Raw genomic sequence first — 72,089 nt, 5'->3', positions numbered from 1 at the left:
TGCTTTTGTCCTCGGCACTGAAACCCTGCGCCCTTACGGCCTTTGCCGGCCTCCTGGAAGCTCCGCAGTTACCGGACCAGCTAGCGCTAACCTGAGCCCCGCGGTCCCGATCTCGCCTCGCACCATGGATCGTTGCCGGATGAGCCCGGGGAGAGACGGCCGGATACCTTCTGCACCCTGTGCCTGACGGGCTGGAGCGGTGGGGTGGGCCCCGGTGCGGTGAGTCTCCTGCCCCGCTCTGAGGACCGAGCTGTGGGGGGCTGCTGCCCCCTTTGCCTATTGCCTAGCCAGCGGCGAGGGGGACCGGCGAGAAGATAAGCGACTGTCGGCCTTTCCAGTTGCGGCGTAGACCTGAGGGGAATTGACCACTTGCCACGACCCCCCCCCCCTGGCCATTGCACCGTATAGCGGCAAAACATGGCGTTGAGTGCCTGCTCGCGGCTGGGGGGTGATACTCCGGTCTCGCCCGCTGCCCACTTCGCCCTCCCTCTTCCGGACACCAGCTCCACGGTGCCGTCCCGGATTGCTGCCGATGTTGGGGCCCAGCTTCCGCTGACATGCGGCTCCGTTCTGGCTGTCCTGCGGGACTTTCAACTACAGATGTGCGCTGGCCTGCAGGCGCTGAGTGAGAGGTTTGACCCCATACTGTCGGCTGCGGGCCGTGAGCGCACTGTTTGTCATCCACAGGGCGTGGGTCCTCCGGTGCTCTTGTCCTCTTGCGGGGACGCAGCGGCGGTGTATGATTGTGCTACACTGGTGCCTTCATCTAGCGCTCCCGGCGCCCAGGGTCCACCGCTCTCCACCTCAACTGCGGATATTTTGTCCCCCTGGTCATGGCTGCCTGCTTCATTGTTCCCTGCCTCATCGCGTCCGCGAGGCTATCCTGCTGAGCGATACCTAACGGCTTCGAGGGACCGTCCGCGGTGGCCCACTGCTGCCTTTTTGTGGAACTCCTGTACCTTACTTGCCAGGTTTGGATTTTATGTGGTGCAACAAGGGACCTCAATCGATGGTCGGCGGCCATTTCGTGATCCTACTTCCCCATCCTCTCACAAGCGGCCATCTTGTCTTTGTCTGCTCGGGACACGGGGCCTTCACGCAGGAGCTGGTTTAATCCCAAGCCCGCGATCGGGCCAGGGCTAGTCTGACTTCTATCGCTATGGTTTATGGACGGGCTGGCCTGGGACTGGGACTGTATGTATGTTTTGCGCGCACTTGTCGCGACTTGTATCCCTTGCTTAAACTGTGGTGCCATGGTATCTTTGCATGCCGTTTTTGGCGTAGAGGGCTCTCAGTGTGTGGGGGCCATAACTGGCTGATGGTTCGGGGCGCTCTGGTGTCTAGTGGGCTCCTCCCCACCTTCTTTTCTGTTTTCTTCCCTTCTTTACTCTGTTCCTACTTTCTCTCTTCTCTATATTTCGGGTTCCTTGGGCGACAGGCACTATGCTGGGGGGGGGGTAGGCCGTAGCCTCCGCATTGGTGTAGGGTGGGGGGGTAATACTCTGTTCTCAATTAGTTCTATGGGCCTTTCTTCTTTTATGTCTCTGTGCTCTACTTTCTTCGATTCGGGGTCCAGGTGTGGGGTGGATCGAGTGGGGGCGGCTCTGGAGGGGCGCGTATTTGCTCATGTGACTATCCTGATATATCTCTGCACCGCCTCACTGATTGAGATTTTCCTCCCATTGTTGTTCTTACTGATGTTGCTGCTCGCCCGTGTGGTGAAGCTATCTTGCGGACTCGAATCTACTTTGCTCTTATCCTTCATTGACTTTTTTCTCTGATAAAATTATCAAAAAACTTAAAATTAACCTTCACTTCTCCTTCCCCGGGTTTCAAAGATATCTCCAGTATGTGACTCATAACCTGTTGTTAATCCTGACCGTTGATGCACGGGGGCTGTAATGTGGGTATCAGTGCTTTACTGTATCGTGGCCGGCCTGACGGTTGTAGGCCCGTATTTGTTCTTTTAAGATGCACGAATAAAGGTTTTTAAAAAAAAAAAAAAAAAAAAAAAAAAAAAGAAGGCCTTCCAAGAATGGAGACACTACTTGTGGGGGGCTCTTAATCCGGTTACGGTGTATTCGGATCACAGAAACCTTCAATTCATGAAAACCGCTAGGCACCTCTCACAGCGACAAGTGCGGTGGATGCAGTTCTTCGCAGAATACGACTTTATAATCACGTTTCGCCCAGGGTCAGAGAACAAAAAGGCAGACTCATTATCTAGACAAGGAGGGGGTACAAAGTCCAGACGAGAACTGGCAGAGGCAATTGTGAGTCCCGAAAGAGTGCTATGCGTGGTAACCGTGGAACAATTCCTTGATCAAATCACCAAGTATCAAGCCCTAGATCAATGACAGCGCTGGACAGAACAAAGCAATCAACGAACTCTCAAACACGGGGTACCATTGGGTGACAACAAGCTGTACTTGCCTACACATGCCCTCTGACTGAAGGCCTTCAACTGGTGTCATGACACAGTACTTGCAGGACATCCTGGTCATACAGAAACCCTACACTTGATTCAACGACATTTCTGGTGGGAGAGAATGGCTAAAGATGTAGCGCATTGGGTATCGCAATGTGAAACATTTGCCCGTGCTAAAGGTGAACAATTTAAGGTCAAGGGGAAACTGATGCCATTGCCAACACCCTCACAGCCAAGGCAAACTATTAAAATGGATTTCGTCCTAGGATTTCCTTGAGACCAGGGATGCAACGCAGTCCTTGTGGTCATAGACAATCTCACAAAAATGGGCCATTTTATCCCTTGCAAGAATCTTCCCACAGCAAGGCAAACCGCTCAATTGCTGCTAACACACGTGGTTCGCTTACATGTACTACCGAGGGTCATCGTGTCAGACAGAGGACCCCAGTTCGTTGCTAGGTTATGGAGCATGTGGTGCAAGGCTTTTCGTGTGGAGGCAGCTCTGTCAACCAGCTTCCACCCCAAAACTGATGGGCAAACTGAGAGTCTGAACCAGATCCTGAAGAAATACTTGCGGTGCTATGCCACGGATGCAACCGAATCATGGGTGTCTCTCCTATGGTTGACCGAACTGTCATATAACAACGCATGGCATAGCTCCATAAAGGAAACCACATTTAGGGCCAATGCGGGGTTTCATGCCAACACCCTGCCTCTGACTATACCCAGCGAACTCAGAAATCATCCTACTGTTATGGCTCAGAAACAAACGCTCCAGAAAATACACCGTAAGATAAAAACCAATCTGGATTGGGCCAAACAGACCTACAAGCGATGGGAAGACCGACATAGGCAAGAAGGGCCGATGTACCAGTCGGGGGATCGCGTGTGGCTCTCCACCAAGAACATCAGTTTTCGGATACACAGCATATTCCATCCTCAGTTTATTGGCCCATACACAGTGCTCCGCAGAATCAATCAAGTGGCGTACAAACTGAAACTGCCAGCTTCTTTGCGGGTCCACCCGGTGTTTCACTGTAGCCTACTGAAGCCGTCGAGGAATGCCAGATGCAGAGCGGTGCCTACAGTGGTTAAGATGGTCAACTAGAGTACGAGGTGCGTAGCATCCTGGACTCCATGTATCGGAGGGGTCAGCTGTGGTATCACGTTTCTTGGAAAAGTTATTAATCAGAGGACGACTCCTGGGAACCCTGCTCCAACGTTCACACCCCTCGTGCTGTTCGGCTCTTCTATTTGCGCAACCCCGGCAAGTCTGGGTCTAGGAGGCGCATGGGAGGAGGGCGTACTGTCAGGTGGTGAATCGGAGCACCTGCCTAAGTGTAGTATGTGCGGTACTACACACACGAACTACAACTCCCAGAAGGCCGTCCTTCTGGGAAGGTCCACGCAGGAATATAATGACTGCCAGCGCATGAAGCAATGCGCATAATTCTTAGACGTTTCAGGTCGCCGGTTGCAGGGCGGCTGCTCTGCACAAATATTCCCCTTCGCGTGCCTTCGGTGGCACGTAACCATTTGGTGCAGTTCCATTCCGGAGCTGCTTTCTAGATTGTCTGGGAGCCTGATCGCTCGGAGCACTAATCCACAGCCAGCCGTCTGCCTAATCGAGCAGTGGACTGGTTTCCGGTTCTTTCCCGCGGCTGCGGAGGAAAGGCTTCACAGAGTGTCAAGAATTCCTGTCATGCGAGGGGAGGAAAACGGTAACCAGCGTAAACGGACTACATCTCCCAGGATGCTTAGCGGTTGAGAGGTTATGTAAACAGGAGAGCTGTTACATAACTCAAGGAAAACACGCCCTTATGTAAACAGGAGAGCTGTTACATAACTCAAGGGAAAACACGCCCTTATGTAAACAGGAGAGCTGTTACATAACTCAAGGGAAAACACGCCCTTATGTAAACAGGAGAGCTGTTACATAACTCAAGGAAAACACGCCCTATAAAGGGAGGAACCGGGAGGTACAAGGCTGTCGGATATTGTGTTTACACCGACGTACCTGCTTCGTGAAGAGCAGTGTTCCGGAGTGGTGCTCCAGTAAGGCAAGAACGGAGGTAGGTCGAGTCGTTAGTCCCTGGGCCGTGTCTTGCCCCATCGTCACCTGTGAAGGACCCGGAAGCTCTACCGGTCAACCATTGAGCTTCGCTTTTTGACTCGGCTGAGTCAAAGCGCAGTGGCGCTTTTGCTGGTTGGAGTCGTAACTCCCAGCCCGACCAGAGATACAGGGACTGCCAGCTGTAACGCACACCAGGAGGTGTTTGCCGCGTTACAGACTCGGAAGTCCACAGGATCGATCGAGCGGCTGCTCTCGGTTCAGTCTTCTTGCTTTTGATTGGGGTATCGGTGACGCATCACCAGGAGGTGACTCCGCGTCTCGGTGCAGTCTGAGGAAGAGGTTGAGCGGCTGCTCCCTTCAGGAAGAGACCCCGGCTGGGTGTTTCCCTGACTCCTCGATTCTCCCCAACACTCGTCGTGCCCCTCACAGCCTACCGATTGGCATTGTCGGCCATTTCATTTCTGCCCTCTGTTGGCATACGCCGGGATCGGCGTATATGCAGAGGACGGTTAGGACCATCCGTGCTGTGGGCTGGTAACGTACTTAGCCTGGAGGATTCCAGTGACTATAACTTTTGTTTATTCGTTGTATTGTTTTGCCTTCATTAAAATAACTAACCCTTCACAAGTGGTTGCGTCCTCATTATCGTGTCTGTTAAACGATCCTGGGACGTTCAGGGCGTTACAAAATATCCGACCGTAATAACACTAACTGTCTCCCGGTCGATAACAGACATGGCAACACTTGATGATGTGCTGGCTGCTTTAGCGACCGTGCAAGTTGAAGTGGCTGCCTCTAGGCAAGAAACAGCCGATGTAAAAGCCAGACTGGATGCTATCCAATTGGACCCGCTCACGCCCAGCACCTCCCTCACGAACCAGACCCCTGCGGTAGTAGTGGAAATGCCGGTAGCCATCCCCTTGGCAACACCAGAGAGGTACAGTGGGGATCCTAACACAGTGCAGGTATTCCTCACACAAGTGGCGCTACATTTATCGTGCAAACCAAAGGCGTTCCCCACGAGTCAGGCTCGTGTGGCTTTCCTTATTTCCTATTTGGCTGGAAACGCGGCACAATGGGCCGTACCTCTGGTGAGCAGGGACGACCCCATCCTATGTGATTGGGGTGCTTTTCGCGAGGAATTCCTGAAGGTATTCGACAGAAGGGCTGACTCGTACACGGCGGACCGTGAAATGCTTGAGTTGAGACAGGGATCCAACGACCTGGTGCAGTATCTCAACGCGTTCCGACGGCTAGTTGCAGAAACCAAGTGGCCTGTTGCTAAACAGACGGCGCTCTTCCATCACGGGCTGTGCGATGAGCTCAAAGACGCCGTGGCTCATATTGACCCTCAACCCAAGACATGTGAGGGCCTTATCAACCTGGTATTACGGCTGGAACATAGGCTGAGTGAAAGAAAAGGGGATCATGGGAGAAAAGGAAAATCCCTTCCATCCTATGTGACGGTGGGAAGTCCTGAAACTTCCACCGCATCCAAGGGAGAACCCATGGACATCGGCGCAATACGAGCGAGCCTCACAGCCACGGAGAAAGAGTCACGCCGTAAACAAGGATTGTGCCTATATTGTGGCAAAAAAGGCCACTACGTACGTGAATGCCCTGCCAAACCGAAGACGTCACGTTATCGGGCCAACCGGTCGGTAACAGCCGTGGTGGACATACCGGCGGAAAACTAGAGGACTCCCAGACCAAAGAAGGGGCATCTCGGAGTCACTCATCCATCCCTTCACTCTCCAACTCGGTCACTAAGGGACACCGACACCTGTTTCTCACGGTGCACGTGGGAGTGCATGACCAGTGGATACCCGTTGTGGCCATGGTGGATTCAGGGGCCACTGGCATGTTTATGGACCACAACGAGGCATGCAGGCTAGGGCTAGTGCTTCTTCCCAAAGCTGTACCCGAAGACGTCTATGCTGTAGACGGAAGGCGATTGGTGACGGGGCCCATCGGGCAGCACACGGGGGTCCTTCCGATGAGATATGGGAGGAACCATTTGGAACAAATCGATTTTAACATCATCCGAGCGCCCCAATATGGCGTCATATTGGGATTGCCGTGGCTACAGAAACACAACCCCTCTGTGGATTGGCCAACACATCGCGTCGAAATGACGTCACCGTATTGCATCCTGCATTGTGGAAAAAGAACGGAATCCCTTGACGCAGATGAGAGCGGGAGTCAGACGGTGGCTACAGCGGCAGAAAAAGATGTGGCTCTCCCCCAGGCTTATCACAGTTTTGAGGATGTATTTGATGAGGTGAAGGCGGACGTGCTACCACCACATAGACAGTTTGACTGCCAGATCGACCTGGTTGCCAGGGGCCAGCGTTCCCAGCGGCAGGCTGTATGCCCTGACGGAGCCTGAAAACGTGCATCTCCGGGGGTACCTGGATAAACTCCTCAAGCTAGGATTCATCCGCCCGTCCAAGTCTCCGGCCGCCTCGCCACTCTTCTTCATCCCGAAAGCTAATGGAGAGCTGAGAGCCTGTGTGGACTTTAGGGCATTGAATGCGATAACCATAAAGAATCGGTACCCCTTGCCTCTCATCAGTGTACTGCTGGAACAGGTCAAGAAAGCTCGTATCTACACCAAGTTGGATTTGAAAGGGGCATACCATCTGGTGCGCATGAGGGACGGAGACGAGTGGAAGACCGCCTTTAAGACCAGGTTCGGCCTTTTTGAGTACCTCGTCATGCCGTTCGGTCTGTGCAACGCCCCGGCAGCCTTTCAGTACTTTTTGAATGAGGTATTCAGAGAGGAGTTGGATATCTACGTGGTCGTATATATCGACGACATCCTCATCTACTCGTCCAGTGTGGAGGAGCACGTACACCACGTCAATGCTGTGCTCCAAAAGCTGAGGGAAAACAAGCTGTTTTGTAAACTCAGCAAGTGTGACTTCCACGTCACGTCCGTGGAATTCCTCGGAGTGATGCTGAGTCCAGAGGGACAGGAGATGGCAGAACGAAAGATCAAGGCGGTGAAAGAATGGCCGGTGCCCCAAAGCGTGAAGGACGTCCAAAGTTTCATTGGCTTCGCCAACTTTTACAGGCGGTTTATAGATGGATTTTCAGGATTGGTGGCCCCAATCACACAGCTACTGAGGAAGTCCAAGGAGTTTGTCCGGTCCCCTGAAGCGAACACAGCCTTTGAGGCCCTGAAAAGCGCCTTTGGTAAGGCGCCGGTGTTGGCTCACCCCGATCCGGATCTCCCCTACGTGGTGGAAGCGGACGCTTCGGATGTGGCGCTGGGGGCTATCTTGTCCCAACGCAACCACGACACAGGGGTGCTTCATCCCGTTGCGTACATGTCCCGCAAACTCAACGACGCCGAACGCAACTACCATATTGCGGAGAAGGAGCTTCTCGCAATCAAGGACGCCTTCACCGAATGGAGGCATTGGTTGATGGGGGCAAGACATGTGGTATCGGTGTACACGGACCATCGGAATCTACAGTTCATGACGGCCACAAGACACCTTTCTCCCAGGCAGCTGCGGTGGATGATCTTCTTTGCGGGGTTCAACTTCCGCATCACATATCGGCCGGGGACGGAAAACCGGAAGGCGGACGCCCTGTCCCGTCAATCTGCAGTTAAGGAACCATTGCCTGCGACCGAGCGTTCCATCATTTCCCCGAGGATGGTATTGGGGGTTATCCAACCGGATACTTTCCTGAGGGGAATAAAGAGAGGGATCAGGTCATTCGCATGGCGGAGGTGGCTCCTCAGTCACAGAGAATGGCAGCTGAAGGACGGGATACCCCTGAAGGGCAGGTGCCTGTTGATACCCACGCCTAGGCTAAGGAAACAAGCATTCATCTGGTGCCATGACTCTCCATGCGCAGGTCATTTGGGCTTTGAAAAAACGGTGGCTAGCATGGGACGGCATTTCTGGTGGCCAACCATGAGAGTGGATGTCAGGAGGTGGGGACAGGAGTGTCCTACGTGTGCTACCATGAAGGCCGACCATGGCCGAACCCAAGGGCTCTTACATCCACTCTCGACCCCGGATAGACCATGGGATAGCATATCACTGGACTTCGTGGTGGGCCTACCGGTAGACCAGGGGATGACGGCAATACTGGTGGTGGTGGATTACTTGACGAAAATGGGGCACTTCATCCCCTGCAAGAGAGTCCCTACGGCCGGGGAATTGGCGTCACTACTCCTAAAGAATGTGGTACGACTGCATGGATTACCTGGGGTGATCGTGTCGGACCGGGGGTCGCAGTTTACTGCGCAATTCTGGAAGACTTGGGGCCCGATTCACAGAACTAACTTAAGACAAAATCCTAAACTTACTACCATTTTGGTATTCACAGAAGGCACTTACTCATTTTGGTATTCACAGAAGGCACTTACTCATTTCGGTATTCACAGAAGTTAGGACTCCTAACTTTAGGACTCCTAAATGCCTTCTGTGAATACCGAAAGTCTTAAAATTAGGATTTTTCTCAGTTTAGTCGTAGTATAGTTAGGACTCCTAACTTTAGGACTCCTAAATGCCTTCTGTGAATACCGAAAGTCTTAAAATTAGGTTTTTTCTCAATTTAGTAGTAGTAAAGTTAGGATTCCTAACTTTAGGACTCCTAAATGCCTTCTGTGACTACCGAAAGCCTTAAAATTAGGATTTTTCTCAGTTTAGTAGTAGTATAGTTAGGACTCCTAACTTTAGGACTCCTAAATGCCTTCTGTGAATACCGAAAGTCTTAAAATTAGGTTTTTTCTCAATTTAGTAGTCCTAAGTTTAGACTTAGGACTACTAAATTGAGAAAAATACTAATTTTAAGAATTTCGGTATTCACAGAAGGCATTTAGGAGTCCTAAAGTTAGGAGTCCTAACTATACTACTACTAAACTGAGAAAAATCCTAATTTTAAGGCTTTCGGTAGTCACAGAAGGCATTTAGGAGTCCTAAAGTTAGGAGTCCTAAATTTAGGACTACTAAATTGAGAAAAATCCTAATTTTAAGAATTTCGGTATTCACAGAAGGCATTTAGGTGTCCTAAAGTTAGGAGTCCTAACTATACTACTACTAAACTGAGAAAAATCCTAATTTTAAGGCTTTCGGTAGTCACAGAAGGCATTTAGGAGTCCTAAAGTTAGGAGTCCTAAATTTAGGACTACTAAATTGAGAAAAATCCTAATTTTAAGAATTTCGGTATTCACAGAAGGCATTTAGGAGTCCTAAAGTTAGGAGTCCTAACTATACTACTACTAAACTGAGAAAAATCCTAATTTTAAGACTTTCGGTATTCACAGAAGGCATTTAGGAGTCCTAAAGTTAGGACTCCTAACTTCTGTGAATACCGAAATGAGTAAGTGCCTTCTGTGAATACCAAAATGAGTAAGTGCCTTCTGTGAATACCAAAATGGTAGTAAGTTTAGGATTTTGTCTTAAGTTAGTTCTGTGAATCGGGCCCTTGGTGCACTGCGCTGCATGTTAAGACCGCCCTGTCCACCAGCTACCACCCTCAAACGGACGGCCAAACCGAGCGCCTGAACCAAACGCTCAAACAGTATCTGCGATGTTTTGTGGACCAGGGCAGGGAAGAATGGGTCGACTTGCTATGGGTTGCAGAGATAGCCTATAACAACGCCACTCACAGCTCCACACAGTCATCTCCGTTCTATAGCAACTATGGCCAACATCCCAGGTTCTTGCCATTTCTACATCCGTTCAGAGAGGACAGGATTCCCGCCACAGCGGACAGGGTGGCACACATAAAAGACACGTTGATGCGCTCAAGGGCTGTCCTAATAGAGGCCAAGAGACGATACAAGGCTGCGGCCGACAGGAAGAGAAGGCCCGGGCCACTGTACCGCACTGGAGACTACGTCTGGATATCCACAAGAAACATGAGGTTTCGAAAGAACAGTGTGTTCCATCCCAAGTACATGGGCCCCTATCGCATTACCAAGTGTTTGGGTCCCGTGAACGTGAAGGTGTGCTTGCCCCAGTCATTGCGGATACGCCCTGTCTTTCATGTATCATTGCTCAAACCAGCACCCTCCAAGCCGTCTGGGACACCTAGGCCGGTATGCGTGGAGTCGGAGGTGGAGTATGAAGTGTCGGGCATACGGGCGTCCAAATGGCGCAGGGGGAAGCTGTGGTACCTGGTTGCGTGGAAAGGCTATGGCCCGGAGGAGCAATCATGGGAACCGGCTGAAGGGGTTCATGCTCCGCGCTTGGTCTCCTTGTTCCATCGGCGTTTTCCTGCCAGCGCTGGACCCGTGGGGAGCCGCTGAGAGGGAGGATGTACTGTCAAGAATTCCTGTCATGCGAGGGGAGGAAAACGGTAACCAGCGTAAACGGACTACATCTCCCAGGATGCTTAGCGGTTGAGAGGTTATGTAAACAGGAGAGCTGTTACATAACTCAAGGAAAACACGCCCTTATGTAAACAGGAGAGCTGTTACATAACTCAAGGGAAAACACGCCCTTATGTAAACAGGAGAGCTGTTACATAACTCAAGGGAAAACACGCCCTTATGTAAACAGGAGAGCTGTTACATAACTCAAGGAAAACACGCCCTATAAAGGGAGGAACCGGGAGGTACAAGGCTGTCGGATATTGTGTTTACACCGACGTACCTGCTTCGTGAAGAGCAGTGTTCCGGAGTGGTGCTCCAGTAAGGCAAGAACGGAGGTAGGTCGAGTCGTTACTCCCTGGGCCGTGTCTTGCCCCATCGTCACCTGTGAAGGACCCGGAAGCTCTACCGGTCAACCATTGAGCTTCGCTTTTTGACTCGGCTGAGTCAAAGCGCAGTGGCGCTTTTGCTGGTTGGAGTCGTAACTCCCAGCCCGACCAGAGATACAGGGACTGCCAGCTGTAACGCACACCAGGAGGTGTTTGCCGCGTTACAGACTCGGAAGTCCACAGGATCGATCGAGCGGCTGCTCTCGGTTCAGTCTTCTTGCTTTTGATTGGGGTATCGGTGACGCATCACCAGGAGGTGACTCCGCGTCCCGGTGCAGTCTGAGGAAGAGGTTGAGCGGCTGCTCCCTTCAGGTAGAGACCCCGGCTGGGTGTTTCCCTGACTCCTCGATTCTCCCCAACACTCGTCGTGCCCCTCACAGCCTACCGATTGGCATTGTCGGCCATTTCATTTCTGCCCTCTGTTGGCATACGCCGGGATCGGCGTATATGCAGAGGACGGTTAGGACCATCCGTGCTGTGGGCTGGTAACGTACTTAGCCTGGAGGATTCCAGTGACTATAACTTTTGTTTATTCGTTGTATTGTTTTGCCTTCATTAAAATAACTAACCCTTCACAAGTGGTTGCGTCCTCATTATCGTGTCTGTTAAACGATCCTGGGACGTTCAGGGCGTTACACAGAGGTTCTCGTCGGCTGACGAAAGGAGAAGTACAGGAGAGGACGTTCAGCGAGACGGCTGCCATTTCCCCCCAGAGTTTCAGAACTTCTCCAGTAGCTCTCAGCTAAGTACTTTGTATCGGCTGGATTTCCGTATTATTAGTTTGCCTTTTCAAGACTTTATTAGGAGTGCTTTTAGTTTATGGAAATTTATGCTATGCCACGCTTTTAGCAGGAGTTCTGAGGAATTAGATTGTGGATGTATCCTGGTCAGGATTCATTTTGACAATTTCCCAGCATCTGCTTTTTTTTCTTTCCTTCCGAGACATTATCTATTTTGTTCTTTTCTAGCACCTTTGTTGCTGTTTACTCTTTTGCACATGGAAATGAGAGAAAGGGTATGTATGTGGCTTGCTATTTAATACCGTTGAAAGGATTGAAGGAAGAGACAGGAGTGGTAAAGGTTTTTGCTTTGTTTTAAAGGTAGTTACATTTCCTCGGAGAGAGAAGGTATCTCACCAGTAGAGGGAACACTCATCACTGACCTGAGAGTCATATGAAGGTATTGGTTTTCACTAGTGAGACTCTATGAGAGTAGACTGTGTTGTAAGGTGTATTAACCATGTGCTTTTTGTTACAGGTATCCTTCTGCCTGCTGTTCCTACCCTAATTCCTATCCCCCACTTGATCACCTCAATACTCTGTGTTTGTGTCGTCAGAGTTGGGGATGTCGAGGGGTGGTCCCCTTTTTTGCATCGCCCAGATCCTGAGGAGTACCAGTGATCGTGACAAAATATTGGGATTTTGAATATATGGACGCATGACACTAGTTGGACAACATGGACCACTCCCTAAACAACAGGGCTCCCCACTCGCCCTAGCCACTGAGCTGATATGATAGTTACCTGAAAAGCAACCTTCTTTGTCATGAATCGGGCACGCCACGTCCAAGGACTAGAAGGGTTGACATCAGAAATCAGGAAAAGTCTTTCAGTAATCTTGGTGCTTAGTCAACTGACCAAACTACAGATTGGAAGGACATGGGGAATTTTCTACACTGAGGCCACTGTCATCTTCTTGAAGATAATCCTATACTATCCTTGCTTGTCTTATTATTGGGTGTGAGAATAAATGGAAATGAGCACAGCCAAAATCGGTTAGCCTTGATACTATGAAGCCAATCAACCCAAGTCTCTGGAATTGGAAACCGAATATCAAACTCTAATAGCTGAGCACAGGTAGAAGTTCAAGGAGACCCATACAGAGAATGCTTAACATATGGCAGGATACAAAAAGACTTGGGGCACAATAGCATTGCCTGGTAAGCTGTAAAGACATGACTAAATTGGTCTGCCCATGAATTATTGATGCCACAATGTGGCAAGATGTCAGAGTCATCAGTAGTACTTCTAGCTAGGACCCCTGCTGAAAAGCCCACTTTACTGTTTCTCTGGCCAATGTGTCCTCCCACTAGGGTGTTAACATAAGGATACTAATGATGACATGTGGTTGTAGATGGAATTCCAGAATTCGCTATTATGATGTCTCCTGTTTAATTTTTTTACAGAAATTGGTGTAGGGCTATGTGTAAGACAGCGCCCTCTAGAGATGGGGCAGTGCAGTGACGTTTTCTTGCTGACATAGCAGTGAGTTCCCTGTCTATGTCACTGTTACCAAAACTCAAGTTTGAGGAACATTGGTTTGTTTGGCAGTCTCTTCAGTGGACCCTGCTAGATATATCACCCCTTGCTGGTTGTACAGTTATCACAAGTTGTTGCATATTGGGTGAAGGGGCAAACTGGCTATTCAGCCACTCTGTCATTTTTCCATTGGACTTCAGGCTAAAAATAAAATTCAGGACGGAAACAGCTGTGTAAGCTGCCATGATGACCCACCCATGAAGGCAGCTGTTCTAGTTTCGGCCTTCTGTTGTGTGGCAGGCCTGGCTCTAGGAATTGGAATCTGGAAGGGCCATGAAGAGGAATAGGTAGGCCATAAAGATGAGCAGGGTTGTCATAGACTACCAGCTGTGTGAGATCTGGGTCTGGGCATGCCGGATGGTCTTATACAGGTGTGCTCTGCTGATGCAGCACGGCTATAAAACCTTTGCTTATGACACCAACCCAGAAAAACCCTTACACCATTTGTTCATCGATGGGGCCCATGACACCGAAATACACATTCACTCAGTTTTCTGGATCAGTGATAAGTAGAAGAGCTGCAAGGCATGCAGGGTACCTTGTTAAAACTTTACCTAACTAATAACTATGTACACATTATATACATTTGATTTTGGAATTGTCGGTTCTATACATTAAGGTAGTCCGCTATTTTGGTCGATGAACCAACTAGTAGGAATCAGTTGATGGCGATTAAGTCCAGCTCAATCACAATTAAAACCTTTTAACAATTATAGATCATAACTTGAATTCTAATAACCACAGACTCAGTTTTGAGTTAGCATGAAATTTTATCTAGATTCATTGAATACATTGAATAAGTAAAGTTTTATTAGACAAATATTCTAGACATTATTTTCATGAGCATTTAAGTAAGATTGAATAGGAAACGGAAAATACTCATTACCCTTGGCCTTAGGGCGATGACGAGAATGATTCACCAGAACATGAATCGAAGATCACAGGATAGGTTCCCAAAGCTGACTGACTGTCCCTCTAACCTCCTCGGACGTATTCCCTCCCAGGATAAAATCCTGCGACAGTCTTGTTCCTTTTCCCCATCAACGTTCGAAGTCCAAATTGTCAAAGTCTTTTCAGCATCAGAAGGAAAAAATCGTCACAACAGACAGCGTGTCGTGTTGAATAAGCGATTGCCAGTGCGACATGCAACAACGTCACTGTAAGAACAACTCTTTTATACCCTTTTCACTAACTTGCTATACCCAAAATTGAAACCTTTTAGGGGCTACATTCATTCTGATTGGTCCATTGGAAGGGTGGTGATGGTCACCTCATTGTCCTCCTTGCTTGAACCGGTTCTGAAAATAATCCATTCATTCAGTTGTCCTCGTGATTCATCAAGTCCAAATGTTCTTTAAACTTTGTTAATATATTTGCAACATTATTCGACAGTCATGAATTTGTTCATCTACTGGAGTTCTAGTCTCTCATCCGTTCCCATGCATTCATGCTGAACTCTTGGCACAACTCTTATCTTAGGTCAGCCTGGCCTTGACAACTCTCACTCCGGACACAGGCCACACACTCGTGACTGGAACTTCCACTCTGCTCATGCGCGGGACCATCTTTATTCGACGCAAACAATCACGTCCCTTGACAGCGGCCATTTTCCCAGCGAGGCCTAGCAGGTCCGAATGGAACTAATATGAAAACAACTTGGCAGAAATTAGACATAGAAAATAAGCCCTTCTGTTTACCACCCACCAGTCTAATGACCTGTGTTAGGTGTTACCTAGCATAAGCAACATTTAAAGCCATTTTACTTACCATCTGCATTCTTTGCCACAATATAATTTTAATACAAATGAAATACTTGCAATTTACGTCTACTTTCTACACGAATCACAAACCTATGTTAATTTAACTTCACATTTGTAAATAAATTTGATTTTTTTTTTTTTTTGCAATGCCAGTTAGTTTCCCACGTGTAGTGCCTAATTAAGGTGCATTTGTTGATTAGTACATGCATTCAAACAGTTAGTATTTTTAAAATTGTGAGGTTATTAACTTCGAAGGGGTACAAAAATGCTTGTATTTCCCCTGCTCCATCACTGCAAACCGTACCTACTGCCTTGTTCTATGTACAAGTCTCAACTGTGTGCTTCTAGAGATGTAAACCGCTGGGCGTGTTCTCTTCTGCTCTTTCCACCTCACCCTCCTCTCGCTCTGTCTTGCCCTCTTCTCTACTAACCTCACCCTCCTGTCTCTCCTCTTCACCTTGTAGTCCCGCTCTCCTCACTCTATACTTCCTCCTACCTCACTCACTTATCTTTTCACATCATCCTATTCTGGATGTATGACGTTACAACGCACACTTTTACAACGCATGCACTTACAACGCATTTTTTACAACGCATAATCCATTACAACGCATGACATTACAACGCATGACACTACAACGCATTTTTAAAAAATACCTTTACAACGCATTGCCATTACAACGCATACCACCTTTACAACGCATACCATTACAACGCATTATATTAAATTACATTTAAGGTAAGTATTAGATAGTATAGGGGTAAAAATTACTATTATAACTCCAGGGGGTGCAACAGTAGGGTAAGTGTTGGATAGTATAGGGGTAAAAATTACTATTCTAACTCCAGGGGGTGCATCAGTAGGGTAAGTGTTGGATAGTATAGGGGTAAAAATTACTATTCTAACTCCAGGGGGTGCAACAGTAGGGTAAGTGTTGGATAGTGTAGGGGTAAAAATTACTATTCTAACTCCAGGGGGTGCAACAGTAGGGTAAGTGTTGGATAGTATAGGGGTAAAAATTACTATTCTAACTCCAGGGGGTGCATCAGTAGGGTAAGTGTTGGATAGTATAGGGGTAAAAATTACTATTCTAACTCCAGGGGGTGCATCAGTAGGGTAAGTGTTGGATAGTATAGGGGTAAAAATTACTATTCTAACTCCAGGGGGTGCATCAGTAGGGTAAGTGTTGGATAGTATAGGGGTAAAAATTACTATTCTAACTCCAGGGGGTGCAACAGTAGAGTAAGTGTTGGATAGTATAGGGGTAAAAATTACTATTCTAACTCCAGGGGGTGCATCAGTAGGGTAAGTGTTGGATAGTATAGGGGTAAAAATTACTATTCTAACTCCAGGGGGTGCATCAGTAGGGTAAGTGTTGGATAGTATAGGGGTAAAAATTACTATTCTAACTCCAGGGGGTGCATCAGTAGGGTAAGTGTTGGATAGTATAGGGGTAAAAATTACTATTCTAACTCCAGGGGGTGCATCAGTAGGGTAAGTGTTGGATAGTATAGGGGTAAAAATTACTATTCTAACTCCAGGGGGTGCATCAGTAGGGTAAGTGTTGGATAGTATAGGGGTAAAAATTACTATTCTAACTCCAGGGGGTGCAACAGTAGAGTAAGTGTTGGATAGTGTAGTGTAATATTATGCGTTGTAATGGTATGCGTTGTAATGGTAGTATGCGTTGTAATGGAATGCGTTGTAAAGGTAGTTTTTCAAAATGCGTTGTAATGGTATGCGTTGTAATGTCATGCGTTGTAATGGATTATGCGTTGTAAAAAATGCGTTGTAAAGGTAGTGCGTTGTAAAAGTTGTGTTGTAAAGGTTGTTCCCCTCCTATTCTACCTTATCCACTTGTTTCCATGCTCTGACCTTTTATCTCTCCACTTTACTCTGACGGAGCAAGGATTCGTAAAAGAAACTTGCTTGTATGCAATCCTCTCAAATAAACATGTAACCCCGTAACCAACACGTTTGTAAATACTAACATTGCATTATACACGACATATAGTATCCAGGGGAAGCTTTCCTATGTGAATTACTAACAAGTAACCCGAGTGTCTTAAAATGGCCGATAAAACGCAGGATTTCTATTGCGCATGCGTCTACTGCATCTACGTAGTATGACACTGTCTCTTTTGGTGGGAAACTTTTGCAGCAGCGCAGTGGCATTAAAAATGGACGCTTCAAACTCACACGCTAAAGCACCTGCTGCTGATAAACTAAAACTCATAAGCTTATTAAACACTAACAAATTAAAATAAGTAAATGGGGATAGAGTAGAGATAAGTGGTATACAGTGAAATCATTTATTTCTGTCTTTTAATGTGTCTTTTTCTGACTTTGTTATTAGTTCTTATTTGGGCCTCGGAGGGTGACTGGAGTCTCTACCTGCATGAAATGTGCGCATGCGCATAAAGACTGGCCGGAAACAAAGATGGCTCCGGTGTCACTCAGCCAAGGATATCTTGAGTAAAGAAGCCTAGGAACGTCCACTGATGACCCTTACAAAGAAACAATTTTGAATAAAATGTTTAACTTACTGAGTAATGTGAATTCTGGGCGGAATAAAGCTATGGGAAAGCAAATAAAGGGGCGGGCACATAGACCAATCGTTCATAAATGAAATCCGTACTTTAGGTGGTGTGATGAACTCACCTCCTCCTCCTAACCAATTAGAACAGGGGGAAAACATAAAATGCAACATTTGGGGGTGGTACACGAACCCTGAGAATAGTATAATTGAGGTAAGCTAGCTAGTTTTTTTTGTCCAACTTGTCAGAACTGTCATTTCGACTTGTCACTGACCCAACACTTATGCTGCTCCAGATTCTGACCGAGACGCTGCCTCAGACTTTGCCGCTACTTGAAACTCTGTCCGAGAGTTTGAGAGATTTATCAACAATCTGATCACCTAGAGGGGTCGCGGAACTGGGATACTCGAGGAGAGTAGTGCCATAGAGGGGTGCGACGCCGGCGTTGCACAATAGAGGAGATTACCCTTCCAGGTCTGAATCTGCCTGATCTTCTACCTGTATCCTGTCCTCGAGATTCTATCTGGCCCCCATCTATGGAAATGGGTTTATCTCAGACCAATAGGTAAATATAATTAGAAAACCTGTCTTTTATGCCTTTTTCCATCCTTTTCCCCCTTTTTCTCCTTTCCAGGTACTGTCATCATTGATCATTATTTTTTGCAATTAATTATTTAGTGTATTTCTAGCTCTTGATATGAATGTGGTTACTGTAATTGAAATTTGACTCACCAATTAATTTAGATAAAGGTTTTTCAAAACTTCCTGAGTCTGTGGTTATTCAAAGTGAAGAGGTAAATGTAATTCCACCTTAAACTAACTTAGCAACCTGATTCATTGAGAAAGGAAACTATATTTTCAAATTGGTAAAAGTGAATAACGGAATTACAGGTATTACACAAAATTGATGTCAGCAGGGTTTCACTAGCTCACTATGTGAATGTGGTTTGGGCCTAGGTGAGTATTATGTGTATATGTCACCAGAACTAGTGACCCGCACTCGATCAGTTTTTCTTGGTAGCAGAGGCATGGTTAGGTTCTAGTTAGTTAGGTAGGGAATATTGTAATTGAAATATTTGATATATGTATTAACATTTGTTGTTGTTGTCATCGTTATTCATGTTGTCTGAAGTTCACGGGAATATTGAATAGCGGATGGTGAATGGAAGCCATACTGCTGTGGTAAATAATTTAATTACCGGAACTTAATTTGATGCGGAAAATTAATAATAATAGCTCAGAAAAATAAGAGGCAGAATCCGTGGTATTAGAGGTTCGGAACGGGCTTTATTCCAAAATCAATTCGAATTGAGGACTCCATATTCCATCACCACGAAGGTTCAGGAAGTGAAGGACCCTACTTTATTGACAAGTAATCATTTTTATACAATAGGCATTACAGTGAAACAGATGCAGGAGGCGTAACAATTGATAACACATACATGCGTAACTAAAGTGGGTGTAACTAGGCGTAACTTAAAGAACGTCATCAGGTATGATGTCACAATAGGGTGGTTCCATGAAAGAATTTCGCAATGTCAGCAGAAATACTTGGCAGAGATGCGCGCGCAGCAGCATGACGTGTGATTGACGTGCAACTGGGGGGTGAAGGGGACTTGACATTTAGCTCTACATGTGGAGACAGGGAGTCTGGGGGGTCAAGTCAACCTAATCCCAAATCATATCTAACATCCTATGTTTAAAGAACTATGTTATCCAAAAGGAAAGGTCTCTCGAACAAAATCTATTCTATACTGACTATGAGTGCGTGTACAAGCGTCTAAGTGTCTACACTAGATGCGAGGGCAGAAATCTTCCATAGTAACAGGGCTATGAATTACTTGCATAAAGACAGAGAAGCCGGGCCTTTTGCTCGGTAGCTGGAAGAATGTTTACTTAAACTACTAGACAGGAATGCATTGTATGGGGAGCGGAGCAGATAATTTCGAAGGTGAAATACAGTTTTTGGCAAGCAGCAGGCTGGAGTCAGGCACCGTTAGCCGCGCAGGGAGTAGGACAAAGTTCATGGATACAGATGCAGGCTCAGACTGAAGCTTTCAGAGGCAGAAGGCAAGAAAAGGCTTGATGGCAGAATCAGGGCCTACTCGCCTGGACTGAAAAATGGGATAAATGAGCCATATAAAGTCGGTGGCCTTTCATACTTAGGAATGGAATATCCGGCCCATTCATGGCGGATCTGAAAGAGGACATGTTGGCGGTGGACGCACATGTGTTTGCGTCTTCATAACTGGAACTGGAGGAAACATACATGTACTTGTGTTTTATACATGAAACCGTTGGGGTCCAAGATAGGGGACATAACTGATCATAAAAATCCATATTTCCACATTCCCTCCTTGTCCCCTACTTGCCCTTAAGAGATATCAATCTTCATCAATCCGTTGATCTGTTCATATAGCATCATTTGTTCTTCTTTCTTCTTCCGTGATGAATGAAATCTTGATGGTGGAATACATGATGTGGCACACAGACCACAGATCGCTGGTCCACATTGTAGGCATAGACAGCAACTGAATAATATGAGAAAGCCAATACCTAGGAAGGATAGGACCCTCCATCCAAAGGTAGACAATACACTCCAAAACCAACCGGACCAAGTCCAGGTGCCTGGATTCTGGTGTATCTGGCTTACAATCTTATGAAGGCGAGTTATGGCTTTATATACGGATGGCGAGTTTTCTGGTATGAAAATGCAACAGCTTGATCCGATGACCCTACAAGCTCCGCCCCTATCGGCCAGGATGACGTCAAGGACAAGACGATTTTGAAGCACAACAATCCGCATAGCAGACTGCTCTTCTGTTAAATTGCCTAAGGCGGAAATAGTTTCGTTTACTACTGCTTCAAGGGTTCTGGTTAATCTACGTATCAGCTTACTATTGGTAACTGTACCTATATAGGGAAAGAGACCTTTATTGAAATCTGTGTATTTTTCCCATGCTGTCTCAGTGTAATCGACTATTGGGAGATCTCTCCGTTCTCTATTGTGTACTAAATGAGTATTTCTATGATAATCAGGAGGAGCTAGGAAAACAGGTGGCAAAAGGAATCCGATGTAGCAGGTACCATCCCAATCTAGAGGCAAACGTATATATGCCGTCTGACCACATATGAAGTAGGAATGGCGAGAAGCTCTAAATGTAGACTTGCCTTGATCACTGAATTCTATTACAGTGGTGCATCTACTATGGCCCATATGTATGGAACCATTCTTTCTTACACATAATTCACCTTTAACTGGAAATACTGACATGGCGGGCAAAATTGGTGCAGCTTCGGATTCAACATTCAGGATCATGAGATTAAGCGTGAAATTCCCTAATCCATATACTTCATTTTCTAGATCAGTTCCTGTTCTTTTGGGAAGTCCCTTCTTGTCAGGGTAGCAGATTTTGAGCAAAACTAAATTCAGGTTTCCCCATACCCAGTTGTCTTGATAAACTGCAGAATTCGAATCTAGGGAATTAATTAAACTAAACCATGCTCCACAGGAGCCATTGTGTGTGAACGGATATGGAAAGAGAGGCAGAATCCCCTTATAGTTCTGATAGGGAGGGAGTCGGCCACATATCCAACAATTTGTAGCATTGCTAACCTGATGGGAATGATGTAACATACTAATAAAAGTGTTATTGCGCAGCGCAAATCTATAGGACAACTCATGCGGGGGTAATTCACTAAAAGAATGTTCAGCAGTAACATTGTAAATATGTTTAAAAATAGGATAATATATGTGCAACAATATACTTGCAGTGATTATTAATAAACTTAAGAAAAACAAAATTAATAACGTCACTGTGCAATGACTACGCAGTGATTTACAGTACGCATGTTGTTTCAACCGCCTTTTTCTGTTTCTTTCTCTATTCAGGTCTAAATAATACATGTCAGATACAAATTCGACCGATTCACCTTGGAGAGGACTTAAACAATCAAATTGTCTGACTTGTTAGACCGTAGTTTTAGTTTATATTGTTCTTTGTTATTCAGTTCAACCAAAGGAAGCTTTGAGTCAATCGGTGAAGACACGCGAGGTGTGTCGTTTACATCGGACGGTAGTCCATGAAATTTCTTGATATGACTTGAATGTATCCAGCCTTTTCGACCTTCGATCTTCACGGCTGTCCTCGTTGTTAACAGTACGAGTTGAGGCGATTTCCACCTAGGATCCAGCTGAGACTTCCGATCAAAGTTCCTCACTAACACCAAATCCCCGGGAACTACGTCATGGGGTTTCACCTCGGTGTTGTCGGGAAAGGCTGCAGCTACCTGTGAACGACAAGATTGTAGTGCAGACATCAAGGAAGCCAGGTAATCTGTCAGCATATTACAGTCAATATCAGTTATTTTGCGTGGTATAGGCGTCCCCCACATATTTGGTGGTCTGCCAAAGACCACCTCATAAGGGGATAGCCCCGTTCGAGAGTGTGCTACCATTCTCATGTAAAAGAGTGCAACTGGTAAGGCTACTACCCAGTCGACACCTTTCTCTCTACATATTTTGGACAATCTAATTTTCAGGGTCTGATTATGTCGTTCCACGAGACCTGCTGCCTCGGGGTGTCGGACACAGTGAAATTTCCACTGATAGCTTAACAAAAGTGAAACGTGTTTCATTAGTTCGGATGAGAACGGCTGGCCGTTATCTGAGTAGACAACACGTGGTAAACCGTACCGTGGGAAGAATTCTCGAACCAACTGTTTGGCAGTAGTCGGGGCAGTGTAATCTGAAACCGGGTATGCCTCTGTCCAACGGGAAAGAGCACAGACAACTACGAGAACATATTTGAATCCTCGACATCGTTCCATCTGGATATAATCCATCTGGAGGACTTCAAAAGGGTGATCAGGAGGCTGAAATCCACCCTGTTCTACGGGAATGCTTTTACCTGGGTTAAACTGACAACAGATCATACAGGTACGAACTTTTTGTTTAGCTGCTGCTCGTAAATGTTTGTTGAACCAAATGTGTTGAATGCTGTCTAGCATAGCTTTTTCTCCTAGGTGCGCTGGACTATGTACAGTATTAATTATAACTTGAACCATTGAATCAGGAAGGAACCACACAGATTTTTCCTTCGTCATCCATCCTTGATCCGTTTGGATCCCTCCTAATTCAGTCCATTTCTTTATCTCCTCTGGTGTAGCATGTGTCTGTATGTCAATTACGTCAAGAGCGGGATCCTTAACCGTCATGCAATATGTTGGTGTCGGGACTATTGTCTTTGTCATGTCAGATGTTTGAGTTTGAGCAGTCTGTTTAGCTGTTCTGTCAGCTAGGTCATTGCCTTGAGAAATGATATGAGTAACTTTCGTATGAGCTTTACATTTCATAATTGATATTGCAGTGGGCAGATGTATTGCATCTAATAAGGCATGAATAAGGGGTCCGTGCTGAATGTGGGCACCGTGAGAAGTTAAATAACCTCTCTCTCGCCACAGCACGCCGAAGTCATGTACAACTCCGAATGCATAACGTGAATCAGTGTATATGTTGACATTTTTATTCGTAGCTTGAATACAGGCTTGTGTCAGAGCGATAAGCTCTGCTGCTTGAGCGGACAAGGTATTTATGCGGCTTGTTTCAATGACTTCAGTGTCTGTTGTGACTGCGTAAGCGGCCACTAACTCTCCTGTACTTGTTCTCATACATGAACCATCTACATACAACGTCAGGTCTGGGTCTGACAATGGGACGTCTGTCAAGTCTTGTCTGGGTTTCGTCGTGATAGTAATAACTTCAATACAATCATGTGCAAGTGGGTCTGTTCCATTTACAGGTAACAGTGTAGCAGGATTCAATGTACTACAACGTCTGATTTCTATATGTGGCTGAAACAATGTTAATTCGTAACCAGTGAGTCGTGCTATAGTCAAGTGTTGTGTTTGTGTGCGGTTCAAGAGAACCTCTACTGCATGTGGTACTTGTACTGTCAATTGGTGTCCTAGTACTATGGCATCGCTTTGTCTGATTGCTAAAGCTGTCGCTGCCACCGATTTCAGGCACGCAGGCAGAGCCTGAGCTACGGGATCTAATGTACTAGAAAAATAAGCACATGGTTTGTGTGATCCTGCTTGTTCCTGTGTGAGTACTGACAAGGCAGTACCTTCGCGTTCTGTAACAAAGAGTGTAAACTGTTTATTGTAACATGGTGTTGCTAAAACAGGTGCTTGACATAAAGCTTTCTTTAGGCTTTCAAAAGCTTGTGTATGTTCCTGAGTCCAAGGGAGAACAGTCGATGTGGCTGCCTCCTGTGTTGTCAACTGAATGAGTGGTTTTGCTAGAAATGCATACTGCGGGATCCACTGCCTACAATATGAAGTGAGGCCTATGAAAGCCTGCACCTCCTTTTGTGTCTTGGGTGTTGGCATGTTAGCAATTAACTGGATGCGATCTGATGTAAGCTGCCTTCCCTCCTTGGACAGCGAGTGACCAAGGTAAACAACTCGCTGGACACAGAATTGCAGCTTAGAAGGGGACACCTTGTGCCCCTTTTCGGCCAAAAATTGTAAAACCGTCAGTGAGGCTTTTTCACATTCAGGTTCGCTTCTAGCGGTGATCAGCAGATCATTGACATATTGAAGCAGGGCAGTGTTGACCGGCATGTGGATACTGTCAAGTTCTCGTTTCAGTGCTTGGCTATAGATGCTGGGGCTTTCTGTGAATCCTTGAGGTGCGCGTGTGAATTTAAAGCTTCGTCCATTTAAACTAAATCCGAACAAGTATTGGCTTTCCGGATCTATTGGGACGCTGAAAAAGGCATTCTTGAGATCAATTACAGTAAAGAATGTTGCTTCGGAATCAATGGCTGTCAGTAATGAAGAAATGTCTGGGACTACGGGGTATTGTGGTACAATACATTTATTTAATTCGCGCAGATCAATAACCAATCGATATACTGGCGGGGCTTTTGGATCAGTTCGTTTAAGAATCGGAATTATCGGTGAATTACATACATTGGAGTCGGTTTCCACAACCACTCCTTGGGTAATAAGCTCGTCAATGATTTGCAGTAAAGCCACTACAGCATCTGGGGGTAACTTATATTGTCGCATTCGTGGTAGTACCACTCCTGCCTTCAGTGTGACTCGATATGGTGTAATGTTCATGCAACCAACATCTGTAGGGCCTTGTGCCCATAAATGTGTGGGTAAAGTCTGCAGTCGGTCATCCATTTCTCGGGACACATAGTGCCCTTTGAAATCACGTAAAAACAATCTTACTCCTTCCGGAGAACAACATATTATAGCTCCTAGAGCTTTCAATGTTTTTATGCCTAACAGGTTTTCTGGACATGATTTAGTAAGCAATAAATCCGTAGTTCGTGTCAAGGGACCAATCGTAAGTGGAAGAGGCTGTGATACTTCGTTAATGATAGGTTTTCCTGAAAAGCCAAGGGAAATATTCTGTGTGCCTGAGAGGGGTGCCCCTGGAACTTCACTACGTTTTATTGTTGTTCGGCTTGCCCCTGTATCAAGTAAAAACTTTCTATCTTGGCCTAATAGTTCACTGTGTACATAAGGTCCTTCTTGATCTACAGGGACCTCAATAAGGGGTAAGCCAACTTCCCTCTCTAGGCTGTTTCATGAGTATCGTTGATAATCAGGATAGTCATACTGTGCGGTCTGATACATTTGTCGTGTCGTTGTTTGTGTGGCAGCAATAGGCTGCGGTGGTAGAGCTGGCATAGACTGTTGTGGAGCTGGCATGGACTGTGCATGCTGCGGGGCTCCTTGTTGGTTCTGATCCTGTCTAAGTGGTCTTGGTCTTTCTTTTGTGTTACCTATGGCGATATTATGTTTTAAAACGGGACAATCGTGTACATAATGACCTGGCTGTTTACAATAGTTGCACGTCCCTTTTACAGGACCTGCTGAAACACTGGACTGTGTCATACCCTTTTTATGACCGTCAGCTGGAACTGTCTGGGAAACTAGCATTTTCATTTTCGTGTCTTTCATGCGTCTTTGTTCATGTTCTTGTTCCTCTCTAATTCTATTGTGATGGTACTGTAGCATTTGTAACATTTGTGACGGAGTGTTACCTTGCCAGGTACTCTCGAATTTCAATACTCTATTCTTAACTTGGGGTAAGGAATTTTCAACTAACTTTGTCACAAACAGATGTGGATATGATTCGCTACTTGCTTTTATTCCACTATTTATACCAAAACATTTTTCGAATCGGGCATAGAAATCCCTAGTGTCTTCATCTGGTTTTTGTTTACAGGCTGAGATTGCACCCCAGTCTTCCTTTTTCGTAGTTAATAAACGGGGCAATACCTGTACTAGTAAACCTGGTAGTGTTTTGGTCTTGTCCCCGAGCCCTGAACCTGGACCTCGAGCTTTTTCTTCGTTTTCTAATGCTGTCCAATCTATCTTCTGGTCTCCCACCTCCCAATCCTTTTCCTTGAGCTTTTCGTAAATGCCCGCAGGCATTAATACCTTCAATATTGTCATAATGTCGGGGTAGGTATATTCTCCCATGAGTAACATATCTTTAATTTCACGGTGGAAAACCGCTGGGTCTTTGTCATGACTGGGTACCACTTTCTTCATTTCTAATAGTTCTATTTTGGATATCGGTGTGTATACAAACACACGTTTAAACTGATTGTCCTCACCTTTTATCGGGTGCACTTCGCGTAAGGGATTCTGTCTATCCATATAATACGTCGTTCTTTCCTTGATGGGCAGTGAGACATGTTCCGGACATACAAAAAGAAAGTACTGCTTTCTGGATTCTAGTATTTCTCTAATTAACTCAGTACCTGAACCTCTCCATTTGTTCGTGAGTAATTCAGTCAATATATCAGGTAAGGGACCAGGATCGGAATGTTGGCTTTTATATAATATAAGGAGTTGTTGAATCATATAGATACCAGCTAAACGCTGTTCATCTGGGGTGAGGTTCAAAAACGTATGCGCTAGTGTGTCATCACCATATTTTCCAGGACTATCAACCCAGTGTACGGCTGACCTGGCTAATTCTTGTTCGTCCATAGAATCGAGTATATGATAACCCCTTCGTTCTCGAAGTAATTTGTCAGCGGCTTGGAACGAATGTTCAGGGGACCTTAGATTTATTATAGGAGTTTGGAATTTTCTGCTATTCTCTGGACGTATCGGACGTATCGGATCAGTAAAGCATCTAGTATTATTGCAAGATCTTCCTCTACCTACATAGGCCACGGTTTCTAACTGTCCTGTGGGCAGTTCTAATTCTTCCTCGTCCTCGGTTTGTTCAGGTTCGTCTACTGCTAATCTTTCTTCGTGTATTCGTTCTATTTCTTTGCGGATCTTTCGGCACATAGCTACTATACATGATCGTTTATCATGTCTCCCCTCGGATATATTCTTACTCCATGTGGTAAGAATTTGCATTTCTTCCATATTTACCCCTGGTCGGTCTTGATTTCTGATCACACAGTTTATGAGGAAACGTAACAGTTCCCCCTGTATCTCCACTTTTTGGTACTCCATGGCTCTGTTAATACTCTCAGGGTCTCGCCCTGACTGGACAAAGTGATATATATTTTCTAAATGTGCAGTCATTCCTGGTATCTTCCCTAAATATATTGCAGCTCGTCGGATACGTAATGATGCCAGCACCATTTCGTCCCCTTTTCCGGGCACAGGGTCATATCTACAATCTATTAGAAGTTCCTTGAGCGTGTTGGGAGTTACTAGTTTGGGCGTACGTTGGTGGGCTGATTCTTGAAAGGAAAGTTTATTTACTCTGGGTGGCGTGGAAAAAACGTTTGATGTAGCTCCGGTAGCACCACCTGGGGTGCTGGATGTGAAAGGATTTGTTGAACGTGATATAGCAACCATAGGTGTGGATACAGATGTAGAAACAGATGTGCTTGCCGGAACTTGTGTCGGAGTGTGCTGTTGCGGAGGTACAGACGGAGGAGGGTCTTGGCGTTGAACCCCCTCGGCAGACGGTCTATGTGGCGCAGCATTAGCATACTCGGGAGCTGCGTCGTCTAAATAAGAGGAAAGAAAAACATCTTCTGCGGTTCTGGGATGCCCTTTGGGATGTACTTTTATCGGAAACAATGGGGGTGGCAAGTCTTTCGGTATCTCCGGAGTAGCCTTAGGTAACCCTTCGGCCAGAAGGGGATACATTCCATTCATAAGGGCATTTCTTTGTCTGTCTATTTGTTCTGACTTTACTCGAGTACCTTCTTCAATTAATAGATTTTCTCGAACTTTATTTGAATTCTCCTTACTTTTCTCTTCCTGTCTGAGCGCTTTTTCTGTACGTCTATATGATTCTTTACGCCATAATTCAATGGCATCTTTCTGTGACTGTCTAGCTTTCTTTTTCCATAATTCTTCTTCTACTTTCATGATGCAATCTGCATCCCAGGTCCCAGCTGCGGGCCACCTCTGACTTTCTGGTAATTTCTTGGTGTAGTCCACCCATAAATCAAGAAATAATATGGCGTCTAGGCCATGTTTATGATACATGAAGTACCCTGGAGTGTCCCTAGGAGGAATGGGAACAGCTTCTTCGAGTACCCCTTTTCTAGTTTTGATCTGTCTTAATTTCGAAAAGAGCGGCATATTGAGAACTGATCTGATACCTAATTTTGAACACGTTTAATACAGCAAAACACAATAATGAACAGTCATTCACACCACAGCATGCAGAACGTATTTAAAACATTTAATATTTAACATTTAATGAACAACAATGATGGCCATTTAGGGAACTAGTCACTAAGCATAATACTCGATACTAACTAGGTAATTCTGAATTATATACTAGACATACTTGATATACTGCTAAACAGTACAGATACACTGCTGAAACAGTGCAGACCGGATTTGTGTACCCAAACCCGTCTTGACCGGCACAAACTATGTGCACGTCAGAACGCCTCCCCGACAATGGTACTCACCGGGTAGCTCGAAACGGAAGGCCTCGGAACTGAACTGAACTGGACTTGAACCGGACTGGACTCGACTCGAAACTTCGGGACCTCGGAAACTGGTGGGCCTCTGTATACCTCGGATCTTGCTCTCTCAGCTAGGCTCTGGTCGGGATACTTCGCACTTCTCACCGCCTCGTCTGGGTGTTGATCGCAGCCTCAGTTACCCCCGCTTGGCCGGAGGGAGATACAGGAAATCCTGTGGGTACGCGTTGTTGTCCGTCCAGCTGTGGCAGGAGACCGGGCCTGCAACGCACCGCCGGCGCGTGAGATGAGAAAGTGTCCCTGTTCGGGCGCCATATATGTGGTAAATAATTTAATTACCGGAACTTAATTTGATGCGGAAAATTAATAATAATAGCTCAGAAAAATAAGAGGCAGAATCCGTGGTATTAGAGGTTCGGAACGGGCTTTATTCCAAAATCAATTCGAATTGAGGACTCCATATTCCATCACCACGAAGGTTCAGGAAGTGAAGGACCCTACTTTATTGACAAGTAATCATTTTTATACAATAGGCATTACAGTGAAACAGATGCAGGAGGCGTAACAATTGATAACACATACATGCGTAACTAAAGTGGGTGTAACTAGGCGTAACTTAAAGAACGTCATCAGGTATGATGTCACAATAGGGTGGTTCCATGAAAGAATTTCGCAATGTCAGCAGAAATACTTGGCAGAGATGCGCGCGCAGCAGCATGACGTGTGATTGACGTGCAACTGGGGGGTGAAGGGGACTTGACATTTAGCTCTACATGTGGAGACAGGGAGTCTGGGGGGTCAAGTCAACCTAATCCCAAATCATATCTAACATCCTATGTTTAAAGAACTATGTTATCCAAAAGGAAAGGTCTCTCGAACAAAATCTATTCTATACTGACTATGAGTGCGTGTACAAGCGTCTAAGTGTCTACACTAGATGCGAGGGCAGAAATCTTCCATAGTAACAGGGCTATGAATTACTTGCATAAAGACAGAGAAGCCGGGCCTTTTGCTCGGTAGCTGGAAGAATGTTTACTTAAACTACTAGACAGGAATGCATTGTATGGGGAGCGGAGCAGATAATTTCGAAGGTGAAATACAGTTTTTGGCAAGCAGCAGGCTGGAGTCAGGCACCGTTAGCCGCGCAGGGAGTAGGACAAAGTTCATGGATACAGATGCAGGCTCAGACTGAAGCTTTCAGAGGCAGAAGGCAAGAAAAGGCTTGATGGCAGAATCAGGGCCTACTCGCCTGGACTGAAAAATGGGATAAATGAGCCATATAAAGTCGGTGGCCTTTCATACTTAGGAATGGAATATCCGGCCCATTCATGGCGGATCTGAAAGAGGACATGTTGGCGGTGGACGCACATGTGTTTGCGTCTTCATAACTGGAACTGGAGGAAACATACATGTACTTGTGTTTTATACATGAAACCGTTGGGGTCCAAGATAGGGGACATAACTGATCATAAAAATCCATATTTCCACACTGCAGTGAGGTTACTTGTCAGGATTCTAGAAAGTGCGGAAAGTTAGGTAAAACTAGAAGCGCTGTTTTAGGGATTATTTTCTGTATGTGAGTGAGAGTAATTGGTAGCTAAAGAGGACATTGGTGAAACTTTGGTCTTATATCACCTAGAAAGGGTAATACCGAAGGAATAGCAGGTTCTCTGATGCTTGAGTGAAGAGTAAGCGGAAATGTTTTACTTGTAGTGCGTAATGGGTAAGCGCAAAGGTTTTACTCGCAGTAAAAGAAAAAGTGACTATTCTTTGGAAATTAGAGAATCTGACACAGTAGCGAATGTTTTATGTTGTCAATTTATGTGTAGGAGAGTAGGATCTGCACTTATGTTGCCCCTACTTTTTTTCTGATGTCAACACTGGTTTCTGGCTATAGTCTGGCTGGGTCCCTGCTAATCAGGGCCCCAGTCACTCTGTTCTCTCTAAACAACTTGGAGTGCATATTAGATGCACTAGTGATTGGATACTGTGGTACCTTATGAGCCCCTATTATATGGTACCTTAGGTACCAAGGGCATAGATACTTCACAGGCCTACCAGGGGCTGAAGCATGTATTATGCCACCCCTGGGAAGCAGACTAAATCTGACACCACAGGCCTGCTACTGTAGCCTGGGTGAGGTAGTGTTAGCACTCCTCACTGAGGTATAGGTTCCTATATCTCACCTTACACACACATATAAACCTATCAGTCACCCCTAAGGCAGGCCCTATCAATCATGAGGGCAGGGTGCTTGGTTTACAATGTGAAGGGGGCCTCTGCCTGATCAGGGCCCCTCTGCAGCTGGCAGAGTCTATTCTCTGTGGCTGTTTGTGGATGCGGTAAACCAGTTACTCTTAAGTGCATTATAACCTACCGGTAAATGCTAACTTTGGAATGACTGCATCAAAACATGTCGTGTTTGGTGTCATACAAATTGGAATCATACCCCCACACCAGTGACTGGTGTGGGAGTATGATCCCACCCTTCTAAAGGGGACTACATGTCCCTTCTGTGGAAACACAGTAGAAATCTGAAAGAGCCCTGGCTTTACAAAATGGATGCCACCAGCACAGACACTGGGCTGCCCTCCTGCTGCTGACTGAAACTCGCAGTGGAGGAGGCCCAACAATAGGCATACTGTCACAGGGAGGTGTCACCACCTTCCAGACAGGATTTAGTTTATTGGGGCTGGGTCCTGCACTGGGGGAGCAGTAGGCTCCTCTGTGCATATACCAGCTCAAACCGGTTCAGGGGCTACCTGTCCCTGCTCTGGCGCGAAACTGGACAAAGGGAAGTGGGTGTAACCACCCACTCCCCTGACCCTCCCAGAGGAGTGGTTATAGAGCTAGTCCCTCCCTTTCTTTTGGTATAAGTTAGGGAAACCTTGCCATTGCAAATCAGATATCCCTGGACGACGCTCTACAAGAATAATCCTGGCCCTTCGACATTCCACTACCTTTGGAAGACTGAAGAATCTCCCTTGGAGTCAAGGAGTGACTCCTCTGCTTGGCAGGCACCAAAAACTTGAATCAACGGTCGCAAACTTTCCCGCTCCTGCCGGAGTTCGAAGTCCCTGCAGCCCCGGAAGTAGATTTCCTGACTTCTCAACGGACATTGTGAGTTCCCAGCAGAGCTGAGGTGAGTGGACCCCATGAGTGACGAGGAACAGCAATACCCAGGTACCGTGCACTATTGTAAAGTGCAACCCCTTCAAGACGTTCTACAAACTTGTACATTGGACCACATGTGGTCCAAGTCTCCAGCAGGATTTCCCTTGAAAATCAGAGGCCTACCTTGTCCCGAGTGACCGTGGGCTCCTGTGAAGCGAATTCTCATGAGGCGTCTTTGCGATCCCTTGCCGGCTGGCTTGTGGGTCCCCTGAAGACCTTCTCATCAAACCAAAGGGCTCCCCTGGTTGCTCCAGGCCTGCCCTGATTTACCCTCGCTGGGTGAGTCCCTCAGACCTTGCTGGTCTGCCCCGCTGACTTTCTTCAATTTCCACAAGACTTGCTGTTGCCAAGGCTTGTTGGCTCCAATCCGGTTGCCAACACCTCAGTAAGCTGCAGACTTTGTGGGACACTCCGAATTCAGCTCCTGGTTGTTGTCAACGCCTCCTGGACCTAGTGGCTGAAGAGTCAAAACACCCTTGATCACCTGAAATCACCTGACATCCGTGGGCATCCATCTTCCTGGCCCCGGGTCACTGGCTAGTGACTGTGAACACTGTCCCTTCTGCTTTCAGGTCTTCTTCATCTTGAATCCAGCCTTGGATTCCACCGGACACTTCTCCAGTCTTCACAAGCAGCAAAACTTCTTCGGCTTCCAAAGAAAAAGACGACGCGACCCGACACCAAAAGACATCTATGCACCTAGCTTCCCTGGGTGAGGTAACTCGTGCACTCCGGTGCTCCTGTGGGTGTTGGCCCTCGAACTACTTACCTTGTAAGTGACTTGCTTGTAGACTCTCTAGAAGTACCCTTAAACTTTAAAAATCCAACCGCGACTTGCTCCGTTGAAATCAATAGGGAACCCGCGGCTGTGTTCTCACACTGCACGCGTCTCCCTTGGGTCCTTTACTTACCTGCCTTGGGTGGATTAGTGAAGCCCCAGCGATTCCACAGGCCCTAGGCCTTGTCCCCTTGCAAGTCGACTTTCCTAAACCTCTTTTTTAGTACATGGTCTGGTACGCCCCTAGGGCCCCAGCCATATTTGTGCTTAAATTATTGTGAAACGTTGATATTTGCATATGTTCCTGACTTCTAATCTCATAAAAAGATTAGTAGAGTGTGTCTAGTAATAAATACATATATATTTGATATATATACCTGTGTGGTGTCCTTTCATTTGGTAATTCAAGAGATTATAAGGTAAAACAAGCTGCTTTATATTCCTCTGAGACTTAGCCTGAAGGCTGCTCTCCACAGCTACCACTTGGATAGCTTTCTCTAAAGGGTTGTCTTAAACCTATCTACCATAAGAGTCGAATTGGAGTGGTGCAAGGTGGCCACTATAACTAGTGACCAGCATATGCCAGGCCAACTTCTCACATTGGTGGGCAGTGTGTGGGATTCCAGCTTGCCATTGTTTTACCAGAAAATCTCTATTTGAATTACTAACTGAAAACCAGTAAAGGTACTCAAGGTACATATAAAGTCAAGCTTAGTATCAATAAGTTCGACTGAACTTAGAGCTGTTTGTGAAGGGATAGCACACCCTTGCTACAGCTCAAGCTAGGATCAGTAGGCCTCAAACTAGTGTAGGTAGTACCACCGTTCCCTTTAAGGCGCGCACTTTCCCTGACGTCAGCGCGCACTGCCGTCTGTGGAGCGCGCACAATACAGCCAGGACATCGCGTGAGAGAGTCGTGCCGCCGCTTTAAAGAAGTGAGCGGCGCAAAAAGCAGGCACTTTTGATGCGGTGCCGGAGGAGTCGTGACGGAGTGCAGGTAAGGGGGCTTGTGGGGGCTTGTGGCGGCTTGTGGCGGCTTGGGGGCTTGTGGCGGCTTGGGGGCTTGTGGACGTGTGGCTGCAGAGCGCGGGGCAGATTGTGGCCTTTTGTTTACGTATTGATGGTAATCACAGCCCGTGAAGGGGCTCTGATTACCATCAATACTTAAACAAAAGGCCGCAATCGTCCCCGCGCTTTACTAACAAAAGAGTAGAGACAGTTTCAAAGCACAGGGTGTACTTTGGTACACGCTGTGTTTTTAAACTGGCTCTACTCTTTTGTTAGTAAAGCGCGGTGCTAGGTTCAAAGGCAGCGACACTTTGTCACGCGCTGTAAGGCCCTTCCAGGATATGGCATTCTCATTTTTGTTAAGCATATGCTTATGTGGCCTAGCTATTACAGGAGTGCCTTAGTTTGAGTGGGTTTGTCTTTTGAGAGCGATTAGCAATTTTGTTCGATGAGACTTCTTAGTTGGATCACATGGTCAATGGTGTTTTGTGGGTCATTTCTAAATGTTGTATAGTTTGTTATGGACCATGTCATGAATGGATTTAACCTGTATAGTTTTAGATGGGTCTCAATGCTTGATTGAAATAGAGATTAGCGAGCAAACCAGATATATGGATGTACATTCAAATTAGTTTTCTCAATTTTCTGAGAGAACACCATTTCCATGGTGTACTCTGTGATCATGTAGGTATGTTAACTATTTTCCTGAATCCAAGGGAATCTGTTACAGAGGTCAGTAGTTGATAGATTCAACTGATGGAAGACTCCTATGAGCAAAATTTTGGGTACGTCGGTCTGCAGATATTTCATCCTTATAGGTGGGGTTGTAACTTGTAAGTATAAGTATTTTTAGCTGTGCTGAAAGAACTGTTCATGTGCATTGCACATTGTACTATCATGCACTCGCATGATGAGTGCGACATGATCCTAATGTCCATGCAGGTATCTTTAGCAGTGAGTACTCTGATGAATCATTGTTATGTTAATAAATATATTAATGTGCACGTATACCCAGAGGTATCTTGGTGCTGACTCAGCATTCCAAACACATAGACTGAAGTGGAAGCTAGTTGTTAAAGCCAGGTTTTCAGCAGCTTTCTGAAAGCTAATAGAGAGAGCGGCTCCATTATTGAAGTGTAGGAGAATCCAAAGTTTAGAAGCTCCTGATGCAAAGCCACTACCACCCAATTTCAGACTTTTGAATCTGGGGCGGGCAACCTTTAATGATCCTCTCAATCGCAGGTCTCTTCTGGGTTTGTACCAGGCTAGGGTTTGTTTAAGATAATCTGGACCAGAGTTGTGAAGGGCTTTGTAGTCAAGGCAAAGTAATCCACATTAATAATAATCCACATTTGTAAAGCGCGAACAATCACCCGTTAGGGTATCTAGGCGCTGGGGGCCGTCGGGAAGATTAAGCAAGCTATTGCCCAGAGTCACATGGTGCTGGGCTAATCTGGCGCCGGGAATCGAACCCTGATCCCCAGATTCCGGAGTCAGTCGATCTGGCCGCAGCGCCACACCTCTTCCACAGAGAGAGAGTCATCCAAAAGAAAACCCTTTTTCTCTCCTCCCCTCCATTTAAAAATAAATACAGACCAGAAATTTGATTGTGTTCGGGTTGTATTTATCTGTAAATATCAGTAAAACAGGGTGCCTTAATTATTATTAGTAAAGCCAAACCCAAGCATTGTGGTAAGTTTTAAATCCTGAGTTTGCGCTTCTCCAGACCAAGCACTCCAAGTAGAATGTCTACTAGTATGGATTACGTTACTACTACAAGGTAGATAAAATGCCCATACAAACCCATTCACCTCACAAATCCAATATTCTTTTCAGCAGTTAAACTAATAAAGTGCACTAATGCCCTGACAGTTTTAAGTGCAAATACGTCAAAATAATTAATACTGATATGAAATGGGCTGCCTTACGCTGCATAACTTGCCTTTTCTTGTCACATAATGTATTCACATTTGCTGCATACATTCGCCCTCCCCTGCCGCATAACTCCAGGGGGCCCGAGTATGACGCTGAAAGAAAGTGTATAATCTAAGTTAAAAAATTACTGAGACATATGTGGATTAATACACCCAACCAAATGATACCAGAGGACCACAAGATAAATCCTCGTGCGCAACTACAAGGTTAATGCATCTGATGTAGATATTTGACTTCTCTTTAAGTCACCTATTACCAGACCACGGAGTAGTCGTTTTAGGCACCTGCTTCAGAAACCTGTAATGTATATGTTACAAGTTTAAATCCTTAAGAGGTATTGCCCTTGCAGTGCAATTACAGGATAAACTATAAACTGGCAGTACTCTACGGGACAAGCAGTGGCAAAGCAAATAGGTCATGCCATTAAAAGGAGAGAGGTGAGCTTTTGGCTTTGCCAATGCTTGTTTACATCAACACTTATTTTAACTTCTCCTGTACAATGGTAGCCTGTCCTGTTGGAATAGTAAAGTAGAAAATCCAAAATGACATTTTCTTGTGAACAAAATCAAAGCAATGAAGATGTGGAAAATATGCAAAAATCTCCGCAAGTAAAACAAGATTGAAGGTTATTCCTCTTGATGCAGATTTTTAAATGTAAGGCTGAATTTTTTTATTTACTGTTCGAAAACACCCTTATGTTCTTACAATAAAAAGCTATGTTACTCTTCCGCTCGGGTGGTCTGTCGCAGGTTTTCTGCCATTGCAATGAATGGAAATGCCGCTCTTTGGTAGTTAATAGCTCACTGTTCAGTAATAGGATTTAAACTTATAAACTGCAAGTAACAAAAGGGGCTTTCTGACAGAAGCAGTAATGCACTGACCTATTTACATTGCATGTAATTTGTGATCTGCATGGTTCCCCAGCTTTCACCCGGCTTTTTAACCTCCTCTGCTACTTGATGATGAGTCAACTTCCACTAGACAAAACTTTGATCTCTCTGCAGCAGGTCCATCATTCTTCAGAGTTATCTTGACATATTTATGGTTGCCTGAAAATTGCTAGAACCTAGTTATCACATTTTTTGCACGCCACTGTAGCATCTTCAGGTGGGATCTTTTGGTGGATTGTGTGCTGCTCAATCCTGTCAATTTCCTTGTTCACCCACTTCAATCATTTGCGCAGTTTGAATGCTAGGGAAAAGCTGCATCACAGAAGGGGTAACACAAAATACAGATTTATAGACCAGTTTAAGATAATGGATGCTAATAATGAAACACATGGGCACACGCCTGTTTGTCCTAGACTGGAATCCCAGGTAATTATTTGGTCATTTTTCCTATTGGGGTCTCTAGACCAGTCCCATTCATAGTTTGTAATTCTTCAAGCGTTTGCTGACTATCTTGTCTTCAATTGCAGGTTTCCAGTCTGTAAGGTATTTGGATATGAGTGGTCAGGTGCGAGTACCCACAAAGACAAGGTAATTCTGTTTACGTTCCTCGTTGGGTTGGGGGTTGCTGGGTAAATAGATTCACAATCTGCACCCCTTTTCTTTTGCAGGTCCGTGAGACCATACTACGAATACAATTGCACAGGCACACGGGAGTACAGGTAGAACAAACAGGTAATTGTTTGGTAGAGTTCAAGTAGTGCATCTTCTGTTGCAGGTTCGCAGCCAGAACCACATACATTTAAACGGGCGTATGTGAGTACAAGCGGAAGGGGTAATTTTTGGTAGAGCTAAACTGTGGTGCATCTTGAACATTGTAGTATAATATACTTACCCATGTTTTCTTCTGTTGCAGGTTCGCAGCCAGAACCACATACATTCAAACGGGCGTACGTGAGTACAAGCAGAAGAGGTAATTGTTTGGTAGAGTTAAACTGTGGTGCATCTTGAACATTGTAGTATAATATACTTATCCATGTTTTCTTCTGTTGCAGGTTCGCAGCCAGAACCCCATACATTTGAACAGGCGTACGCGAGTTCTAGCAGAAGAGGTAATTATTTGGTAGAGTTAAACTGTGGTGCATCTTGTACATTGTAGTATAACGGATTGCATTCATGAGCTAGGCGTCAACGTAAGCCATGTTCCCTTATTTTGCAGGCTTTGTGGCACAGCAGGTTCAAACCGGCGGGCACGGAAATGTTCAAGCGCAAAGCTGTCACTTTGGGAGAGTGCAGTCCTTCACCACAAAGGAAGAAATGTTGCCTTGTATTCAAGGAAGAGTGGATGAAAGAAATTGTGGAGGCTGAGAAGCAGAAATCACGAAGCAAGGTTTGCGTGCAACTCTGGGAACTTTTTTAATACAGTCCAGACGTGGGCTTGATTTGCAAAGCATGTGCCGAAGCCAAGATTGTTGGGGACTTTTCCACAGGGAAGAAATGGAGTGATGGCTGGAAACTGGATTAGATGAAACGCCATCTACTTAGCAAAGTACACAAGTCTGCCATGGTGATATTGAGAAACAGAAGTGCTGCTGCCAGGTTTGGTTATGGAGTGCGGGCAATGCTGACAGAAACTGCCACTGACAAAGCAAATAGAATGGAAGTAGTTGAACGCCAAAGATCTATGCCTGAAGAGATAAAGATTCTCATCAACAACGTGTTGCTGGCAGTCAAGATGAATACTTCAATGTTATCTGTACAAGACATCCATGACCACCTAGCTTTGTATGTCAAGATACCAGAGAGCTGGAGGAGCAAGAACTATGCCTTTGAGTTCCTTGAGGCCATCAATTGCGTAATATACTCTGAAGCTATGGCAGAACTTCGGCACGCTTTGTATCACACATTGATAATTGATGAGAGCACAGATATTTCTGTTACAAAAATGCTCATCCTGTACTTCAAGTTCCGACCTGTAACATCAACAGAGCACAAAACACAGTTTGGGGGCATAGTGAAGCTGACTAGTTGTAATGCTGAGGCTAGCACTACTGCTGTGACAGAATTCTACACTGCCAATGAACTGGACCTTATGAAAATGGTCATGTTCACAACCAATGGTGCATCCGTGATGCTGGGTAAGAATAATGGTGTTGCTACTCGCCTTAAACAATTCATACCTCATCTATTTGAGCAGCATTGTGACGCCCATCGAGAAGATTTGGGAGTTGATGATGCCTGGAAAAGGGTTCCAATGGTTAAAGAGATGGAGACATTATTGAGGACTGTCTACACTGTGTTCTCCAGATCTCCTGCAAGGAAGTCCAAGCTGGATGAAATTGCATCGGTCACTGAATGTGAAGTGGTCTCTTTTCGACCACTGAATGAAGTCCGGTGGCTTTCAAGGCATTTTGCTGTTGGTGCACTAATTCGTAATTACGAGGCTGTTCTTAAGTACTTTGAGCATGAGAAAGTTGAGGAGAATGATCCAGTTGCTAAATATTGTTACAAAAAGCTATCAAACTCCAACTACCATATTTCACTTGCAATACTTAATGACATTCTGGGTGAATTTGCATCTTTGTGCAAACTATTCCAAAAAAGTTCTCTGACTACTTTTGAAGCTGTACAGTATGCAAGAGCAAAGATTGGCCAAGTTAAGCAACAGTATTTAGGGGACACTGTCTTTTGGAGCAGCAATGTAAGAGATCTGATGGTGTTGTACAAGGAAAGGCAAGAGTTTGACAGTGGGCCTATTTTGTCTTTTGTTTCCCTTCTTTGTGAGCACATGCAAAAAAGGTTCCCTGAAGATGAGCTGACAGAATGGGCAAGTTTTGAAATCCAGGCAATGGCAACACAATCACATTTTGATTTTGGGACTGAGAATAGACAAAGACTTGTAGAAAAGTATAAAAATGTCTTGGTCCTGGGTGATTGCGAAACACCAGAGGATGTTGTTCGACAATACAGAGACTATAAATATGTGGTGGCAGAACATGTAAATGATGAGTTATTTACCACCTTTCAAGACATGGTGAATTTCACTGTACACAATGCTGCTCAGTATAGTGTGGTGTCTCAGCTTGTTGATGTCTGCGCAACGTTTCAAGCATCTAGTCCAGATTGTGAACGAGGATTCAGCCTCATGAATACTATCAAGAGTAAATTGAGGAATAGACTAGAGCAGAAGCATTTGGACATGCTGATGAGGACAAATGCCTACCTCCTGAATGGGAAAGTTGACCTAGATAGAGTTTATCACCACTGGAAAAATGCCAAAGATTGCCGTGAGAAGCAACCCTGTCACCCCTCTAGTGATGCCACTTGACATGTCTCCCTTATTGTTTATATGTGATATTGTATAGGCTCTCAACATTTCCCCACCCAATTAACAGTGCTCAAGTTAAGAATATTTATTGAAATCTTATGATGGTACCACCGTTGAAGTCTTGTGCTTTTCTAAACTTGAAGTGTACTTGCCTGTGTAACCAATTCATGTCACGGCGTGTTTATCCAATTCTGAAACTGCCCTTAAGACCCTTATTGTAGGTCATTTGGCGCCACGCACACGCGCGTTCTGATTCCTGACGCACATAGCTATGGTTGCAGCGCACAGAGACCCTCCACTGCCGCACACAGAGGAAAGAAATTAGAGGGAACATTGGGTAGTACAACACTGCACAACACTAGAATGTCCTCAAAGGGTGGAGCCAGTGGGTCCACGCAGCCTCAGTATAAGGACATGACCTTCTTTGACCTGAAGGCCGTGTGTGTTGCAAGACACCTGAAGCTAGGACAGAGTCCCTCCACACTAGGCCTGATAGATCTGCTAACAACAGATGATCTGAGGTTGGCTCTAGGAGCTAACAGATCTGAATCAGGGAGTGAGTCAATTACAGTGTCTGGGTCAGATGATGAAAATCATGATGACCAGGACTCCGTGATTGAAGGGCCAGACCCAGAAGGGTCTGAGCAGAACAGAGGAATTCTCTCTAATAGAACTGACAGAGTAGAAGAGAGGGTTAGGTCCCCTTCAAGGGAATCTGACCACTCATATCACTCTGGAAGAGAATCTGTTCATCAGAGGAGCTCATACTTTAGTAGAAGAGAGACCTCCACTGAAAGAATGTACAAACTGCTGCAGTATGAGGAAGCAAGGTTTGCCCATAAGGACAAGCAGTTGGCATTAGATAAAGAAGCCTTTGAGCTCCAGAGAGCTTCTAGAAAAGAGGGATTAAAACCCCCTGATGGCAGCAACAGTGTCCCTAGAATCAGAGATTATATCCCAGACCATAGGAACCTGTCCTAGGTTGTTCCTCCCTATCAGAGAGGGGATGATATCCACAACAACAGGTCCCCCAGAAACAGTGGGCAGCAATCTTGTGGCTCTCCTTTTCAGATAAAGGTAGAGACAAGCTCCTCACTGTTAGAGAAGAGGATGCTGATGATTATGATGTCCTGAAAAGTGTATTAATAGATGAGTTTGGCTTAACCACTGAACAGTACAGGTTGAAGTTCAGAGACACCCAGAAATCAGGACTGGACAGACTTTGTAGATTGTGCAACCAAGGCTCTGGAGGGTTGGCTGGTTGATAGTAGAGTTACTGATTTTAGGGGATTGTATAATCTTATGATGCAAGAACACATCCTTAATAATTTCCAGAACCAGTTGTTGCATCAGTACCTGGTGGACTCTGATCTGACCTCTCCCCAAGAATTGGGAAAGAAGGCAGACAAATGGGTCAGAACCAGGGTGAGGCAGAAAACCCAGAACCAAGGGGGTGACACTAAGAAGCAGGATCCTAAAGGCTCTGAGAAAGGTGGGGATAAGTCAAAATACCAGAAGTCTTCACAAGGGCCCCAAAAATCTGCATCTGGTGGGGATTCACAGTCTACAAAGGGAAAAGGCCAAAAGAAGTCTGTGACGGGGTAGGGGACATGCCAGAGATGGAATCACCTGTTTGGCCCTATTGGTCACAAGACCCCTCTATACCCCTTTGTGTTGTCACACAGACTGACGAGGAACCAGGCCGACCGAAGGAATGGGCTCCCTACACTGCACAAGACTGGCTGCCAGAAAAGGTACAGGGTGCCTTTAAGACGGGAGTCCCTTGGTACGAGACTCCTCCCCTGGATGACGTTTCCTGCAGCGGGACTTCAAAGGGAAGCAAGATCAGGAAGATGATGGACGGCGTTTCCCCGGAGGTAGAGGACGAGCTGGAGTGGAGGAGGAGAGCGGCGGAGAAAGAAGCGGATTGCGGGAGAGCGGAGGAGAGAGTACTGGAGTGGCGGCGGAAGGAGTGGCGAGAGGAGCGGACGGAGGAAACGATAGCAGGTCCCGACGAGACTACTACGGGAGCTGGAGACGACAAGCCAGGAGGCCAACGATCCTGCGAGGCGCCCTGCCACGTTCCCAGGGGAGGAGCGTGGCTGGAGCAGGTACGGGGGAATGTCGCAGGCTGGGTGGGGAAGGGAAAGTCCCTTTAACCAGTCACGGCTAAATTCTATCACCCGCCAAACACTCCCGTGTTACCAACCCCTTCCCCCCCCCCCCCCCCCCCCCCCCCCCCAGAGCACTTAGGCACGAACTAGACCTCCTCTTCACGGTGTCCCTCACTCACGGTCCCTGCATACCCTCTTGCTGGGCAACACGCCTAATACTTGATTTCCTTTGCCTTTTGGGAACACCCGGGAGGAGAGACCAGACCGGAACGACAGGACGGGAGCCTACTCCGAAGGGGAATCGTGAAGCGGGACTATCTTTCAAGATCACGTCAGTCCTACTGCTGTTCTCTGGTGGTTTGCGATAAGAGCAAGACTGTGCACCTTCCTACAATAAACCACTCCTAAAACACCATACGCACCTTGTGTATCGTCTCTGTCGACCCGAACCCACTACAAAGCCCTGGTGCAAATTCTGTAAATAGAAAGGGCACTGGACTTCTGATTGTAACAAGTCCAAAGACCAAACCACCACCACTTCTGCCCCTAAGGCAACTGTTCCCCCTAGTGCAGCTACTGGAGGTGGTAATCAGAATAAGGGTGTAGTAGGGTTGACCTTGGGTTCTGAAGTGGACTCTGGCCTAGTCAGAGTACCCACTCAGGCATTGCTGGTTTGTGAGGGAGACATTGATATGTCCTTCCTAGTGAGCCCCAGTAATCTGGGCAAATACAAACAGCAGCCTGTAATAAATGGCAAGGAGGCTTTGGCATTCAGGGACACAGCTGCTATTGTCACCATGGTGGCTGAAGATCTGGTGGACCCTGAGCAGATCATCCTGGGGGAAATGTACCAGGTTACCAATGCAAGCAATGTCAGGACCAACCATAGTCTGGCAGTTGTGAATTTCTCCTGGGGAGGGGTAACTGGCCTCAAGAAGGTAGTAGTCAGTGCAGACCTCCCTGTCGAATGTCTATTGGACAATGATCTAGAGACTTCAGCATGGTCTGAAGTAGAGTTATGGACTCATGCTGAGATGTTGGGCATACCTGCAGAGGTATTTGCTGTGACCAAGTCACAGGCCAAAATGCATAAAGCTGAACCAGCTCTGGATCCTGAAACTATGGACCAGATGCTACCCAAGAGGAGGAGCAGTAGGGTTAAGGCAGTGCCTTCCCCTCTGTCTCAGATCTCAGATTCCCCTCCTGAGGGAGGAGAAGCACATCCTGAAGAAGGAACTGCCACAGAGGGACTTGAGCCTGATCAGGTTGAGTTCTTGGGGGCAGGGGGACCTTCCAGGGAAGATCTGAGTAAGGAGCAACAGTGCTGCCCCTCTCTTGAACCCCTCAGACAGCAGGCTGCTGCTGAGGCTGCTGGGAGTGCTAGTGGGTCCCATAACGTTTATTGGGATGAGGGACTCCTATATTCTGAGGCTAGAGATCCTACCCCTGGAGCCACCAGGAGGTTGGTAATACCTCAGAAGTTTAGGGCGTTCCTCTTGACCCTAGCACATGATATCCCATTGGCAGGACACTTGGGCCAAAACAAGACCTGGGACAGGCTTGTTCCACATTTTCATTGGCCACACATGTCAGAGGACATCAATGAGTTGTGTCACTCCTCTGTCACTTGCCAAGCCAGTGGCAAGTCAGGTGGCACAACAAAGGCCCCCCTGATACCACTACCTGTGGTGGGGGTACCCTTTGAAAGGGTAGGGATTAACATTGTTGGTCCCCTTCACCCTCTAACAGCATCTGGGCACAGGCTTATCCTGGTGGTAGTGGATCATGCCACCAGGTACCCAGAAGCAATTCCCCTCAGGAACACCACAGCCCCTGTGGTGGCAAGAGCCCTCATTGGAGTTTTCTCCAGAGTGGGTTTCCCTAAGGAGGTTATATTTGACAGAGATACCAACTTCATGTCAGGGTATCTAAAAGCAATTTGGAAGGAGTGTGGTGTAAACTACAAGTTCACTACTCCCTATCACCCACAATGCAATGGGTTAGTTGAAAGGATCAACAAAACCCTAAAGGGAATGATTAAAGGCCTCCCAGAAAAGCTTAGGCGAAAATGGAACCTTTTACTTCCCTGCCTTCTGTTTGCATACAGAGAGGTTCCACAGAAGGGGGTTGGCTACAGCCCTTTTGAACTTCTGTTTGGGCATCCTGTAAGAGGTCCATTATGTTTGGTGAAGGAGGGCTGGGAGTTACCTCCCAAACCTCCCAAACAGGATGTGATGGACTATGTACTTGGTCTCCGCTCCCGGATGGCTGAATACATGAAGAAGGCAACCAAAAACCTGGAGGCAAGCCAAGAACTACAAAAAGCTTGGCATGACCAAAAGGCTGTACTGACTGTCTATTAGCCAGGACAGAAAGTGTGGGTGTTGGAGCCTGTGGCCCCCGCAGCTCTCCAAGACAAGTGGAGTGGCCCCCATACAATTGTTGAGAAAAAGGGAGAGGTCACCTATCTGGTGGATCTTGGAACTCCCAGGAGCCCCCTTAGGGTGCTCCATGTCAACAGATTGAAACCATATGTTGACAGGGCTGACATGGGCTTGCTCATGGCAACTGATGAGGAACAGGAGGAGGAGAGTGACCCTCTCCCTGACCTGCTCTCACAGAACCCTGATGATGGGTCAGTAGATGGTGTTGCTTTGGCAAGCAGCCTCACTGACCATCAGCAAACTGAATGCAGATAAGTTCTGCAGCAGTTCAGACATATGTTTAGCCTGACCCCTAGTCAGACTTCCTGGTGCACCCATGAGGTGGACACTGGAGACAGTCTGCCTGTCAAGAGTAAAATCTAAAGGCAACCTGACCATGTCAGGGACTGCATAAGGGCTGAAGTCCAGAAAATGTTGGAACTAGGTGTGATTGAGCCTTCAGCTAGCCCTTGGGCTAGTCCAGTAGTCCTTGTGCCTAAACCTCATTCCCAGGGTGGTAAGAAAGAAATGAGGTTTTGTGTAGACTACAGAGGCCTCAATGCAGTCACCAGGACTGATGCCTATCCAATTCCCAGGGCAGATGAGCTCATTGATACTTTGGTCTCAGCCAAATATCTGAGTACATTTGACCTAATAGCTGGCTACTGGCAAATCAAGTTAGCTGAGGATGCCAAGGCCAAAGCAGCATTTTCAACCCCTGGTGGGCACTACCACTTTGTGGTGATGCCCTTTGGTTTGAAAAATGCACCTGCCACTTTTCAGAGGTTGGTGAACAAAGTTCTGACAGGTATGGAAACTTATTGCTCAGCTTATCTAGATGATATTTCTGTCTTTAGTTCCACCTGGCAGGATCTCCTGGTCCACCTCAGAAATGTTTTGGAGGCCCTGCAAAAAGAAGACCTCACTATCAATGCCACTAAGTGCCAGATAGGGTAGAGTCAGGTTGTGTACCTGGGCCACCTTGTAGGTGGAGGCCAGGTTCAACCATTGCAGAGCAAAATCCAGACCATAATGGAATGGGTAGCTCCAACCACCCAGACACAGGTGAGAGCCTTTTTAGGCCTGACTGGGTACTATAGGAGGTTTGTTAAGGGATATGGATCTATAGTGACCCCCTTAAATGATCTTACCTCAAAGAAAATGCCAAAAAAGGTTCAGTGGACAGCTAGCATTTGATGACCTAAAGCAGGCCATGTGCACTGCCCCCATCTTACAGAGTCCAGACTACACAAATAAAGTTAATTGTCCAAACAGATGCTTCTGAGCTGGGTGTGGGAGCTGTACTGTCTCAACTAAATGATGAAGGTCAAGACCAGCCAGTAGCTTTTATAAGCAGAAGCTAACCCCTAGAGAGAAACGTTGGTCAGCTATAGAGAGGGAGGCTTTTGCTGTGGTGTGGGCCCTGAAGAAGCTGAGACCATACTTGTTTGGCACTCACTTCATAGTTCAGACTGACCACAAGCCCCTCCTATGGCTCAAACAGATGAAAGGTGAAAATCCTAAACTGCTCAGGTGGTCCATTTTCCTACAGGGGATGTGTCACGATTCCTGGCCGGGTGTTACGCTAGCTGTACGCGCGTATTGCCGGCCAGGAACTACATTCCCCAGAATGCCCAGAGTGACGCGACGTGCGCCAGCAAGGGCGGAGCCGGAACCAAGAAGCAGGATACAAAGCGGCAGAGCCCCGAGCGGCGTTGCCGATTATTCCTCCATTGTGGTCTGTTCCAGTGGCAGTGAGGAAAGTCTTCGCCTCCGTGGTAGCGGTAAGAGGGTTCTGGAGTCTTTACTCTCGGAACCGCCATTTCATAGCCTTGGTCCGTCATTCGGACAACCCAAGTCCTGGGATCTCCTCTGTTGGCCGTAACGTGCTTCCCAGCCGTTACATGCAGAGGGGAGTCGTCGCCCGTAGTGGCACGTGGGTTACCTGCTCCCTGTTGGAAAAAGGCCGACTCGTGGTCCTTTATTGCAGGGAGGGTATAGTGCCCGCGAGCTAACTTTCAGTCACGTCTAAGCAGTTGTTGGAGAGCGTGCTGTGTGCAGTGTCTTTCGTACTTTTGAAAGAGACACGCAGTCACGCATAAGCAGTTGTTGGAGAGCGTGCTGTGTGCAGTGTCTTTCGTACTTTTGAAAGAGACACGCAGTCAAGTATAAGCAGTTGTTGGAGAGCGTGCAGTGTGCGGTGCCTTTCGTACTTTGGGAAGTGCAGTACACAACAGAGCGAACGCTCATCGCCGTGAGTGTGGGTGTGTGAATTGACTTATGAAGGGAGGATTAAACACACCTCCATATTTTTCCGTCCTCCTCACTTTGACTTTGAGTATATAGAAAGAGTGTGTGTGGTCCTTAACCACGCAACTATTGTGTTCTGAGGAGACAACCTCAGAGTTCACTTATTTAACTGCTGCTCCAGGTGGGGCAATATACAGGCAACAAACGTGATCCGATATGTGTTCCATGGTGGAGCACTTTCTTGTGCAGTAGTTTTGTTTTCTCATTTTCTTCATTTGCTCAGAAACTAACTAGTAAGCGTTGTAGAGAACCCTGATTCCTGGCTGGTCTCCTACCGTGACACTTTTGATGCCTATGTGTATGTGTTGCACGTTGCCTTTCTTTTCTTTACAGGTCTCCCTCCCAGCAGTCCCCATCCTTTCCTTCCCCCGCTCAATTGCCCCAAGAGTCTGTGTATTCTACATGCGCCAGACTTGGGTCGATTCAGAGGTGGGCCCCCATAGAGCATCGACACAGCCCTGAGGACTCGGATTTGGAAGGCACGACAGGATGAACTATGCAGTGGAACATAGACCTGGGACCCAACATGCCAATGCAGATGGACTCTCAAGGTATTTCCACTTAGAACACAAAGACTCAACTGGTCAAGGTTAGTTTAGTGTCCCTGCGTTTGGGGGGGGGGGTTGTGTAGGAGAGTAGGATCTGCACTTATGATGCCCCCACTTTTTTTCTGATGTCAACACTGGTTTCTGGCTATAGTCTGGCTGGGTCCCTGCTAATTAGGGCCCCAGTCACTCTGTTCTCTCTAAAGAACTTGGAGTGCATATTAGATGCACTAGTGATTGGATACTGTGGTACCTTATGAGCCCCTAGTATATGGTACCTTAGGTACCAAGGGCATAGCTACTTCACAGGCCTACCAGGGGCTGAAGCATGTATTATGCCACCCCTGGGAAGCTAAATCTGACACCACAGGCCTGCTACTGCAGCCTGGGTGAGGTAGTGTTAGCACTCCTCACTGAGGTATAGGTTCCTATATCTCACCTTACACACACATATAAACCTATCAGTCACCCCTAAGGCATGCCCTATCAATCCTGAGGGCAGGGTGCTTGGTTTACAATGTGGAAACACAGTAGAAATCTGAAAGAGCCCTGGCATCACAAAATGGATGCCACCAGCACAGCCACTGGGCTGCCCTAATGCTGCTGACTGAAACTCGCAGTGGAGGAGGCCCAACAATAGGCATCCTGTCACAGGGAGGTGTCACCACCTTCCAGACAGGATTTAGTGTATTGGGGCTGGGTGGGTGCACTCCTCGTCCTGTTTCAACATCCTGCGCATGCTACGTAAGATCTTCCGGTGGATCCCCACCGAGACCAGGAAAACAGTCACCCAGGCCCTCGTCACCAGTCGACTGGACTACGGCAACGCCCTCTACGCCGGTACCACCGCCAAGCTCCAGAAGAGACTCCAGCGGATCCAGAACGCCTCGGCGAGACTCATCCTCGACGTCCCCAGACGAACTCACATCTCCAGACACCTGAGAGACCTGCACTGGCTCCCGATCAACAAAAGAATCACCTTCCGGCTCCTCACCCACGCACACAAAGCCCTACACAACCAAGGCCCGACCTACCTCAACAGCCGCCTCAACTTCTACGCTCCCAAACGCCACCTCCGCTCGACCAGTCTCGCCCTCGCAGCCGTCCCCCGCATCCACAGAGCGACAACAGGAGGTAGATCCTTCTCCCACCTGGCCGCCAAGACTTGGAACGCCCTCCCCACCGAACTACGCCTGACCCAAGACCACCTCTCCTTCAGGAAGAAGCTCAAGACCTGGTTGTTCGAGCAGTAGCGGACCCCCCCCCCCCCTAGCGCCTTGAGACCCTCCGGGTGAGTAGTGCGCTTTATAAATGCCTATGATTGATTGATTGATAGAGTGCTTTGAAGTCCTGCACTGGGGGAGCAGTAGGCTCCTCTGTGCATATGCCAGCTCAAACCGGTTCAGGGGCTACCTGCCCCTGCTCAGGCACGAAACTGGACAAAGGGAATTGGGTGTAACCACCCACTCCCCTGACCCTCCCAGAGGAGTGGTCATAGAGCTAGTCCCGCCCTTTCTTTTGGTATAAGTTAGGCAAACCTTGCCATTGCAAATCAGATATCCCTGGACGACGCTCTACAAGAAGAATCCTGGCCCTTCGACATTCCACTACCTTTGGAAGACTGAAGAATTTCCCTTGGAGTCAAGGAGTGACTCCACTGCTTGTCAGGCACCAAAAACTTGAATCAACGGTCGGAAACTTTCCCGCTCCCGCCGGAGTCCGAAGTCCCTGCAGCCCTGGAAGTGGATTTCCTGACTTATCGACAGCCATTGTGAGTCCCCAGCAGAGCTGAGGCGAGTGGACCCCACGAGTGACGAGGAACAGCAATACCCGGGTACCGTGCACTATTGTCAAGTGCAACCCCCTCACAACCGTCTACGAACTTGTGCATTGGACCACGTGTGGTCCAAGTCTCCAGCAGGATTTCCCTTGAACATCAGAGGCCTACCTTGTCCCGAGTGACCGTGGGCTCCTGTGAAGCAAATCCTCACGAGGCATCATCACGATCCCTTGCCGGCTGGCTTGTGGGTCCCCTGAAAACTTTCTCATCAAACCAAAGGGCTCCCCTGGTTGCTCCAGGCCTGCCCTGACCTACCCTTGCTGGGTGAGTACCTCAGACCTTGCTGGTCTGCCCCGCTGACTTTCTTCAATTTCCACAAGACTTGCTGTTGCCAAGGCTTGTTGGCTCCAATCCAGTTGCCGACACCTCAGTAAGCTGCAGACTTTGTGGGACACTCCGAATCCAGCTCTTGGTCATCGTCAATACCTCCTGGACCTCATGGCTGAAGAGTCAAAACACCCTTGATCACCTGAAATCACCCGACATCCGTGGGCATCCATCTTCCTGGCCCCGGGTCACTGGCAAGTGACTGTGAACACTGTCCCTTCTGCTTTCAGGTCTTCTTCATCTTGAATCCAGCCTTGGAATCCACCGGACACTTCTCCAGTCTTCACAAGCAGCAAAACATCTTCGGCTTCCATAGAAAACGACGACGCGACCCGACACCAAAAGACACCTATGCACCCGGCTTCCCTGGGTGAGGTAACTCGTGCACTCCTGTGGGTGTTGGCCCTCAAACTACTTACCTTGTAAGTGACTTGCTTGTAGACTCTCTAGCAGTACCCTTAAACTTTAAAAATCCAACCGCGACTTGCTCCATTGAAATCAATGGGGAACCCGCGGCTGTGTTCTCACACTGCACGCGTCTCCCGATGGGTCCTTTACTTACCTGCCTTGGGTGGATTAGTGATCCCCAGCGATTCCACAGGCCCTAGACCTTGTCCCCTTCCTGTTGTACCGTTATATGGAGATAAATCAAACTGTCCTAAAACTCCTGTCATGACCACACCAATAATTGAACCTAGAAAAGGAAAAATAATAGTCGATGACCAAGCTAGTGATTGTGAGTCTATAATTTAATTGATGGATTTGCCGATAAGAGGGCAGATAAATGACACACCTAGAAGAGTCGCACCAGGTTGTTCAAAAGAAGTGAGACTTGAGACGTCCATGGGAACAAAGAGTGCCACACTAATAACCCCAGAAGAGTTAGACAGATGGACAAGAGATATAGAGAAGCCCGATCCACCTCCAAAAATACTAGATGTTTTTAAGCTAAGAATAGAACTGGAGGAGATGATAGCGTGAAATGTAGGGTTAGAAAGGTTGAATACCTTTAATGAGGAAGAATTACTGTTCATCTGCAGAAGTATAACTCGAAATACAAAAATGTTTCATGAAAAACGAATTAATTTGGCTTTAGAAATGGGAATCGATGTGGGAAGATCCAAGGTTCTACAAACACCCTATAGAGCAGAAATTTCTGATAAAGATCTGGAAAATATGAACGTGTTTGGGAGAAAATTGCAAGTTAAATAATTAATGACGATATTACAAAAATGGGGAGACCTAGACAGATGGAAAGGTGGACAAAGAAGAAGGAGGAAGCACAAGCCACTCGAGTAACATCAGAGTATTTAATGAAAGAAACAGAAAAAGCAGAAGGGTTGTACCCAATGAGAGAAGTTCCAGGGGGAAGATATGTATATGTCCCATGGACTAGACAGGATATATTGTCATTTACAAATAATTTCCCAAAACTGAGGGAGAAGCCTGTGGAATGGTATAGGCAAGTTGAAAGGTTTGTGAAGGTTTTGAAAGTTCTGTTAAAAGATTTGGATGGTTTATTTGACATAGTGGTACCAGCTGATTTGTGGTCCGAGTGCAAAATTACGGTTGATTGGCCAACTGAAGAGTACCCGAGAGACAAGAAAACGGGAGCCCCGTCTGAAGAAGTAATGAGAAAATATAACCAGGTCATAGCTTTCTTGAAAGGGAAAATTTCCCCAAAAGAGACAGATTGGGTAAAAATAGATAGAACAACTCAAGAAAAAGATGAATCAGTCCATTCGTACTATGAGCACCCTCTACAGGTGTTCAAACAGTATAGTGGGGTGGAAAGCATTGAGAATAAGGATATGACTCATTTTCTGTATCGATTTGTTAATGGATTAAAGAAAGAAATTTCTGAAATGATTAAGCAGCATAATTTGTGTTGGCAAGCAAAGCCCATAGACGAAATTTTAAAATATGCAAAGGACTGTGGAGATGAAATTGACAATAGACGAAAGATTTTAGAAGAAAAGGTAATGTGGGCTCAAGTTAAATTGGCAGAACAGCAGGAAATTCAGTTAAATAACCTGGCAGGGAAATCAGGAAAAGGGCAAGGAAATGGCGAAAATAATAGGGCCAAACCTAAAGGGTGATTAAGTAGAGAAGAAGCTAAGAAGAAATTCCCTTGTCATGGGTGTGGAAAATTGGGGCATTGGAAGATCGAGTGTGACAATATACAAAATAATAATAGCCCAAATCAAAATTTAAATCCACAGACGCAGAATGAGGTGATAATGAGTCAACCACAACAGGTTGTAAACCTGCAGAATCAATTGCCACCTGCCCCTGTGCCAAAATTTGTGAGTCAAGCCAAGTACAGTACGGACACTGGATTACATGAAGGAAGTGGTAAGAGAAATTACTTAACATCACAGTTACTTTTTCAGGACCCCTACTGTGAGGACCAAGATCAATGACGGTGCCTGAGAGGGGGGGGGATAAGGACTGCGTACTTGGCGCATCCTTACCGGTAGATCAGTAAGGTCCATATATCGACGGGAAGGTAGAGGGAAATTACATTACCTTTTTGTTGGACACTGGTGCTACCCGATCTACTATGAGAATAGCGGACATTCCAAACCTACTCCTCTCGGGAGTAGTGGGTGTTTCCAATAAACAAATTAGGACCCCAATTACAAAGCCAATGGAAGTATGCATTGGAAACTTCAAAGAGATGCACAAGTTTGTAGTGTGCGACGCCAGTCCTGTGAATTTATTAAGAAGAGATTTGTTGTGCAAAATGAATTGCACCATATTCTGCACACCGGATGGTGTTGCCATTCAAACCCCAGATGAAGACAGAATATACAAAATCATGTTAGCCAAGCAAGGAGCAGAAGTAAATGAGTTGTATTCAATAATAACCCAAGATGATCTGCCAGAAGAAGTAAAATTGACAGTGAATCCAGATGTGTGGGATTTTACTGGAAAGGAAGTAGGATTAATGACAGATGTAGACCCTGTAAAAGTGACCGTAAAGGAAGGTGCAGTTTTCCCAAACACCCGGCAATACAAAATGAGTCCTGAAGTTAAAGCTGGTGTTGCAGCAGAAATAAACAGAATGGTCGAACAAGGCATATTAAAAGAGATTTTAAGTAGTCCCTGTAACTCACCTATAATTGGCATTAAGAAACCAAATGGCAAATATAGACTAGTTCAAGATTTATGAAAGATTAATAAAATTGTCGTGCCCTGTTGACCAATAGTGCCCAATCCGGCAGTGATTCTGTACCAAATACAATGGAATGCGAGGTGGTTTACCGTGATTGATTTATGCCATGCTTTCTTCTATATCCCATTGCATCCAGATAGCCAGTTTTTATTTTATTTTAAATTTGATGATCATGTTTATGCTTGGAATCGTGTCCCTCAAGGGTACACAGAAAGTCCATACATTTTCAATCAGATTTTGAAAAAATGTCTTGAGACTTTGGCAATGCCTAAAGAATCTATTCTCGTACAGTACATTGATGATCTTTTAGTCGCTTCAAAAACAAAAAGTGACTGTGTGACAGATTCCATAGCTTTGCTGAACCATTTAGCCAAAGGTGGACATAAAAGTGCCGATTCCGATCCTGTAAAACCCGGGTACGAATGGTCGTACGGAGCGTTTTCTCCGTACGACTCGTACCCTGGAAATCCTCCTTACAAACCAGCAAGTACGAATCGTACAGAAATACCATTTCCGTACGATTTTAGAAAAGTACGTGCGGCGAAAAAATACCCACAATTCCGATCCGGGACATCGCGTACGTGACGTCCGGACGGAGTCAGGCAGCGTTTTACGGACCAGCAAGTACGATTCGGGCCTACGTCACTCCGCACGGACCATTTTTTACGGCAGCCAAAAGCTGCCGGGAAATTGAAGACGAAGTGAAGAAGGAGCACCGGTACGTGACGGACAGCCATGGACCCCATCCTACGTGTCATCCCGGCCCTCCTAGCCTACGACCTGGTGCACAGAAACCCACGCAGACGCCGCAGAAGGTCAGAACAACACCCAGGGGCAAAGGGGGTGGCAGGGGCAGGAAACATAACCCCCAACCAAGTTAAATTGTAAATATGTCCTGTACATACATGACCTCCTGCCTCTGGTCAATTTGGGGGCGGGCGTGTCCACCACTCCCTACGTACCGTCACAACGGAAGTGGACAGGGACGCGTACCCGTCACCACGACAATGGTGGTACGGACTGTAGCCACGCTGTGGGGGCGTGGGTACGGGCCGTACCACCATTGGAGTGGTGGTGGAGGTGTACGCGCCGTACCCACGCTGTGGGGGCGTGGGTACGGCCCGTAGCACCATTGTTGTGGTGATGGAGGGGTACGCGCCGTACCCACGCCCTCAGAGCGTGGGTATGGCCCGTACCACCATTGGAGTGGTGATGGAGGGGTATGTGCCGTACCCACACCCTCAGAGCGTGGGTACGCCCTGTACCACCATTGGAGTGGTGATGGAGGGGTACGCGCCGTACCCACGCCCTCAGAGCGTGGGTACGGCCCGTACACCCTATGAATGTGGGGTTCGAGTCCGTCGCACCAGTACCCCTACGGCACCAGTACAGAATGGATACAAGGCGTACACACGCAACGAATGATGGCATAGGGCCTGGTGCAGCATATAAGCAGTATAGTGGTGTGTGTGTATGCACAGGACAGCAGTGTACTGCACCAAGGGGGCGGGTGGGTGGGTGGCTTCAGAGCGCTCCCAGCAGTGGACAGAGACATGGGGGTGGGTGCCCAGGACTCCCAGCAGTGCCCAGACATATGAGGGGTGGGTTCATATCACTCCCAGCAGTGCCCAGACATATGAGGGGTGGGTGCAGAAGCCTCCCAGCAGTGCCCAGACATATGAGGGGTGGGTGCATATCACTCCCAGCAGTGCCCAGACATATGAGGGGTGGGTGCAGAGGCCTCCCAGCAGTGCCCAGACATATGAGGGGTGGGTGCAGAGGACTTCCAGCAGTGCCCAGACATATGAGGGGTGGGTGCATATCACTCCCAGCAGTGCCCAGATATATGAGGGGTGGGTGCATATCACTCCCAGCAGTGCCCAGACATATGAGGGGTGGGTGCAGAGGCCTCCCAGCAGTGCCCAGATATATGAGGGGTGGGTGCAGAGGCCTCCCAGCAGTGCCCAGACATATGAGGGGTGGGTGCATATCACTCCCAGCAGTGCCCAGACATATGAGGGGTTGGTGCATATCACTCCCAGCAGTGCCAAGGCATATGAGGGGTGGGTGCAGAGGCCTCCCAGCAGTGCCCAGACATATGAGGGATGGGTGCATCATCCTCAGATGACCACAACTCCATGGGTCCATGAACGCATCCCCAATGTGCGACTATGTTGAGAGTGCCATATCAACACATCACTGACAGCAGTGTCCCACTCCCATGAGGATGGATGTCATTCCCCCACTGCATGACACACCACATGTGGGTGCGATGACAAATGACACATGCATACCCACCCCTGGCGGATTGTCAAGAATTCCTGTCATGCGAGGGGAGGAAAACGGTAACCAGCGAAAACGGACTACATCTCCCAGGATGCTTAGCGGTTGAGAGGTTATGTAAACAGGAGAGCTGTTACATAACTCAAGGAAAACACGCCCTTATGTAAACAGGAGAGCTGTTACATAACTCAAGGAAAACACGCCCTATAAAGGGAGGAACCGGGAGGTACAACGCTGTCGGATATTGTGTTTACACCGACGTACCTGCTTAGTGAAGAGCAGTGTTCCGGAGTGGTGCTCCAGTAAGGCAAGAACGGAGGTAGGTCGAGTCGTTACTCCCTGGGCCGTGTCTTGCCCCATCGTCACCTGTGAAGGACCCGGAAGCTCTACCGGATAACCATTGAGCTTCGCTTTTTGACTCGGCTGAGTCAAAGCGCAGTGGCGCTTTTGCTGGTTGGAGTCGTAACTCCCAGCCCGACCAGAGATACAGGGACCGCCAGCTGTAACGCACACCAGGAGGTGTTTGCCGCGTTACAGACTCGGAAGTCCACAGGATCGATCGAGCGGCTGCTCTCGGTTCAGTCTTCTTTGCTTGTGATTGGGGTATCGGTGACGCATCACCAGGAGGTGACTCTGCGTCCCGGTGCAGTCTGAGGAAGAGGTTGAGCGGCTGCTCCCTTCAGGTAGAGACCCCGGCTGGGTGTTTCCCTGACTCCTCGATTCTCCCCAACACTCTTCGTGCCCCTCACAGCCTACCGATTGGCATTGTCGGCCATTTCATTTCTGCCCTCTGTTGGCATACGCCGGGATCGGCGTATATGCAGAGGACGGCTAGGACCATCCGTGCTGTGGGCTGGTAACGTACTTAGCCTGGAGGATTCCAGTGACTATAACCTTTGTTTATTCCTTGTGTTATTTTTGCCTTCATTAAAATAACTAAACCTTCACAAGTGGTTGCGTTCTCATTATCGTGTCTGTTAAACGATCCTGAGACGTTCAGGGCGTTACACGGATGCAGCACAATACACACACTGAGATCATGTCACAAGACTGTATAGTTATGTGAAACCCACTAAACTAAGAGAGCCAAAGGGAACACACACTGTCACGCACATTCCGGGACTGATAGGAATGTACAGGTGCTGGCACAGCCACCAAGTTGTTGTCTCCCATGGAAGGAATGGGGTGGACTTCCCACAGGTACAATGCCCCCAATTGTCAGTCAGGTGACCAAATACCCTGCAGAACAAGTACCATATGTGTGCTAGGCTGGGAGTACACACATGCATAGTGCGGAATAGGGACCATTTCCCCATGGAGGCATGGCAACATACTCTATACACAAGTACAGTGACTACTAAGGATGGCACAGACGATGCAGCCGGACACATTGCTGAGCAGGCATGGACATAGTTGAAGGGATCCATCAGCCACCAAGGGAATGTAGACACAGGTCAGTACAACAATGGTGCAACTCCCTGCAGGGAAGATGTCAGGTGCCACAGAGGAAGGAACACTCCTTGGGACAATGTCTCAAAACACAAAGAGCATACACGACCAAAGAATCATTGCAGAGACCTTGTGATGCCACGCAGAAACCAGGGTCCACCCCATGAGCAGCAGACTACTACAGTTCCCAGATACCCAACACATGATCACCACCCCAACTCATGGAGCATCAGCACCAACATCAATACCTGAAAAGCAATCGTGTGCAAAGTAAAAACAAAATGCTTTATTCAGCATGAAAACAAAAAGTAGAAAAGGACACTATTTACAAAGGCCATAGGCCAGTCCAGACACGAAGTCCTGGGGGGGGGGACACATGGCCACGCGTCTCCCCTAGCTTGCCTGCACATTAGATACCTCTGGTTGATCGACTGGGGTGGGGGCATCATGTGGGGAAGGACCAGGCACCGCAGGGACAGGAGGGGGTAGGGCAGGTGTTGGGGGTGCAGGGACGGACGACTCCACCACAGGGGGTGGGGCAGCGCCAAAGGTGGAGGTCAGTATTGCGCTGCACATGTCCGCAAGCTCTTGCAGCGTCTCCCCTGCACCCGAAGGAACCACAGGCCCCAAGGAGGGGGGGGGGGGTCGGAGGGATGGGTTGCAGCGCTACTGGGGGAGGTGGTGGACGGGGGGGACTCAACTCCCCTACCCGTGGAGTGCCTTGCCCATTTGCGCGCAGGTGAAACAGTGGGGCTGAGGCCCAGCACAGCCAAGTAGGTCTCCTTCTCAGACTGTGGGGCAGGGGAGCAGAGGGCAGTGACATTGGAGGGACTGGGGAGTGAGGCATGCGGATTCCGATTGTAGCTGCGTGTCTGCCTGTGTGCCCTAGACCCAGTGGGTGTGCCTTCTTCCCCCTGAGTGTGCGTGACAGGAGGTGTGCGCTTGCCCTTCCCTGTTGGTGTGCTGCCTGTGTCTGGTGTGGTACCTGCCTGGGAAGGTGTGTGTGTGCTTGGGACATGAATGGGAGTGGGAAGTGTGGATGGCGCAGGGGTAGGTGGGGGGAGCAAGCGCTGCAGGACACTCACTGCTGCCGTCAGTGACGAGTCCATGGACCTCAGCACATCCGTTGGTCAGACATCGCTGATGACATGCCCTCCATGTACGACACCATCTGTGTCAGCAGTCTGGTGTGGCCATGGAGGACAGTCAGGATCGATGTCTGCCCAACCTGCAACTGCCGCTGAATGTCCACAGACTCGGCAGTGAGGGCAGCAGGGGGTGCGGTGCCTGGCACGAAGGAGACACGTTGTTGCCCTACACGAACAGAAGGGACCCGAGCAACTGGGAGGGCGGTGATGGGAATGGAGGGGGCGATGACAGTTGTAGTGCTGCTGCCAGCTGTTGGAGCAGCCTCCGCCCCCTCAGGGAGTTCAGCCTCGGACCCGTCTGCGTCGTAGTCGGTGGTGGTACTACCCAGGTCCTCCGCCGCACTCCCCTCGCCCTCCGTGCCACTTGATGCTGCCGACTCGCCAGGAGTGGTGGCACTGGTGCTGGATCCCTCCTCCACGTCCGTGCAGGTGTCTCCCTCGGTGTCCCCCGATGATGCTGTGGGCAAGGTGAAGAGACAGGAAATAATCAGTCACCTGTGTACATCTGACACATGAGTCCAAACTAAATAGGTCACAGTGCATATCATGAAAGGCATCATGAGGAACATCTAGAATACCCAGCACATATGTAAGCCCTGCACTCCCCAGTTGGTTCACCCAAAATGCCCCCTGAAATAATGAAAATCAGGACACCACAGCAAATAACTGGATATCCAATTATACAGAGAAGCTAGTGTCTGTGTACAGTGGAGCACAGGCAGACCATGACGGCATGCCACCTCCTGGTCACTGTGAATGAAATAGTATTGGTGCACCCAATGCCAAATAACAGACGCCAATGCTGAAGGGGTCCCCACACTCATAGACCTGTGAGTACTGTAGAAAAGCAAAAGTAATACTATCTGATCCATTGGGAAGCACAAAACTTTACACAATTGACATATTTGGAATGTGTGAATGTCCCACCTGTGGAACAGAACACACATGTGCATGAATATCAAAAGTCACACAAGGAGGTGCACACAAAACTACATTTACACAGTCATTGTATGAGCTGCCCGCCTAATGCCAAGAAGCCAATGTTAAGAAGAAATGTGGTATCAGGAAGTACATACACATGGCACCACGGTGGTCGGGATGACTTTACACCAGTAAGTTGGCATCAGCAACAACCAAGGACTAACCTAAATGCTAACACTGTGGGAACATGGATATGTATAATTCCTAAACAAATTTTGGACAGAAATGTGCCCATGTTCTAATTGTGCCAGCGTGTTCCACAAAAGTGTAAAATTGGTACTTGTGCACTCCCTTGGGAGACATCTGTCATGCAGGCACATCATTGTCCTTCACAAAAATCAAAGTGAAGCATATAAACTATTGGAACATGTTGACAAGTGTAGTGAGTGCCAGGGCACATGACTTCTTGAATAACAACTTAAAACATGTCACCTGTCACACGGCCATCCGTACCATGATGACACAGTTGGCAACACATCTGACACACTACCTTTCATGTGGAGTAGCACACATGTCCAGCCACAGGACAATGCATTAGCAAATGGCCCTGAAATTGTGTTGGAATAAGGAGCCCCTGCACTGAGGAGACACCCTGATGTGAATGAAGAATGTCCACACAGATGTCAGCACACACAGACCAAACCACATAGCATCTGGAGCACACACCCGTGCCAATAATGGATAAGCAGGAAACATGTTTTTTAACTTGTGACACATGCTGCAAAGCACAAACATGACACCCTGCACAACATGCCTGGGTCACTGCACGTTGAGTGCCTGTCCAGACAATCATCACACACTGGTCAGACCTGGCAAGGAGACATAAGGTTTGGACATGTAGTCCTTGCCCGCAAAAACACCCCATACCTGAGACAATGTGATTGAGACAGTTCAAGAAGTGACACCTCTTAATCTGGGTTTACTAAGAAGTGCATCAGGAAATCCTAAATGTACTCCACATCACCTCGTGAGGCCGCCAACACATATTTGGGACAAAAAACCTCAACAGATTGTTGTACATAGACACACAGGCACTGGCCAGTGTGAGGATGCAGAAGCAAAATGGGGTCAGCCTGTACAATGGGCACATGTAGCACACTTTAGATAAATACAAATGAGGCCAGGGAACAATGCCACAGAGGCTAAACTATGCTGAACACATTGAGAATGGGCACAGTGTTGGATGACACACATGATACCGAGGCAAGGGTGTCTTAGGGTACTGTAGTGGGCACACTGCTCTATGGTTCTGGAATTATCTGACTGTAACATGAGCTACCGTCCCGGCACTATGCATATCTTCCACTCATGCACATCATGTCTGAGGCCACAACATTGGTCATGCATGCTGCAAGTCTGTTAATTTGAACACTCACACTCCTAAGTTGAGACTCAGCATCAGTGCCAACTGATATGGACCCCCAAATGACTGAACAGGACAGGACACAGGCAAGGTAACAACACATGTCTCCGACCCCACCCCCACATGATGCAGACAGCAATGTGCACTTGGATTAACTGCCAGCCTAGATGACCATGTGCAATAGTGATTAGACACAGACCAGGGAACACATGTCAAGGAGGGGAAAGGAGGAAGAACAGCAGCGGATGACTTTGGGGAACAGAAAATGCAATGCACATATTAACCCTGGCAGTGTATCCATGCGACTGAGCACTTCCCAAAGCTGGTGACACACAACAAACACACATGTACCTACCCCCTTGCTGCTACTGCTTCGACTGTAACCGCCTATCCATGTCAGGGAAGACCACCGCCAGGACACGCTTCATTTGGTGGGTCAGGCGCCAGCGCCCGCGGTTCTTGCCTTCTGGTGAGTCCCCCAGCAGGACCCGGGTGATCCTCCTGGTCCAGCACCGGATGTCCTGCCAGCGTTTCCTCACCTGTGCCAGGCGCCGACTGCGACCCTCCACGGAGATCACGGCCCTGACGGCCCGCTTCCATATCTTCCCCTTCTCGTAGGCGGTTACCTGTGAGGATGCCAAAGTGAGAATAGATCACTACACCTGCTCCATGTCACAGAGACACACATTAGAACATCTTTGATTTGTTGAACAGGGCATAGTATGCTGCAAAATAATAGCACCTTTGTCATAGGGACATTGGCCTCTGTGTAAGGCCCAATGCACTACATGGCATTGGAAGTACACAGGTGGCATGAGGGGTGCGACACACTCCCTGATCATGGCACACACTGTACATCACAAGTAACACAAAGCTGATGGCCAGCACCTCCAAGCAGTCACATGCCCCAGGCCACTGACCCAACATCAGCAGACTACACAGACACACACAGGCACAGATCATTCACCTGCCAGTGGCAACAGCCAATACAAACCTCACTCTGCACATGTGCCACTTGCCTGGGGGGCGTCACAGGTGTCAGACACACAGCACGGATCACTTCTCACATCAGATGGGTAGAGCTGTTGCTTCCTCCAAGCAGCTGTGGTGCAACACTCCACATAGACACTCACCCACATGACAAGGAACATTCCCACACATCAATGTCCAGATCATTTGGACACTCTCACCACAGCTCCACTCAACTCACACACATCTGTGGGTACAGTCACCTGTCACACTGGGGGAACACTGAATCACCTCAGGACTATAGAACAAGAAGGGCCAAGAGGATTAGCTATGCTGAATGTGCCATGCAGCATGCAGTGAATGTCACAGTAAGCACAATGCAAGTGAGGAGTGCACATATCATGCTCTGCATGACAGACATGAGCCATTCCCCCCCCCCGGGACCCACTCTAAACAACATTTCATGTCTGTCACACCTGGACACAATGCCAGAAGTGCCAGTCACAAAAAGAAGGGGCACAGTCAAAGAGTCAGCACTCACCTGCACCCCTGGTCTACCATACAGGCTGGGGAACTGTGGGAGGATGACGTCCAGCAACGCCTCAGTCCGCGACATGGTGCCAGAGGAATCACAAGCAGCAGCAGTGGTGTTGAATCAAAGGTTGTGCAGGCAAGTGCCCTCTCATGGGTTCTGGCTGACTTATATCTGCCTTGCTGGGTTATTTCAGTAACAGGAGTACAGAGTGATTGGTCAGACTCATTTGCATCCTTTGTTTCCTCCAATCCCTTTAAACATACACCAGTGACAGCATTAGCATTTTTTCAAATTTGCAGCATCATGTCAAGTCAACAACCACTTTGCAACAATGTATAATGTAGCCAACTGCTTTTTCCAGGCCACATGATGGAAAAATGTGATCTTTAAACTGGGTATCCATGACAACCAGCATGCATGTAGGCCCTAATACTTGTCCCTTATGTGTCCCCATTGTAATTTTCAAATCCCCACACAGGTACGGTGCGTTTCACACGTACCCCTAGGGCACCACTACTCTAGTGATACGGCCCGTACCCGCGCGTGTACGACCCGTAGCACTATGGCGTATGCCTACGCCAATACTACCATAGTGCTACGGGCCCTACACACGCGGGTACGGCCCGTAGCACTATGGCGTACTATGGCCTACGGCAATGCTACGGGCCATACCCGCGTGTGTAGGGCCCGTAGCACTATGGTAGTGTTGGCGTAGGCATACGCCATAGTGCTACGGGCCGTACACGCATGTGTAGGGCCCGCAGCACTATGGTAGTGTTGGCGTAGGCGTACGCCATAGTGCTACCCGCGTGTGTAGGGCCCGTAGCACTATGGTAGTGTTGGCGTAGGCGTACGCCATAGTGCTACGGGCCGTACCCACGTGGGTATGGCCCGTAGCACTATGGCATACGCCTACGCCAACACTACCATAGTGCTACGGGCCCTACACACGCGTGTACGGGCCGTATCTCTATGGCGTACGCCTACGGTGACACTCCCATAGGGATAGGACCAGTGTGTACATGTACGTGTGTACGGTCCGTACACACACGCGTACTCCTACCCAAACCCCATATAGTGATACGACCGTACACACGCCCTCAGAGCGTGTGTACGGTGTGTTTCACAGCTTACACTGGTGATAGGAGGCGCACAGGAAAGGAATGGAGGTGTCTGACTCGCACAAGGATGGACATCAAGTCATTGTCAGTGCAGTCCTTCATGAGTAGGGCCTAGGTGTGTCAGGCAGTGAAGTGGCACATGTCTCCTCATGTTTTAACCCAATAGTTGTGTGATGACCTGTGTACACATGTCATGTGTGATGGGGCACTATGTGGTGCACTTCCCCTTCACACCTTTTACATGTGTGCATGTAGTTCAAACTTGTCAAGCACTGCATCACTGGCATGGCACAGTCACCAACACCCGCAACTGTCCCTTGATGCCAGGTAAACGGATGATGACACCTGACATCTCACTACCAGCGTGCCACGAAGTGACTATGTCATGTGTGTGTCATGTGTTCCCATGATCTTGCTGTTGGTGTTCCGTCAACGGCATCTGCTGTAGCTGCATCCAACATGTGTCTGTGTGTAGATGCCCATGTCACACTATTACGCACACCAGGACACATGAGGAATAACACGTAACGTATGTCTGTATGCGTCGAACAGGGGCTTGCGAGCTTAGGACATATCTGCGTAGTCTCAATGTCTGTGTGATCATTTTTGACATGTACCCCTTCATGGCAAGGTGTGTGGTCTGTCCTTTTTCCATGACATGTGACCTGTGCGTCTAGCTTGCCGGCAGCTGTCTGTATGAGATAACATCCTTCAAATGCACATATGTGGATGTATGTCACTCCTGTAATGTGTCTGGCTGTTCACTCACACTGGCCCACAGCTACTTTCATGGCATGTCATGTAGACCTTGACAATCCACGTTTGTAGCTGGCTCTTGGTAGGAGTATCACCTGGCTGGCATACGTGTGCAGGATGTTTTGCATAGGCCAGACTCTGTATGTAGCATATGTGTATTAGCTGTTGAACATGTGCTCAGTTCATTGACATTGGTGTAGTAATGTACTCAATCTTGGTTATTCCTTCCAAATTTCTGCAGGGCACCGCCTCTCCCCCGACCAATGCCAGACTTGGCTGCCATGAGGAAACGTGACTGCATACGCCGCTACAGATTTCCCCAACAGTTAATTGAGGACCTGACAAACAGGCTGGCACCCCACCTCCAACCGCGACACAGTTATCTGACTGTGCTGACCCCCAAGATGAAGGTGATGTCAGCCCTACATTTCTTTGCCACCGGTACATTTCAATTCACCATAGCTGATGTGGGTGGCATGTCCCAGACCAGGTTCAGCCGTGTCCTGCATGATGTTTTAGAAGCCATGTTGGAGCACCTGGATGAATTCATCCATTTTCCAACTTGTGAGCAGTTGACAGGTATCAAGGGTGAGTTCTATGCCCTGGGAGGGATGCCCCATGTAATTGGGTCCATTGATGGGACACATGTGGCTTTGGTAGCACCACAGGCACAGGAGGTAGCCTATCGAAACCGTAAACATTATCACTCCATTAATGCCCTTGTGGTGTGTCTTGCTAACATGCTGATTTCCCATGTCTGTGCACGTTTTCCAGGGTCAGCACACAATGCCTACATCATGAGGCGTAGCAGGGTGCCAGAAATGATGCTGCAGCTTCACAACGAACGAGCATGTCTTGTTGGTGGGTAGACTCTGTCCAGCATTCAGCGGTATCTTAGTATGTGATGGCATCTCCTGACCCACTTCTTTACATGATGTTTCCATGTAGGGGACTCTGGCTATCCCAACATGCCATGGCTGGTGACGCCTCTCCGCAACCCGAGAACAGCTGCAGATCACCGTTACAACAACACCCATGGGCAGACCAGGCGAGTGATTGAGAGGACGTTTGGCCTCCTGAAGAGCCGATTCCGTTGCATCCACAAGACCGGCGGGTCCCTCCCATATGCACCGGTGAAGGTCTGCAAAATCTTCCTCGTGTGCTGCATGCTGCACAACATGGCAGTGGAGAAAGCTATGCCACTCATCCTGGATCCCGATGAGCAGGAACATCCACCCGTGGAAGATGACGGCCTTGGTCACGAGGCAAGTGAGGAGGAGGAGGAGGAGGAGGACATCTGGAGTCAGCTCATACGCAACTTCTTCTCAGAATGGTGAGTCCCTGGGTCTGAGTGTGCACCCTTGGAGCCTTGTGTGGCATGTGTTGCAATGTGTGTGTCCAGCTGACTGTATGCTAAGTGACTTTGAGGTGTGTGCTGATGTGTCACTCGAGTGCTGATGTCATTCCACACATTTTAGCTGACACACTCAATTGACAACTAGCATGGTGTCAACCTTATTCATGTAGAGTACATGACCATGCATGCGGATGACTATGTTTTTCCTGACTTCTTGTGTGTCTCTCATCCCCAGGTAGTTGCGCATGCTGTCTGCTCGTGGCATCATTGTGCTCCTGCTATTCCTCATGAGTAATGCAACGTGTGCTGAGTCAGCGTTACATGCACGGACATGGTGAAAAGTCTCCTTTGGGTTAGGATTGCAGCAAGGCTTTTTGGGTGTGGTAGTTGTTTGTAATGTGTGGGCACTGCTCCTGTGCAGGTTTTGTTACTGTGCATACATGTCGACTCACCATGGGGCACATGACATGTAGCAAGACTCACATGAATTGATAGTCACACTTCGTGACAGTCATCTGTTATGGGATTGTGGTTTTTGATGAAGGCATCAATGTGTGTACAACTTCCCTCGGAAACATACGGGAGGCTACGGGTGGACATAGTGTGGGACATCCCCATAAGAGGCTCAATGGGGAATTGTAGCCTCTCCGTGTGCAGCAGGGGATGTTTGGCTCACCCCCTTCACTTGTGTGCCAGTCCAATGGATTTACAGCATCTGTGGTGCGAAGGGGGTGTCCAGTGTAGGTCCCACATGTTCATCCAAAAGACCTGTGAGTCTGTTCATATTGATGCATTTCCATAGGTGTGAGCCTGAGTAATAAAGGTGTTCCTCACCCTCCAAGGTGCCTCATCTTTGTCAATGCAGGTCTCTTGCCACTGTGCATGCGGCATCTCTGGCATGGTTGTCAAGGATTGTGCATATGAGTCTATGTGTAGATTAGCAACTTGCATGCTGTTCTTCATGTATTTGATTCTCTATTGTGCATGAAGTCCATGGCTGTGTATGTGTTTTGGCATGTTGCTCCCCACAACGGGCCGTCAACACCTTCTGGGGTGTGTTTCCTGTGCGCAGCTCGGCCTTCAGTTTCATGATCCGGTGTCAGTCATCTTTGGTGATTGTGCATCCTTTGTCTCTGGGTGTGCCTTTGAAAACCGGTCACTCCTTCCTTTACATCCACCTGTTGCAGTAGTCCTTTCTGACATCCTAGTCTTTGTGTTGAAATTGTGGCATAGTTCCCAGGACATGCCGCCTGCTGTTGCAGCCACTGCAGCAAGGGCACACGAAGTTTCCTGATTTGGCAACACACACACATCAAAGATGCTCCTCCCTTACTCCCTCAACCCATTCATTTGGCTGTCATCAGCTTGTCTGTGCCACAGTTGCGGCCACGTGGTGCCAAAGGCTGGACCGTCTGCACATGCAACGTGCACATTGCACGACCCTCAGGTCCTTGCATGACCCACATCACACTACAGTCTGATGTTGCAGCCACCCTCCAAGCAATATCCATCCACACATCTCCCGCCTGCTCTCAGGCATACACTAAGCGCACACACAACACCTTTGCATGATGAGTGTGCAACTCCGACTGCCTACACAGCGCTGCCATGCCTTCCAGGCCCTGTCACACCCACCAGGTCATGTCCCTCCTACTCCCCACCGGCTCTGTTCCCCGGCAAGGCCATGGGAGTGGGACTCAAGGCTTCTGCATGTAGTATGGTGTCGTTGTCAGGCACATGGCACAGGTATCATCTCTCAGCGTGTCAATCTACAATGTGTCCAGGACCCCCCTCTCCACCATCACATGCGCACACAACCTCATCATCAACTCATATGCCATTGACAGCCAGGTGCTCCTCACCCTCACCAAGGACGCAGACATTGCCAGTTCCAATATTCAAGATTGCATGAGATCCATTGATGAATGGCAGAACAGCAGCCACCTGAGGCTGGACTTGTACAGGACTGAGGTCAACATCTGAGGATTGTCCCCTTACAGCTGGGTCAACTGCTTGTGTCCCACCCGCAAAAGCCCTGCACAAGCACCCAGTGTCCACGCACACAAGATGGTGTGCATCATGGATTGCTTGCTCACATTTGCCATGCTAATCACCAGCATCTGTGCCTCAGACTGCAACACCCTCTGAATTATGCACATGATCCCCAGATAGATCCACTCCAAGGAAAGACGGACCATCCCCAGGTCCACGACAACATCCGTGTCAAATACTGCCCTACCCTCTACGGAGCAGCCACATCCAAACTTCCGGGAAACTTGTCCACATCCAGGCTGCATCTGCACACCTCAGCTGCAACATCCCGCGCCCCAGCCACATCACCGTCCAGCAGAGATAGCTGCAATGGATCACTGTGTATGTCAGGATTGTCGAGCGCAGGACACTAGGAGTAGTGAAAGTGTCTATGCGCATGCTCCTTTAAGGACGGGACACTAGAAAAGCGGAACGCGCAAGGACTCGATGCTTCGCGTTCTAGTGTTTGCCTCGTTGACGTGTGACCCGCTTCCTGTTTCCTGTGAATTCCTTCTGTATCCGGATGTTATTCGCCTTCCTTGGCGTCCCTTTGCACGAGACTTGATTTGTCCCGTATCTCCTTCTGCTTTTGGCTCCGAAGACTGTTTGCCTGCCTGGCCGTGGTTTTCCCGCGGATCAGGGTTTTTTTTTGTATTCCGAGTGCCGTTCCGTCGGCATTTCGCCCTTGACCTTTCCCTCCTCCTGTTCAGCCCCGCATACCCAGCGCTCCGCCCGCCTTTCTGGAGCTCTCCTGGGGGTCGGCCGGGTGTCTGGGGTGCTTTCCCTTCCTGGCTGAGGGGTCGGCATACCCAGCGCTCCGCCCGCCTTTCAGGAGTTGCATTCCCGGGGGTCGGCCGGGTGTCTGTGGGTGCGTTCATCCCCCGGTGGCCACTTACTCCCTTCTGGTGCTATCTACGCTGGGACCAGTTTCATTGGAGGTACTCCGTGTGCCTCTCTGGATTTAGTTGTCAGAGGCTTGACTACTCATAGTCTGCCCGCCAAGGTTACGAATAAAGACTCAATCTACTTACAGTCCGCCTGGAGCCCTGCTGCTGTTGAATTGGACTATAGTGGAGCAGTTTCGTCAGTGCCTCGCCCTGCCTGCCTGTATATCTGGTAACGGGAGAAATTTGCGGGAGGAAAGGAGGGAGCTCTTGGGGTGGAATAAGGGAACCCAGATTTAATTGTTTCCTCTGTTCTCAGTTGTAGGGACACGGCTAGACAGCTTCACACCAGAGGGTCCTCCACAAATATACTACTCTGAAACACAGACCTTAGGTATTGTCTTTTCCTTGAGGTTACAAGTGAACTTCATCCCATGGGTTGTTTCTATCTGTCTCCTAATTCTACCATTCCTTCCTAGACACAGTCGCCAGGGACATCTACATAGACCAGACACCACCATATTATTGCATCTAGAAGAGCCGTGGACTGTGGTCACCGTGATATCTTCCCCTCTTACCTTGTTTTGTTTCCCTGTTTTCCCCTGGTACCTGTGCTCTCTAGGTTCTGATAGAGGCATTAGGTGCTGGCGGAAGGCAGGGACTAGCTACGACTCTTCGCTGGCTCCTGGTGCTCCTGCAGAATCTATTACGGGTAAGATCTTTACAGAACGCGAAGCCCACGTGATTATTCTGCCCGAGCGCCATGGACAGACAGGTGACGTTGGCAGACGTAGCCCACATGTTGGGGAATTTACAATTAGAGACACAGGCTTTGGCTACTAGAGTGAATGCCATACAGAGGGATCAACAAGGGGAGGGACGGTCAGGGAATTCCGTGCAAGTGATCCAGGTTACTACACCTCCTTCGGTACCCCTGGCTCCCCCTGAAAGGTTTACAGGCGATTCCTCGAAGTTCGCCGCCTTTGTTAGTCAGTGTCAGTTGCATTTTACTTGTAAGGCACACTGTTTTCCTAATGATCAAGCCAAGGTGGCATTCATGATTTCATATATGGGGGGGTCCGCAGCCAATTGGGCGATCCCTCTAATTGAAAGAAATGACATATTGCTACAAACGTATGAGACATTTAAAGAAGAATTTCGGAACTTGTTCGACAAACATACCTACACTCAGTCTGCCGATACCGAGTTATTGGCCCTAAAACAGGGAAACACGGATTTAACTTCATACATCACTTCCTTTCAAAGATTGGTGGTTGAGGCTGGGTGGCCAGAGGAGAAGCGTAGTATCCTGTTCTATAGAGGGCTGAGAGACGATATTAAAGACGCCTTATCCCAAATAGTGGATCTCCCTGGTTCCTGTAATGACTTAATCGAGTTAACCGTTAAGATAGACCATAGGCTACAAGAACGCAAGAGAGAAAGGGGCAAACCAGACGTTCGGGTTGTCACTGTAAGGGAAAGGAAACCTGATCCTGTCACTAACAGAGAGGAGGCAGAACCTATGCAAATAGGTATACTAAGGGGACCCTTAACACCTGAAGAGAGGCGTCATCGACGGGAGAACAAGTTATGTTTATACTGTGGGAAGGGTGGCCATTTTTACGGTCCTGCCCTATCAAGCCTATCCAGTCGAGGAAGTCGGAAAACTAGAAAACCTGGAGTCCTGTGAGACAAGGACCCCGGGTTATTCTGGTTTAAGCGTCTCCTCTTCAGAGATCCAGGTATCTTCTGGTCATTTCTTTGTCCCAGCAGACCTGACTTGGACAAAAGGAGGGAAGAGAGTTCCCATTATGATCGATTCTGGTGCCTCCGGAAACTTCATGGATAATACATGGGCTCAGGAACAGTTAGTACAGACCTATGACAAAGGTTACGAAGAGACCGTAACCACGATTGATGGGAGTAGGTTGAAATCCGGTCCCATTACACATAAGACGGAGGCCGTAACAGTTCTGATGGAAATTAACCATACGGAGCAGGTGAACTTCGATTTAATACAGTCACCTCAATTTCCCGTGATTTTAGGCCTACCGTGGCTCAGATTACATAACCCTCTCATAGATTGGCACAAGGGAACTCTACAGTTTAGACCTGAGTTGTGCGAAACCCATATTCTAGCTGCTAGTGCTGTCCCCGTTTCTCCTGAGCCTAGGAACACAGAGGGGTTGCCCGAAGTGTATCACGATCTTCTTTCTATTTTTTACCCTAAAGAAGCGTCTGCTCTTCCCCCTCACAGACCTTTTGATTGTCGGATAGAATTACACACCGGAGCTAAATTACCTGTCAGTAGAGTGTACTCCTTAACAGAAAAAGAAAATCTGTACTTACGAGAGTATTTGGACAAGATGCTGGAGCTTGGGTTCATTCGCCCATCTAAGTCCCCCGTTTCCTCTTCCTTGTTTTTCATACCTAAACGGGAAGGTGGATTGCGCTGTTGCATAGACTACAGAGCGCTGAATCAGATCACTATAAAGAACAGATATCCTCTTCCGCTTATCTCCTCGCTGCTTGACCGTGTGCGCGGCGCACAAATCTTCACTAAACTAGACTTGCGTGGAGCTTATCATCTGGTCAGGGTCGCAGAGGGAGATGAGTGGAAGACGGCATTCTGCACGAAATATGGGCTGTTCGAATATCTAGTAATGCCCTTTGGGCTATGCAACGCTCCTTCTGCATTTCAGTTTTTTATTAATGAGGTGCTTAGGGATATGCTGGATAAATTTGTTATTGCCTATATTGATGACCTGTTAATCTACTCCACCTCGGTACAGGAACACATCTCTCATGTTAGGCAAGTGTTAGAACAATTACAACACAACCAGTTATATTGCAAATTGGAGAAATGTACGTTCCACGTTCAACAGGTACCCTTCTTGGGTTTCATCATTTCACCCTGGGGAATAACCATGGATCCCCAGAAAGTGGAAGCAATTCAGCGGTGGCCTGCTCCCCAAAAGGTGAAAGAAATACAGAGTTTCATTGGGTTTGCCAACTTCTATAGGCGCTTTATTAAGGGCTTTTCTAGGTTAGTAACACCTATCACGAACTTATTGAAGAAAGGTACTCCTTTTGTTTGGTCAGAAGACGCCGAGCATGCATTTCAAGAGCTCAAGAAGGCGTTTACACAAGCACCGGTACTCCAACATCCTGATCCTGAATATCCTTTCATTGTAGAAGCAGATGCTTCCAACACTGCTGTGGGTGGGGTGTTATCCCAAGCAGACCAGTCCACAGGAGAATTACATCCCGTAGCCTATTTCTCACATAAATTAACACCAGCTGAAGTTAATTATGCCATAGGAGAAAAGGAATTACTAGCTATTAAAAAGGCATTTGAGGAATGGCGGCAATACTGACTCGGAACCCGACACACAGTCACTGTCTATACGGATCACCGTAATCTTCAGTTCTTAAGATCGGCCAAGGCTTTATCAATGAGACAGTTAAGGTGGGCCCAATTCTTCAGCGACTACGAGTTTACCATCCAGTACAGAGCCGGGAGAAAGAATGGCAAGGCGGATGCATTGTCCAGGATAGGATATGAGATCCCTGAAGAACAGATAGAACCACCCTTTATTATCCCTCACCATAAGATCATAGGGGGAACATCTGAAGAGGAGTTTCTAGCAAGGGCTAAGGAAGAACAAGGCACTTTAGAAGGCCGAGAACTGATAGAATCATTAGAACCCAGTATGAAGGATGGGCTTGCTTATGTTCAAGGGGGTATAGTCCTTGTGACTTCAGGTTTACAAAGACAGGCTTTGGACTGGTGTCATACACACCCCTTGGCAGGACATCCAGGGATTAAAAAGACAATTGAACTGGTATCGAGATGGTTCTGGTGGCCCTCTTTAAGAAGTGATGTTGAACAATTTGTAAAGACGTGTCATGTCTGTGCTCAAAGCAAGAGTTCACATCAAAGACCTATGGGACTATTGCAACCATTGCCGACTCCACCGGGTCCCTGGCACACCGTATCTCTCGATTTTATTGTAGAACTACCAGTATCTTCCAAGGGGCACAACACGTTGCTGGTAGTAGTAGACTTGTTTTCTAAGACTGCACACTTTATTCCATTGAAGGGTCTCCCTACAGCTAACACTCTCGCAACTGTTTTTCTTCAGCACATAGTAAGATTACACGGGTTTCCAGCAGTGGTAATTTCAGATAGGGATGCTCAATTTGTTTCCCGGTTTTGGAGAAAACTATGTGCCTTGTTACAAATTGATGTACGTCTGTCGTCTAGCCATCATCCACAGACTGATGGTCAGACAGAAAGAGTCAATCAGTGTTTTGAACAATACATACGCGCTCAGACACTAACTACCACGGCTGATTGGGATGACATGGTATGGATGGCAGAGTTTGCGTACAATAATAGTCAACATACATCCACCAGGTACACTCCTTTTTTCTGCTCTTATGGTTTCCATTCTAAGGCTTTTCTATCCCTCTCTTCCTCGGAGTGCACCACTCCGGCAGTTGAGGCATTTATTCAGGACCTTCAATCCATACACCGACTCACTCAAGCCAATTTGGATCAGGCGAAAGCTAG

The sequence above is a fragment of the Triturus cristatus genome, chromosome 3_1 (assembly GCF_964204655.1).
Source record: "Triturus cristatus chromosome 3_1, aTriCri1.1, whole genome shotgun sequence".
Classification (NCBI taxonomy): domain Eukaryota; kingdom Metazoa; phylum Chordata; class Amphibia; order Caudata; family Salamandridae; genus Triturus; species Triturus cristatus.
The sequence above is the reverse complement of the archived record's forward strand: the minus strand, read 5'-3'. Positions refer to the sequence as shown.